This window comes from Pteronotus mesoamericanus, unplaced genomic scaffold, assembly GCF_021234165.1.
Source record: "Pteronotus mesoamericanus isolate MK-2021 breed Mesoamerican mustached bat unplaced genomic scaffold, CSHL_Meso_final contig_177, whole genome shotgun sequence".
In the NCBI taxonomy this organism is placed as follows: Eukaryota; Metazoa; Chordata; class Mammalia; order Chiroptera; family Mormoopidae; genus Pteronotus; species Pteronotus mesoamericanus.
In genome coordinates, this window is record NW_026555073.1 from 5,514,345 (window position 1) to 5,586,433 (window position 72,089).

At 37.3% G+C, this 72,089-nt stretch overlaps 1 protein-coding gene and 1 pseudogene across 1 annotated transcript; both read left to right on the plus strand.

The window, feature by feature from the left end:
- Positions 1-6,554: 6,554 nt before the first annotated feature.
- Positions 6,555-23,122, plus strand: LOC129065339 (charged multivesicular body protein 1B2). Its single transcript, XM_054566604.1, has 8 exons — positions 6,555-6,702; positions 13,344-13,441; positions 14,573-14,719; positions 15,069-15,137; positions 15,219-15,326; positions 19,054-19,097; positions 22,005-22,077; positions 22,497-23,122. The coding sequence occupies exons 1-8, from the start codon at positions 6,687-6,689 to the stop codon at positions 22,539-22,541; spliced, it is 600 nt and encodes a 199-aa protein (XP_054422579.1). The 5' UTR covers positions 6,555-6,686; the 3' UTR covers positions 22,542-23,122.
- Positions 23,123-46,736: 23,614 nt separating this feature from the next.
- On the plus strand, positions 46,737-47,341 carry LOC129065372 (nucleolar protein 12-like; annotated as a pseudogene).
- The last annotated feature ends 24,748 nt before the right edge of the window (positions 47,342-72,089 follow it).

The following is a 72,089-nucleotide window of genomic DNA, read 5'->3' on the forward strand; positions in this document are numbered from 1 at the left end:
AACACCAGGAAGACAAACAATCCAATTAAAAATTGGGCAAAGGACCTGAATAGACATTTTTCCAAAGAGGACATACACAGGGCCCAGAGACATGAAAAAATGCTCAATGTCACTAATCACCAGAGAAATGCAAATTAAAACCACAGTGAGAAATCATCTCACACTGGTCAGAATGGCCACCATCAATAAATGAACAAACAGCAAGTCCTGGCGAGGATGTGGAGGAAAGGGGATCCTCGTGCACTGTTGGTGGGAATACAGACGGGTGCAGCCGCTGTGGAAAAGCAGTGTGGAGATACCTCAAAGAACTAAAAAGGAAATGGCCTTTTCACCCAGTGATCCCACTTATGGGAATATATCCTAAGAATTCGGAAACACCAATCTGAAAGAATTTATGCACCCCTATGTTCATAGCAGTGTTCTTTACAATAGCCAAGATCTGGAAACAGCTTAAGTGCCCATCAGTAATTGAATGAATAAAAAAGCTTTTCCATTTACATGATAGAATATGATGTAGTTGTATAAAAAAAAAGGGGGGAATCTTTTGTAATAGCATGAATGGACCTTGAAATTATTAAAGTAAGTGAAGTATGCCAGACAGAGAAAGACAAATACCACATGATTTCACTTATATGTGGAATCTAATGAACGCAATAAGCAGATGAATAGGATAGAAACATTGGTATGGATACATGGAGCACACTGACAGCTCTCGGAGGGGAGTGGGCAGGGGAGGACTGGATGATAGAAAGTGAAGGGTTGACAGCAACATTGAAAGAAAAACAAACCAATAGTAACAAGAGGGAAGGAGGGAGGGGGGTAATGGGGAAAGGAAGGGGAAGGGCCAAATCAAGGAACACGTATAAAGGACCCATGGACCAAGCCAAAGGGGGGAAGGATTGAGGGAGGGAGGTGGGGGTGAGTGGGGCGGGGGAAAGTGGTGGTGGGAAAATGGAGACAAATGTATTTGAACAATAAAAAAAGGAAAAAAAAAAGAAAGTGAAGGGTTGAGCCCAAGAACATACATACATAACCACAGCCACAGACAACAGTGTGGTGATAACCAGAGGGATGGGGGGTGGGTGGGGGCTGGATGGAGCTGGGCAAAGGGAGCAAAATGGGAACATCTTTAGTAGTGTCAACAATAAAAAGAAGGTTATAAAAAAAGGGTTACACACCACGATCAAGTGGGATTTATACCAGGGATACAAGGGTGGTTCATCATCCACAAACAATTAATGTGATTCACCACATCAACAAAACCAAGGACAGAAGTCGTATGATTATCTCAAAAGATGCAGAAAAAGCATTGACAAAATTCAACATCATTTATGTTTTAAAAATTCTCAACAAAGTGAGTATAGAAGGAAGTTAGCTCAACTTGATAAAGGATATAGGGGACAAGCCCACAGCTAACATCATACTAAATGGTGAAAGCTGAAGGCTTTTATTCTAACTAAGATCAGGAACAAGACAAAGATGCCCACTCTCACTGCTATTACTCAATATAGTACTGAAAGTCCTAGACAAAGCAATCAACCAAGAAAAAGACACAAAGGACATCCACATTGGAAAGGAAGAAGTAAAACTGGCACTATTTTCAGGTGACATGATACTATATATAGTAAACTGTAAAGAATCCACACAAAAAGTAAGAGAATAATCCAGTAAAGTAGCAGGATATAAAATTAATATACAGAAATCCATCATGTTCATGTACATTAACAATGAATATTCAAAAGGAGAAATTAATTAAACAGTCCCATTTACAACTGCATCAGAAAAATAAAATACCTAGGAATAAATTTAACCAAGGAGGTAAGAGACCTGTATTCTGAAAAGCATAAGAGACTGAACACACATAGATCAATGAAATAGAATAGAGATCCCAGAAATAAACCCTAGCTTATATGGTTAGCTAATCTATACAACAAAGGAGGTAAAAATGTACAATGAAATAATGGCTGCCCTTCCACCAAGTGGTGTTGAGACAACTGGACAGATACATGCCGAAAAAAAAAAAAAGAAACTGAACCACTCTCTTATACCATATACAAAAGTAAACTCAAAATGGTAGTGACCAGAGGGAAGGGGGGTAGTGAACAGTAAGGGGTGTAAAATATATGGTGACAAAAGGAGATTTAGCTTTGGGTGGTGGACACATAGTATACGATATACAGATCATGTATCATAGGAATATACACTCAAAACCTATATAATCTTATTAAGCAATACATTTAATAAAAAATAAAAATGGGTTAAAGATTTAAATATAAGGCCTGAAACCATAAAACTCCTTGAAGAAAACATAGGGAATAAACTATTTGACATTAGTCTGAGTGTTCCCTTTTTAGATAGTCCCCATGAGCAAGGGAAACAGAAGCAAAAATGAACAAATGGGACTTCATCAAACTAGAAAGCTTCTGCATAGTGAAGGAAGCCATCATCTAAATGAAAAGAAACCACCCCCCTGAAAGGGGTATGTGTAAGAAAAATAGAAGAAAATATATTTTAAAAAGTCAAACAACTCAGTAACACAAAAATGAACAATCTTGCTTCATCTTCTATTTACCGCAGCTAATAGTTTTAGCTCTTCTGCAGCTCTAATCTCTTTCACCTGTCACCTGAAGAGTTCTAGACTACAAAAATTTTGCAAATCAAATAAAAAAACAGAACAATGAAGTCAGGAAGTTGTTCTCTGCCTGCCTAATGATACAGTCTTTCCATTACGAACAGGAAAGACTCTCAGTTTTTAACACCTTAGGATTTCTAGGAAATTGAATCTTCGGATGCCAACCAGAAAGACTGCCAGTCAACTGGAATAATTCTTCCTTTTACATTTATACTAAATGTGCACCTGAGCTATAGAAAGCAAGATGCAGAAGTGGTCTTATTTATGATTCCTCCTTGTCAATCTGCTATACATATTCAAAAGTACTGGATTAGGAATCAAGGGGGCCTGAATTGAATGCTGACACCATTTGCTCAAAACTTGCTTGAGCAAATTGCATTATTTATCTGAGCGTTGTTTGTCCTTTGTTTTTAATTGGTAAAAAGAGGAAAATGCCTGCTCAGTTTGCCTTAGATTACTTTAAGTATCAAATGAAATGATATATAAGAAGCATTTTGAAATTCCACCCAAATTCAGCTATATTAGGCAATATAGGATTTTTATTACTCTACATTAAAATGTTCATTTCTATTACATGAACAGAGGCAAAATACAGACCTTTGGACCCAGCTCCAAACTTATTCTCTCAGAATCTATGGAGGTGAGGCAAGCGATCTGTATTTTTAACAAGGACCTTGAAATTTGAAAAATACTATATAATACTACACCATTTGCATTCCTAGAGCACTCCTGTCTTTCTACTTCAGTGGAAGTTTAACTTGAAATAATTTGCTAGAAGGTACAAAAAATGTTCTATTGTCCCAAAGCAACCAAAATTAAAATTAAAGATTAAATAATTTAGACCTCAACTGCAGTTGTTTTATAAACGTTTTTAACTTTAAAAACTAAAGCTTGTTATGGGTAACACAGTGGATTGCCAAATATTTAGAGAACTAAATTGACTAATCCTGAAAAAAAAATAACTTGATTCCTTGGGGAATTATTATAATTTACTATATTAACTTCCGTCATGTCAAATATTAACATATTAGTAGTTGCTGAGTTAAGCTACTGCATTCGTTCTCTATATCTCAATTATCCCAGTGAAAATTCACAGATATTTTAAAACACATTTTTCTAAGTATCCGTAGGTGATCTGAATTTATCAATATGTGACTGATGTTGCTTCAGTTAAATCTTTATGCTTAGAGTTAACTAAGTCCCAAAAGGACAATTTGGGAGTTCCCATACCTATCATCTTTATGATGATAGCCCTGTTATAAGGGTGAAAGGAGAAGAAAGTAGTTGTCCATTTAGGTAAGACAGGGTAGGAGTTACTACTCGGTCTGGTAGAGTGGAAGAAACAAAGCTAAAATCCCAGACAACCCGAAAGTATAAGAAATATGAATAAATACAGTAATAAACAATGAATAAATGAACTCAGGGTAAGAGTAAAATTATATTTTTAAATATTGTATCTGACTTTTAAAAAATCAACCTTAATCATCACTATGATTACATATTTCCAGATTCATCCTAACATGTTTAGGAGACTAAAGTTATTGACCTTAAGTGTTTAATTAGGGTATATAATAACAACACTAATATATTCTCAGAGGCTACATTAACGTAGAAACAACCCAAATGTCCATTATGAGAAAGGATGAATAAGTTATGATATGTTCATACAGTGGGATACTCAACAGCAGTGAAAATGAATGAACTAGGCTTACATGCAATAACACAGATAAAGAACTTCATGATGAGTTACAAAAGCATATCAAAGAAGAAAAAGCAGTATGATTTCATTTACCCTAAGTTCAAAAACATGCAACACTAAATAACAATATTTAGGGATGAAAATACTATGGCAAAACAGGGAAATTATACATTTGAGACAGTATTGCCTGTAAAAAGGGAAGGAAAGGACTATGATTAGGAAAAGGGTACACAAGGGAATTTAAAGGGAATGCTAATCTTTTTTAAAAAATTGGGCGACAGGTCACAGGTGAGTGCTGTATTCCTTTTGTTTATTCTATACTCATGCTTTGTAACTATTATTTTACAGTATTCAGTATTTAACAAAACCAAAATTTGATGTCTTTCCTTTCTATGCTCTATTGTAATAAAACAGGTTTATGATTTTGACAGATTTCAATTCCTTGTGTTGAACAGCAGTGGTTAGAACTGAATATACATATACTTTAGTTCTATTACTATGCCTAAGATAATAAATTTAAGTTTAAGAAATAAGATATCCAATAAAAATTAGAACAATTTTTGGAGTTAAAATTAGTTCAGAACTTACAAAAAAAACTTCACAATCTTTTAAGATATCGGATATATATGTATATGTATGTATTTCACTTAAGATGGACATAGGTTAAGACATTTCCTAAGTGAACAAGTATCTCCAGATTTTGATTTTACTGAAAACCTAATCCTATCCTAAGAAACCCTCTCTTAAGAAATTCTACAATATGCAAAAAATAGTTTAAAAACACTTAAAAAGCCTTGTTCTTACTGGTTACCTACTTATAACAAAAAACAAATCTTTACATAAAACATGGAAATGCTTAAGAATCAGTGGATTGATTGTTCTGGTCTACATGTGGATTTATTAAAAGAGCCATGCTGATCCATATTAAGCTCCTAGGGAAGAACTTTTAAAAAGTATTTTTTTTTACCTTTATACCGCAAAGTTCTCAAACAGTGAAATACGTTGGTTAGCACGGAAAGTGATGAAACGGTGCAATCTACCAAGTTTTGTGTCTCTATAGAAACGTATGTTAGTTTCAAATACATACTCTGAGAGCAAGATCAAAAAATTAAATTAATATTTATACTGTTCTATCTATGGAAGTGGTTTCCAGGTTAAGCTTATATTCATAAAGGTTTATTTTTTCGGCATCAACGGTTTATAGTTAGGTAACAGTCTGAAGCCTACCAATCATCAATTAACAAGAGCAAAACAGTAGGTTTTGAAACCATTTTGGTTCAATGGGAAACCATCCGAAAGATAAAAAGCTCAGCCAATTATGTACTCATTTTCCGCACATATTGAAATTTTAAGCATGAGAAAAAATTTAAAGCTAAATTTATAAAAGTCTTCATTAAGAGAGTATTTTAGTTGTTTTTCCTAAAGTAATACCTCTTAGCCGTCTGTTGGAATTTCCAAGAGTTCTTAATTCAAACGCAGTGACACCGGTGCCAAAGATCCCGTTCCTTTCCATAAATCTAGAGATGGCGTATTATAAATTATCTTAGATTATTTTAATGTTACATATAAAATACCAACCTCTATTGAGTACTTCGATTAACTTCCCTGTCCACGATAGTTTAGAGCGATTTAGTACTAATTTTCGTATTTTACACCACTATTGTACAAAATAATAGTAATCGATTCATTACGAATATATATCTCACAGCAACTTTACTTCTTATATCTATTCTTATCCTCCCCTTCCAACGTAATAGTTTAAGGATCTCGATTCTTTGTACAACTTCAACTGAATTAACATCACAATGCAAAACTGTCGACCCCGATTACCTCTAGGTCCTTATTTCATAGAGTTACAACTGTTTCTCGAAAAAGTACTTAAAAAGCCCTATACCTTTTTCCTTCATCCGTAAGATTTAAGCTCTGAGAACATAAATGAGGGGCCAGAGATTGTATGAGATCTGAGGGAAGCGGTGGGGCGGAGGATTAAGAAAAGTTCGGTACTAGATTAGAGGGGGGCGGGGGGTGGAACCGTTAAACTCTTGGTTAGTCTAATGTACATGAGGGGGCGGGGCGTAACCTCGCTCGGGAATCCTCCCGCCCCCCTGCGACAGAGACCGCAGCCCACCCCAGCCGTCTCTGCGGGCTGCGGCCATTTTGGCGTCGCCCCAGCCCCGCCCCTGGGGCGCAGACAGCTCCGCCCCCCACCGGCCCGGCGTAGAAACAGGAAGTGGGATCGCAAATCTAGGTGCCAGGCCACCCGCAGGTCGGGACGAGGACGGAACTCTGAGCGCTCTCGCATCACGCCCTTGCCGCTGCCCTGCGTTGTTGCCTCCCGAGAAAAGTCGTAAGACCATGTCGAATATGGAGAGTATCCTTTCCCATTGGAAAAACTGCTGCCAGGGCTTCGGGAAGGGGGTGGGGAAGGGCAGGGGTTGGGGCCCTGGGAGCAACTCGGTCGGGGTGGAGGGGCGAGGGCACTGACGCCTCTTGGTAAGCGCTGGCACCTTGTTTTGTTTGTTATTGTTTTCTGATCGCCGCCGCCATCCTAGAATCTGGACTTGTCACTGCTTTGGTAAGAGTCAGAGTCGCGGGACTAGTTTGCGGAGATTCTTGAGCGTGGATCCTCCCTCGTAGAGGGCTACTATCATCTGTCCTTTAAGCGAATTTATCCACTTCTTAGAAATATATCCGGGGGAATGGTGCAAAAACAGAGGCGGCAGGACTTTGCCCAGATGTTTGGCGCGGAGGTGTAGGTTTTGGATGCAGTAGTTCTGTTGAACTTCTCCCTTTTTCTGAATGGAGGTGACTGGTAATTGGGTAAAGTGCTTAATATCGGCCCTCCAAAGTAAGTTGAATGCTTGTGTTAATATTGTCATTGGTTTTAGCACATGAAAAAAGTCATATAGTTACCTACGCCTATAAAAATTTATCAGTTGCACCTGTGTTCCCACTGAAGCAGTGAAACGTGGTTAGGAACCAAGCTGTGTGAAACCCTGAATTCAAGAAGGATGAAAATAGCTTTTCTCAACTGAAATACCATCACAGGTTTTCCACGTCGCTAATTCCTCCTTCTTCCAGGACTTGGCATTATAGGAAGTAGAGTAACTTGGTATCTTGCCATTGAATGAAACTTGGCAAAATGACAAAGTGTGAGTAATAGTGTTCGTTTGACAGCTCATTTTAAAGCTCTTTGCCTTCATTAGTTTGTAAGTCTGAAATGGAGAAAGACTTTTGGCGAGAGGACTAAATTATATAAGGGATACTGGAAATATTGATAACACATAAACCAAGAATAAAATGTGAGGTGTAAAAATAGCTCGTTTTATTAACAGAATAGAGGACTAAAAGGCCCAGTTATGACTGCAGTTTCAAGGGTGTAATTTATGAACGTATAGCCGCGTTAGATCATTTTTTAAAGGCAGCATCATAAAGGAACGGCCACTAGATTGACTCCGAGTATCAATTTTTTTTGTTGTTTTGTGGCATTTTGTTCTTGTTTCTTTCTTTATTTTTTAACCTCTATTGTATTTTTTCCATTACCATTTAACCCCTTTATTACCCCTCCCCCCATCACCACACCGTCGTCCGTGTCCTTTTTCCTTTTTGCTCAATCCCTCCACCCCCTAGGCTTGACGTCTTAGGAAACACGAGTTAGAGTGAGTCATATCATATAGCCTCTGCGGGCAAAGTTTCCTCATCTGTGAACATACTAACTGATCTGCCAACCTTCTAAAGCTGTTATGAAGACAAAATGAAAAGGAAGGGCATCCTAAATCATAGAGTTTTGAACATACTGTTAAGAATGAAGAAATAAAGTACTAATTGCTATCTTTCTCCCCCAAACTTTTTGAATGATTTGAAGTCATAGCTCTAAAATTTACCTTTTCTACTCTAATAATGCAAATTAATTTTTCTCTACCTAAGTGTACCCTATGTGATTTCTAATAACAAGATGCTTGGTTACTAATTTTCTTTTGCTGAAAATTATGCATGCCTGACTATAATTAAAATTAATAGTACTGTTATTAATAGTTTAATATCTTAAAAATGAACTATTAACTACCCTTCAGTCTGTCAAAAGAAGTGAGGAGGTTTAACTTGACACATACCATCTGTCAATGATTACTTCTCTTGGTTTCATTTTGTAGATTCCAGACTTTTTCCTTAGAATATAGAGGAGGAAAATGACATACTGACTCAGGCTTGTCTTCTTTAAACTTGTATGCATTTATTTGATGCCTATGTATATTGTAAAAATCTCATTGTTACCATATATAAGAAAATTAAATGTGCTAACAATTGAATTAGTGTGGTAATTGTGACTTCTGTGTTTGGACAGGTAAAACACCGAGTTTATCTTGGTGGATTAGATCAAATCTCACTTTAAAGAACTCTATGGACTGACCAAATTTATTTGTTGTAACATGTTCATGTAGGTGTTTTACAAGCATAGAATCAATAGCAATATGTGAGTATTAATACAATGTGTTTCAGGAGTAGTGTTTGATTAACTGTAAGAATTAAACAATTGAAGAGGAATAATTAAGGGATAATTTCCTACTCCTCTGCTCCATGCCCTGCTTTTTGCTTCTCTATGTTTTTACCTCTCTTCTGGCATTTTGTGGTTTCATTGGATCAAACGTGCTTTGTTTCCAGGAAATTTTCCACATTATCTTTCTAATCTACTCCACCATCTGCAACAAACTAGAAATCTGAGAGCACCAGTTCCTACCAATTCCTACTCTGTCTCTTTTCCTCACGTCTTCCATTTTAGCCTTTTTTTTCACTTCTGTAATCATGTGTACTTATCACTTACATAGAGTTCCTTGAGGGTGGGATCCTTACTTAGTCTTTGAATCCTCATTTCCTTGCACAGCACGTGGTCATTGGCGGACACAAAGTGGGTAAAGACCTTCTGTTAAGAATTAATTAACATATATTGAGCCTCTTCTATGAGCTGAGCAATGTACCCAGGCTGTTGATACAGAGGGTTGTAAGGTTCATTTCCAACTCTGAGCAACTTCTGATATACCTGAGCCACAACACTCTTGGGAGGGGATAAATAGCAATGTAATGTAGCACATACTGACTTAGATGAATAATATAACAGTGATTCTTGATCCCATCTGTGGATTTACTAAACTCCTTGAAGCTGTATGCAAAATTTTGTCTTAGTATGTGCCTTTTTCCTGGGGAAAATACCTATAGCTGGCATCTTTTTCTCTGAGGGTTAGGGATTTTAACCCGGAAAAGGGTTGAGAAGTAGTGAGGTAGGTAATAGGTACTGCATATGTTCTGAGAGTATAGAAAGGGGTGTGAACTGGACTGGTATCATTGTGTCCTTTTGTAGTCTCCCAGACAGATGAGACCAACTGTGTTTTAGGCAAAGATTGCTAGCTACCTTAAGAATGTTTCCAGCCCCCGCTGGTGTGGCTCAGTGGATTGAGCACCAGCTTGCAAACCAAAGGGTCGCAGGTTCGATTCCCAGAATAGGGCACATGCCTGGGTTGCGGGCCAGGTCCCCAACAGGGGGTGCACGAAATGCAACCACACATGGATGTTTCTCTCCCTCTCTAAAAATAAACAGATAAAATATTAAAAAAGAACGTCTGTTCACCATTATGAATGGCTTTCTATCCTAAAGCAGAACTAGTTACATATCAAAGTCTCTGAGGCTTTGCTAATATTCACAAGTGTATTGTGATTTTTTTGACCAAGATATTAATAGCATTTTATATTTTACCTGAAAGTAGTTATATAATTTATGGCCTGGCTGGCTAGTAGAATGCTGTATCTTACAAAAATAAGGGTTACTTATGGTTCATCATTTAATGCCATTCGAGTACCAATTCTGCAATTCCTCCTTAATTATCCATCTCTAGGCTTCAGATTTCACATCCGTAAAATGAGGAAAGTTAAGTGACTTCTAGGGTTCCTTTCAATTCTGATGATCTCCCTGTGTTTCTGTGATCCCCAACTCTACCTTTCAGAAACTCATAGGAATGACCAAAATGCTGGTAGCTACAAAAGGGGAAAGTTGGATGCCTAAAAGCACTTCTCATCAAATGTGTGAGGGAGGACCCCAAATCCCCCCCCCAAGTTATTTATAAAAAGTTGTGTATTCTTACGTGTTTAAACCACAGTCACCTTCACAATACTCTCCATTTGATGCAATACACCTATCAAGATGTTTTTTCCACTGCTCAAAACAATTTTTGAATGCATTGATTTTGATGCCTTTTAGCGCTTCTGCCTTTTTTGTTTGTTTGTTTGTTTGTTTCACCTCTACCACATCGGGAAAACATTTTGCCTTCAGGACTTTTTTCATTGGGGGAAACATAGCACAACAGAAATGTCACTGGGAGGGAGATCAGGTGAATAAGGGAGGGTGAGGCACGGGCTGGGGCCGGGATGCTGTTTTTGGTCAAAAGCTGCTGAACACACTGCTGCAGGGTGTGGGCAGTTGCGCTCATAAATCACTCATCATGAAATGGGCAACCTTGTTGAAAGAGCCTTCACAAAAATACCCTGAATCTGAATGTAACCTCCCACCACAACGCCAGCTGCTACACTGGGACAGATGGGTTCCTAGAACACTCACCCAGTGGGGGAGCTTGTACTACAAGGGGCCTGCCCTGCAGGAGGTAATTCCAGGTTGGGGGGGAGTCCTCCCTCATCTACATAAACAATCTGTGGTGTAGGTACCACTGCTTTATTCTGGGCAGGCAGGTCCTAGTGGAACATTTTTATTTCCTTCCTCTTACCTCCTCTTTTTTTTTCATCCCCTACTTCCCTGTCCTGAAAGGATTGCATAATCTTACGTTTGGTACGTGAAATCCAAGCATTTTCTGCCTTATTGTGACCTTTTCACTTGGTGTCGCCTCACCGATTTCAGGGAGGTGGGCAGGACCTGAGATTTCTACTGTGAATTTCGTCTAGTAAACAATTATTTTTTGGAGGAAGCAGGTGGACATCTTAAAGCAAGGCCTCCTTCTATAAACCTAATGAATATGTTGAACCCTAATGATTCTCATTTATTTAAATTTTAGAGCAATAATATATTAAGACATAGCTGTTTTCCATACTTTACCCCTCAGTGGTGTGATTGCAAATGAATGAAACCGCATAGAATGTTTCTTTTTAATTTAATCTTTATTGTATTTTTCCCATTACCATTTAGTCTCCTTATACACATAGAATGTTTTAAAGAAACAATGGGGCTCTTTATTCCCTTACTTACCACACTGCCCAATTAAGATAGATGACTTAACAAAGTCATGAGGTGGTAATGATGATTTATTGAACACCTACTATGTGCCAGACTTTGTGCTGAGGATTTTGTATATATTATTTCAATCTCTGAACACTGTAAGACAGGTGGTAGTACCCTCATTTTGTAGAAGAGGAAATTAAAGCAAAGAAAGGCACAGAGCTTGTGAGCATACAGTAGCAGGGGTCCCCAGCCTCTTGACGTCCTTGGGCTACACATTAAATACATTGTAACACGTAATCGTTTCTGACTGTATGCAACTATTGTATAACTTCAAATAGGAACTGGTAAAAATCCACCTGCCCTTAATGTACATGTGGCCTCCTGTTAGTATTTCTTTAATTGGAAAGGACTTGGCTATGGAGAGGGAGGGAGAGAAGGAAAAGGGGTCGGAGGGCATGAGAATGAACGTATACACACATGCATTTTCTACTTTCATGGAACTCAATTGTTACTCTGAATTTATTACTACAAGTGTAATAATAGGGCTGTAGTTTTTGGAACTGCTAGTAATTATGATATAATCAGTATTCTCATGCTTTATTTCACTAATTATTGTTGCAGTGTATGAAGGTATGAAGGACTTTACTTTTTCCCCCCAAGATTTTATTTATTTACTTTTAAAGAGAGGGGAAGGGAAGGAGAAAGAGAGGGAGAGAAACATCCATGCGTGGTTGCATCTTGCACGCGCCCTCCTGGGGACCTGGCCCACCACCCAGGCCTGTGCCCTGACTGGGAATCGAACCAGCAACCCTTTAGTTTGCAGGCCAGTGCTCAATCTGCTAAGCCACACCAGCCAGGGCCCATTGTTATTTTTCTTATTTAAACTTTTAATCTACCTTCATTTACCAAAGAACAATTTATGCACAATCGATGGACACAGACAACAATGTAGGGATTGGCTTCTGGCTGGGTGAGGGAGGGGAAGTGGAAAAAAAGTGGAAACAACTGTAACAGCTTAAAGAATAACAAAAAAGCATTTTAAAAATAAAGAGAAAATAAAAGTTTTAACCTTAAAATATTTAGAGACTGAACATTGCAAAAATAGTACAGAGTCATTCCCTTTACCAAGCTTCTATTGTTAACATCTTATAAAACCATAGTACAATTATCAAGAAGAGGAAATCAACATCACTATAGTATCATTAACTATACTAGTGCTCTTATTTGGATTTCACCACTTTCCCCTCTAATGTCCTTTTTCTGTTCCACATTCTAATGGGAGGTCCCACATTGCATTTCGCCAGCCTGTCTCCTTACTCTTCACTGCTCTGTGCCAGCTCTTCCATCTTTCGCTTTTCATGAACTTTAGAAGAGTACACTGGTCAGTTATGACATAGAATGTGTTCAGGATTGTCTGATGTTTCCTCTGAAGTAGATAGAGCTTTTGTTTTTGGCAACACCACCACAGAAGAGATACTGTACCCTTTGCGGTTCATTGCTTTACAAGGTACACGATGTGGAAATGTCTTACTGCTGATGTTATCGTAGGTAGAGTTTTGTCTTTCAGGTTTCTCTACTATAACGTAGCTATTTTTAATAAATATTTTCTTGCTGTTAATTTAATGAAGCTCTTAAATGTAGAATAGGTAAAATTTTTTTCTGTTTTCTCAAATACTTTGTGAATAGTTGCTTAAGTAGCAGAATCTTATATGATAAGTTTTATAAATTTAACAGCTTGTTTTCAGTAGTTAAATTGGGAAATGACTTTTTTGAATAGCCTTAACATATATTTCCAGAACACCTATTTAACTTGAAGTTTGCTGCCAAAGAGCTTAATAGGAATGCCAAGAAATGCGATAAAGAAGAAAAGGCTGAAAAGGCCAAGATTAAAAAGGTAAGCTATTTTTAATATTTGTATCTTCTTTTAAAGTCATGAGCACAATTAATCATGGAAGAGTAGATGTTTCATGTTATTTTACATAAAAGGCCTACTGGCTCTAGCATTCTACGCCAAATATATATTTAAATAAATTATTATCTGTCATAGTTAATAACAGCTTCTCTTTGTTTATTACTAGTTCCTAGCATTAAAGGATTTTAACCGATGCACATTCTTAAATTTCTGTCACTTCTATACCTTCTCCATTTTGCTCTTTTTGGAAGTCCCATCTGATCTATTTAAGATTTTCTTTTAAATTAACTTTTAACTTTAGCCCTGGCTAAAGCTATGCTAGCAAGAAAGCATGGCTTTGGCCCTGGCCAGTGTGGCTCAGTGGATTGAGAGCTGGCCTGCGAACTAAAGGGTTGCCGGTTCGATTCCCAGCCAGGGCACATGCCTGGGTTGTGGACCAGGTCCTCAGTAGGGGGTGCTTGAGAGGCAACCACACGTGGATGTTTCTTTCCCTCTCTTTCTTCCTCCCTTCCCATCTCTAAAAATAAATAAATAAAATCTAAAAAAAAAAAGAAAGCATGGGTTTGTGTTAGTTATATGTATTTCAATAATATATTTAAATAAAGACGTAATTAAAGTGAAAATGCTTGGCTCTATAAATATCTAAAGTCATTTTATGTACTCTCTGTAGTGTTTGTGCGAGCCATGAGGAAAGCCTTGGTTAGTGGCCCTTTCATACTACCAGCCTTTAAAAATGACAATGTAGTTATGTATCTGACTTAAAAAAGGTATGTTTTTAAAATTAGGTGAGAAAACAATATGCTTTATGTATTTACTTTGTAATAAATTTAAATGGTAATAAATAGGTTTATGTACCTGGAATACTATACGCTAAAATAAATATTAACATGGTAATGGCTCAGCGATGGGGTTATGAGCAATTTTAAAAATAAAGTATACATTCTCATTTTATATCCTTCAAAACTGATTGTAAAAGCTCTTAAATATTATTAAAAATAAGCTACTTTGGGGTAGTTTTCCTCCTTTTAAAATATCTTTTGTTCCATTCTTTCACCAATACTTACTTTTGCTCTTTGTCTTCACCGCTCTTTACTTTTATTCTGTTTAAAACAGGCCATTCAGAAAGGCAATACAGAAGTCGCAAGAATACACGCTGAAAATGCAATCCGCCAGAAGAACCAAGCAATTAACTTCTTGAGAATGAGCGCTAGGGTGGATGCTGTGGCAGCTAGAGTTCAAAGCGCAGTTACAATGGGCAAGGTAAGGCTTAATATCTATAAGGGAACTCTTGATTTAAGTTTCAGGAGAGTATGAGGACTTGTCAGAAATCTAAATCCACTGCAAGGTGCTGTAGGGTGCTAGCAAAGGCCTTTATGGGCAAGAGAGACATAGTCAAAGTACCTAGCAAGGACTTTGGCAGTGGCTTTTAAACCAAGGCCTATGAGTTGTTTTCCAATGAAGAGTAAAAGACCAGCGATACATACTGGTAAGGAAAGGGTAGACAAATTTTCTAAGTTGATCTGTAAGTAAAACTCATGTATTTAAGAGGCTACCTAGATGTTGAGATGACTTATATCGTGCTCAGTCTTGTTTTTTATACTCCCAACAGGTAACCAAGTCCATGGCAGGTGTGGTTAAGTCTATGGATGCCACATTGAGGAGTATGAACCTTGAAAAGGTAAAAAAAAAATTTTTATTTGATGTTCATATATCATCTTTTCAGTGTAAGTTTTTCTCATGGCCATATTTCTTTTTACAGATCTCTGCCCTGATGGATAAATTTGAGCACCAGTTTGAAACACTGGACGTTCAGACACAGCAAATGGAAGACACAATGAGTAGCACTACAACCCTAACAACACCACAAGTAAGAAGAGTTTCTTTACTTAGAATAACTTTTTAAAATCACCCAACTTCAAGATATAATGGCTTTTTGGACCCAAATCATCTCTAGGATGTGAAGTAAACGTGGTGCATCCCCCAAATGCAAGTAGGAAGTTATGCCCTGCCCCTGGGTTCCTGAGGACATGTTGGAAGATGCCATATTCCCTATTTTACTTTGAAGTTCTAAGAATTATACTAGATCCCATGTCTAGAGAGTTTGGGACTTGGTTCTACCAAGTGTTCCCTACTGATGAAGGCATTGCACCAGAGGCTCACTGAGGCCAGTGCGTGTTAGAGATGGTCCGAATCCTCGGCTGATTTCATCTCATTGCAAATACCGTTCTTCCTCCCTATTCTTTAGGTTGTGTAATTTATGCACAAGTCCCAGGTGAACAAGTAGTAAATTAAAAGGTCAATTATTTTCCAGAAAAGTAGGATGTTTTCTAAGCCTGCAACTTAGAGATGTGCTGCAGAGAAAATTAAAATTTGAAAATAGTTTGAATGTGGCACAGTCCAGAAACAAAGTTTTGTGAAATTTCAATATTCACACAGAGGAGCTCTCTCATTGTCACTCTTCTCCTTGGTCCCAGGACCTATCACAGGGTTAATCACGTGACAAAGAACTTGTTGCTACTCCTTTCGTTGTTCATAGGGAGAAAATGCAATTTACTGAACAGGTTATGAGGAAATTAGCAGCTGTCCATATTTTAATGCAGATGACTCTTTTCACAAAAAGATAAATAATAAGAAGTTTAGACTTAGATTTTAGAGTAAAGAAAGAAAGCATTCATGTGATTATCTTAGAGCAAACATACACAGGGTCCGGCAGAAGTAACGCCTGCTTGAGTGGGGTTGGTAGAGTAATAATATGGGTGTAATAATTTATAGTTTTCATTTGAACATTTCACCTACAATACCCTATAGTGTGCTTGAGGGTGCTATTGTCATGTTACAGAATGACATGCTTATGATTTTGTAATAAAAGATTTTGTAGCAGAACAGGGACATTATTTGTCCCGGACCCTGTATATGTAGCCATTACTTGTATACCTTCTCTAGAGCCTTGATCTGCAAAATGTGGTCAGGAATCCGGAACGTCTGTATCATCCAGAAGCTCATAAGGAATGCAGGAATTCTGACCCCATCCACAGCCTTATTGAGTCAGAACTATTTTAATAAGATTCCCAGGTGATTTTTATGTGCTGAGTCTGAAAAGCGCTCAGCACATAACTCCACGTTGCATAAGAAGCAGAAACACATTGTGGAGTTTCTGCTTCTTATTCGAGCTCCGTGGGTGATCCCCAGGTAATCAGTAAAATTTAGGAAACACAAGTGAATTGGAAAAATGACTTGAAGTAAGTACTAATCTAGCGGTAGAGTGGATTTCTAATCACCACCTAACCACTAATTAACTTCGGGACCTTAAGATAATTATTACCCTGGGCCTAAGTGTATTTAGCTGTAAAATGCAGGGGTTGGATCCCATGACGTGTGTATGCCTTTTAGCTCTGAAAAATCTTGAAGTTCATTCACACCTTGAACACGTTTGCCGAACGCCTTCTGTTCAGGTATTTGTGCTAGGTGCTGGGGAAAGGTAAATATATACAAAACATTTTTCATACAAAGTCAACCAAAACTTTCAACAGAAATGGTGAGGGATCTGGTTGAACACACTTGGTTGTCCCAATTTTCATACCCTCCTAATGAGCAGTTAGAATTTAAATGGGCATATTCACTACGGAAAATCAATTTGGTAATATCTATAGTCTGTTTGGAACAGGGCAGCCAGAGTGATCCTCTTAAACATGTCAGATCTTGCCAGTTTTCCGCTCAAAATCCTCTAGTGACTTCTCATCTCTCTCAGAATAAAAGCCAAATTCTTTACAATGGCCTGCAATGCCCTGGGCTTGCATGGGTGTCCACCCTTTCAGCCTCTCTGGACCACAGTGGAAAAAAGAGTTGTCGGGGGCCACACATTAAATACAGAAACAGTAATGAAAATGGTTAACAAAAAAAAATAAGGATTTTCAGTAAATTTATGATTTTTTGTTGGGCCATGGCCTGGATACCCCAACAGGGACCAGCCTCCCCATGTGTGTCTGACCTTACCTGCTGTTACTGCTTAGCACTCCCCTCAGGCGTTGGTCTCCTTGGGAATCCTCAAACACACCAAATACACTTCTGCCTCAAAGCTATTCCTCTTGTGATTCCTTTTGCCTGAATGTTCCTCTTCCATCCAGCAGGTACCCTCATTGCCTCCTCCCCACCTCCTTCAGTTCTCTGTTCAAATGTCATGCTTTCAGTGAGATCTTCCAGATCATCCGCCCTAGAAGTACTTCAGCAGCACATGCACTGTTCCCTGGACTCCCTACATTTTGCTTTAATGTTCTTCATAGTGCTTATCACTTTCTAATATGCCATATAATTTTAAAATTTTTATTTGTCCCCCCTTCACAAGCACACACTAGAATGTAACCTGAAAGAAGGCAGGAATTGTTTTCATTTTTGTTCATTGATACATTCCTAGCACTTAAAATGATATCTGGCATAAGGTGCGTTCTCCCTGAATATCTGTTGAATAAATCAGAGTATATGAAAACACATGTAACTTACAATCTAGTACTTCTACTTCCAAATTTGTATACAAAGAAACTCCTATGTGTGTACAAAGATACTTATAGATGAGAACATTCATCACACCATTGTCTATAATCAGGACAACTTAGGGGGTAAGTTTAAATGTCTAGAAATAAAGGGATAAATAAAATTGAGAGTATTTCTGCACTGTATGGGACAGGGGTGCACATGAATGAACTAAATCTCAACATAATTGGATCTTACAAGGTTGAATAAGAAGAGGAAGTTGCATAATAGTATGCATAGTATGCTACTATTAAGTAAGTTTTAAAAACACAAATAATGCTATTTTAGATATGAAGACAAAAGTGTAAATACACGTAAGTATTTAATGTACTTTTTCGGAACTTTTCGTACATTTTTGGAAATATTTATTTTTTTGAAAAAAAAAGTATTTTTAGAAATATTTTAAAAGTGAATGCAAGAAAACAAAACTAAGGCCCAACAGCAAGAATAGGGAGTTGCTTCATATCATACACCTTGTTAATGGTAGAGCTGGGACTATATCTTAGAGCTCTCACCAGTATATCCAAAATATTTTTTAACAACTAAGTTAAAACCAAGATTGTTTTGATTAATCAGATTCTATTTCCTGAGAACTCTTGTACTATAGTAAATAAATATCTCAGTGTACTTCTAAATTTTATTCATCTCTCAATATTTTTAAAGTGTAATTCTTAATATCAAATTTGTATTAACCAGCAGAACAATTCTGATTAATATAAAATTCAAATCTATTACACTGTAAATACAAGCAAAGTGGGTTAGGAAAGAGCTTTATAAATTGGTTCACTTTGTAATAGAGAGCTACCTTACACAGATTTCAAATTATATGTGAATATCACTGCTAATATGTTTAACATAACCTCATAGCTTAAGGATTTTATTTAGCATCATTCAGAAATAAGTCTTTTTGAAATAATTCGGCTCCCTCTGGTGGTAAAAGTATTTTTTTAAAAAGTTTTCTTTTAAAAGTTGTAGACCATATCGCCTCTTTTAAAGCAATATCACAAACAGAAACCACCCCAAAAGCAATTGTCATTAACATACAAATTCTCATATTCTTATTCTAGAACCAAGTGGATATGCTGCTTCAGGAAATGGCAGATGAAGCTGGGTAAGAAGTTACTCAGTGTTTTTAGATAATCTTGATTTAATATCTGGAGGTCCTAAAATCATGTAACGTGGATAAAGATATTTTTCTTTACTACCAATGGTCACAGTTAGGTTTTTGACCCTAGAAGTTAGTGTTGGAAAGGGCATTTGAAATATCATCCAGCTCTTTGCTGAGGTTATAAAATGTGACTTTGCTCAGATTGTTCTAGGATTTTCTTAAAAATCTCTGGAGAAACATTTATTTAGTGTGTGATAAGACATGCAGGAAGGTAATTGAGAGAGGTATAAGTATTTAAACATTTTCTTAATACCATATATATATAGATTTCCCTCCCTCTCCCTCTCTCTCTCTCTCTCTCTCTCTCTCTCTCTCTCTCTCTCTCTCTCTGAAATATAGCATGTAGCAAATGTTTAGATTTTTTTTGGACTTTTATTTATTTCTTTTTAGAGAGAGGGGAAGGGAGGAAGAAAGAGAGGGAGAGACACATCCATGTGTGGTTGCCTCTCGAGTGTCCCCGCACTGGGTACCTGGCTCACAACCGAGGCACGTGCTCTGACCAGGAATCAAATGACAACCTTTCAGTTTTCAGGAAGATGCCCAACCCACTGAACCACACCATTCAGGGGGAGATTCTTTCTTTCTTTTTCTGGATTCTTTTTACAAAAAAAATATCTTTGTAAAGAATTCTGCTGTGATCAGGCCACTAAGCTTTAAGCCCAGTTTGAGTCCTGCAGACTGAGTGATATGTGCAAAATGTCCAAGGGTTTTAAAAGATGGTAACGTTGCATTATTGAAGATGGTCACGTATATATTTTTCAATAAATAATTGACCCCCTTGGTGGTACTGCTATTAGAAATAGGGTGTATGTCAATGGGCTGTTTATTTCAGACCCTTCATGTTTGAAGGGGATGAGTTGACTATGATCACAGAGCTATGATGTTATATCAGTATTCTCTAGTATATTATTTAGTTCAAGAGACCATTGTACATAAACAATCAATAAATTTTTAAAAAGTAAAGATGAAAACTAGGTAATACCAAAGTTTTAAGCTTGATCCTGAAAGATGAAGTAATAGGTTGGAATAGGGTTTATGTACGCTATCCTTTTCTCTGGAAGGAAAAGAATCGAAGATACCTAGAAAATAGGGTTGATGAATATTATTCTATCGTTAAGCTAATTCCTGATTAGAATGAGCAGCTATCAGCTGTTTAGATAACTAATGTGTCAATAGTGAATTAAAACCAGGTGAATAAATCCAGTTTGAAATATTTGCGAAGAGGGCTAGCGGTTAGGCTGTACACTGTTTTTCCTTGTTAGTATCCTGATGTAGCCCACATACCAACAGGGAAGATAACCAAGAAAGGTAATTTTTATTAAGTAGTTAAAAGACCAAGGCATTGTGTATCAGAAGACTCCATCTCAGTAATATGAGGCTAAGGACTTGTTTCCGTTCCCACTGAAGACTAAATAAGAAGATTGGGCTTGAAAGTACAGCAAAGGGGGTCTTGTAAAATGAATATTGCCACGTTACAGCCTCGGTGACCCTCAGTGGAAATCAAGTTCAGTAGATAACTTTTTGAGAAGATTTCATTTCTTTGTTTGTTTGTTTTTTAGAGAGACGGGAAGGCGGGGAGAAAGAGAGGGAGAGAAACATCCACGTGTGGTTGCCTCTTGCGCGCCCCTTACTGGGGACCTGGTGCGCAACCCAGGCGTGTGCCCTGACTGGGAATTGAACCAGTGACCCTTTGGTTCGCAGGCTGGCTCTCAGTCCGCTGAGCCGCACCAGCCAGGGCTTTTATTTATTTCTTTATTTATAGACACAGAGAGGAAGAGAGTGAGAGAGAGAGGGAGAACTTTTTCAGAATATTTATAGCAGGTTTTGACAACTTCAGCACTGCTATGTAATCCTGGGGGCTGTGCTATGCATTGTAAGATGTTCAGCAGTGTCTCTGTCCTCTACCCATAAGATACCAGTAGCAGCCCCACCCCACTGTGACAGTCAAAACTCCATCCAGGCATTGCCAAGTGTCCTGAGGGTGGGGGATGGTCAGGGGCCATCAGTCAAGGGAAATTAGTTATATCAATAATGGATGACGACCAGAGCAGTGGAAACAGGTAGAATCACTGATGTAGAGATCCTGATGCCCATCCTGAAAGGTGTTTCTGTCCAATTTCTGTTTGAGTTTGTGATTCCCTCAACGAAATTTTAGTATAGCATATCTTTACCTTTTCTGTAACAATCTACCTATAGACTCTCTTAATGACTATTAAAGATACTGTATTCTCTGTAGTGTTTTCAAAGTGACGTTGACATATACTGGTCTAGATACAGGCAGAAAGGTGAGTTTATATCCTAGAGGAGTAGGACAATGTAGATGATGAAAATCACAGGCCCCGGAGGCAGTCAATCCTGGGTTCACATCCTTTTTATCACTAGAGTGGATCTTGGGCAAGTGAACTTAATTCTTCTAAACTTCAGTAGTATGGGTGGATGCAAGTAATAATTCCTGCTAAGAGTAGCTTAGGAGCTAGGCACATTGAACTTGAAGTAGCTCAAATGTTCGGTATGGATCCTGAGGCTACATTTATCTAACCTGTTCTATCTTTTCTCAGCATATTCATTTTCCTTTACACTACGAGTCATATAGTAACCGCCAATAAACTGAAGACATTGTATGATTTTTATTTTGGTCTTCTGTTCAGACGACCAGATCGTTTTCCTGTCTTCTGTTAGTTTTTCTGTTATTTGTAACATTTAACCAGTTTTATTTTTATTTAAATTAAGGTACAGTGCTAGGTGGAATATTCAAATTTGCAACAAGTTTATTTTATTGCTTTTATAATTGCATACGGAGGAAAGTACCTATATTAACATTTGTTTATGCTAATCATTTTAAAATTGTAGCCTTGATCTCAATATGGAGCTACCACAGGGTCAGACAGGATCTGTTGGCACCAGCGTTGCTTCCACGGAACAGGTAGATGGATTTTATCTTGATTACTATGAGCCTGATGTGTAAATTAAATATATATTGTATATATAGTCATGTATAAATACTGTCTATATACTGTTTTTCTTGTATAAAGAGTATCTTCTACTATAATACGACATCATCATAAATTGGTGAATTGTAATTAGTCTTTACTCCTCAATGATGGACATTTTCTCTTTGCACGTACATTTCATTTAGAGATTGAATTTGCTCCCTTTCAAAGCTACTGCTTTATTTAGTTCACCACTTATTTTGGAATGTTTAAAAAAGTAAATTCTTTATGTTGGTTTTTGTGTGAATTTTTGAGACAGTATTTTAAATCTTTTTAAATGTGAGCTCCTTAAAATATTAGTGATTTATATACATGTCCCAGCCTTCTGACTTTTCAAGTTTTCTTTCTTCAGGATGAACTATCACAGAGACTTGCTCGTCTGCGTGATCAAGTATAATTCAAAGAGCTGGTGCTTCTGTTCGCTTCACCTGCTTCTGAAATATTTTGTGTGTGTATGTAGATAAGTTGTACTCCAGTTACACTAAAAACACTACATGTTACAGAATGCTTGAACACTATTTATATAGAATGCCTTCTTTTGCCATGCTGTGCTTTCCAATGCTTTAAGAAACTCTAGAGAGCTCCCACCTTGAGAGAATTTACAGTTTGTATATTATGTTGAAAAGTGGGGAAAACTTTTTTTTTTTTTTTGGTAAATGACTTTGACTGTGCCGGCATTAGTTTGTTGTTTATGAAACATCTTCCTCGGTGGTCTCTGCCTGAGCGGCATGGCTGCTGCCGCGTGGGGGATGAGTTGGCACCGGGATCCCGCCAGCTACTCTCTCCGTTCTTTCCCCAAAGCCTCCTTCCCCGGTCTCTCCTCCGGCGTCTCTAGCCCACTCTGTCCCGCCTTTGCCGGAGACCAGGGCAGGGAAACGTGGAGCAGACTGAAGGTGACTGGAGGGGATGGGCAGGGGGGACGATGACGGAAGGATGGAGAAGGCACTGGACAGAGAGCATGTGTGAATGACCCGTGGACACGGACGGCGGGGTGGGAGTTGACTGTGGGAGAGGGGGGCGGGGTGGGATGGGTGGAGGGGGGCAAAGGCGGAAAATACAACTATAACAGAATAAACATGATTATAAAAAATTGAAAAAAAGAAAAAAAACTCTTCCTCAAAAATTGCATCAAAAATCTAGCAACAAAGTACTACAGAAGAAAGTATAGAATAAAGGTCTTGGTTTCTTTTAAATTCAAAGTTGTTTTAAGTCTGCATTCACATGTGATGCATAAAAATAACAGCAGGGAAAGCATGTTTAGTTAACATGCTTACATAGCCAAAAACACCTCATTTATGAGTGTCATACGATGGGCAGTTCTAGTTTTTTGTGTTTTATGTTTTGTGTTTTTGCTGTTCAAGCACAAACGTAATTGACTTTTATTTTGTATTCATCAGCTTTTATTTTTTTTTTTAATTAATTTATTTACTTTTTAAATACATTTGTCTCTGCCTTCCCCCCCCCCTTTCCCTTGCCCCCTCCCACCTTCCCTCTCATCAGCTTTTAAATTTAGATTATCATCATTGGGATTTTTACCCAGGAATTTAATGACTATAATTTGAATTCCTGAAATTAAAACAAAAATTCACTGATAACTTTTCAATATAACTGGAGAAAATCTACAACATTGAATTAAAGAAATCAAGGTTTGCTCAGTTTTTAAAGTTTTTCTCTGCTAAGTATCACTGTCGTTCACACTCAGAGAAAAATAACCTTTCATACTTTCAAATAAAATGGCAACACATTTTAAACAATTCTGCTATTTCTACTCCACTCCTAGTACACTGTATTTTAAAAGATTAATTTACATGGCTTTAATATCATTTACATTTTCCATAAGCTTGTTGACTGCTAAGATTTTGAGAATCTTAGCCTACATTTCTAAAGCAAGCAACAAGAAATAATAAAGAAAACAAAACTGAATCAACTCAAGTTACAGCTACCATAATGGTGAAATATGGTTGTCCTTTCATCTCAAGCAAAAAACTTTTTAATAACTGGAAGAAATGAAGTAGAAATAAATGTGAGAATAAAATGTTTTGCCTCGCCATGCAAATAACTTCCAGACCAGTGGAAGCTGGTGTACAGCGTAGGGGGCACAGGAAAGTTCTGAGATCCAATAAAGACTGGAGTCTGGAAGGTCAGAATCCTTTGACAAAAGCATTTGATGGCCAACTGTGCTACTTTCCATCTGCCCAGAAACATCGCTTTTCCCCACCGAAAATGAACAATGCCAGCAATTTTCTGCTGTAACAGTCTCAAATGTGGAGAAGTGACTGGGTTATATTTTAGCTAGTACACTACTAACCTACATTAAGTAGGTAAGGTGTTTTCCATTACTTACTGCATGATTGATCTATGAAACAATTTTAATATTTCATTAGTTCTGTTGAAGAGCAGAAAATCTTTGTTTAGAAAATCTTTCCATTGTTAAATCACGAAGGCATTCAAAGTGCAATTATGGAGACTTTTTTGCTAAGTATTCACCATTCATATATGTTTCCTATTGTAAATGAGAGTGTGCAGAAATGATTATTTCCACTGGTTAATAAAATGAGAACTTAGCCTTTTCCTAAGTTGCAGTTAAACCTACTTAACTTTCTTGGTACTTGACTATATGGTATGACCTCATTGTGGTAATTTTCCATTTTGTCTATAATTGATGCTTTGTCCCTTGTACTTAAAGGGTAAAGTTGTCTATATTGGAACATGCTGGGGAGGCATAGAAGAAATTATTACTGACTAAAATATCTATGGAACAATCTTATTTCCCATTGGTGGGAATTGTAGCTTTTATTCTTTTGAATTCAATAAAAAGTGTTAATTGTGAATATGGCTTACTTAAACCTAGAAATATAAATGGTTCTGATCTAAAATAACTGTTCATAGTTTTGTTTAACAGCCATATCAGATTTTTTAAAAAAAAATTGCTCTTTGATAGACACCAAATTTAATTTTTGGATTCATGTACTATCATAAATATAATAAAAATTTATACAATTTGTTCTTAGACCAAAAGCCCCACAGCCTGTGCACTCTTACCTTGATAGTATAAGTTGCATTTCTAGTTTGGTAAGTGATTTGATAATGTTACTTTTCAGCTATCTTGAAAGGTATACCTTTAGTTTTGGTGCCTTATCAATCTAATTTTCTCTAGGTTTTTTTCTAGGTATTTGGCTATACCATTTGATAGAACATATGAGGTCAAATGCTCTGAAATATTTTATTACACTTTTATCCTGTAGACAATGTGGCTATTATTTAAAGAGGTTTCAAAAGAGCCCCTCACAAAAATTATATCCCTGGTCCTATGCCTTGATGCCTAAAATGTTTTACCTTCCTGTGAACCAACATAGGTAAGCATTATGTGCTGAATTACTTATCTGGTTAACTTATTATCAATCATTGCTACAGACAGGAAATAGGAACAGGGGATAGAACAGGGAAATTTTAGGAGACGACTTTGCTTTATAGTTTACAAAGTTAAGGAATGGAACCTTTGGACAGACTATCTGAAGAGAATCTAAGGAAAATAAGAACATGATGGATAAGCTGCCAAAGACAAACTTAACCTAATTTTGTGTGGATTTACTGAAGTAAGTAGATAAATAACTCCAAGATAAAGTCTTAAGTTGGCTGTAGTGTAGATGGTAGAGGGAAAAGAAGCCCTGGATCCAATCTACAGTGACCGATCTGGGTATCTAGCCCTAGTTCTGATATTAACTTCTAAGTTGGATAATTCTCTTATTCCATTCTGGGCCTTGATTCCCTTTCTACAAATCTCAAAGTATAATAGGTTCTCACTTAAAGTCATCAATAATTTCTGCAACTTTAAGTGAAACAACATATAACAACCTCTTTTACTATGGACCAGCGATTTGCAATTGGTGTGCTGCAAGAATTTACAAGACACACAAGACCCGACTATTTAGTTGGGGCACTGGCCTCTTTCCCCTCAGATTGTTAAATAAGGTGACAACAGCCAACAATTAGCCATCCAGTGTGAATGAATCAAAATTATACTATTTGTCAGATTGGCAAAAATATGTATTTTGCTGTGCTGCAGAATTTTAGTAATTAGTTTATATGTTCCATGAGATGAAAAAGTTTGAAAATTGCTGCTAAAGCCTAAATGATATAAACAGGAGTTAAGTTCTTATGGCATTTCATCAATATTATTGGGTTGGCCAAAAAGTTTGTTTGATTTTTTTCCATACAATGGCTCTAGTAGTGCTTAGTTGTCTTTAATTTCATCCAAAATAATTTTGTTAGAATGTATTGTGACAGCTGTCATATTAGCATGCATTTAAAAAAAATTCATCCAAATTGGGGAATTTTTGTGCGGCCATGTTAATATTGAAGATGGAAGAATATATACAACATTTTTGACTTATTCTGCTTTGTTATTTCAAGAAAGGTAAAGATGCAACTGAAATGCAAAAAAAAAAAAAGATTTGTGCAGTATATGGGGAAGGTGCTGTGACTGCTTGAACATGTCAAAAGTGGTTTGTGAAGTTTCTTGGTACTATTGACATTTTGACCAAATAATTCTTTGCTGTGGGGCTGTCTTATACGTTGGAAGATGTTTAGCAGCACCCCTGGCCTCTGCCCACTAGAAGTCTATCGCAGGAGGTAGTTGACATACTCAAAATATCCAAATCAATAAAGTTATTGGTGAAAATGAAAAGTGTATCCTTTATTTTACAGAAAAAAAAAAAAACAACCACACAGGGACTTTTTGGACAACCCAATATAATGAAATGGTGTTGAACAAGATGACATTATTTGAGGACCTGCTGTATTGGTTTTGTAAATTGTACTGTGTTGCCGTAATATGGTACATTCCCTCCATTCTTCTGTGTTTCCTACCATTCCCCGCCCCCAACAAATTCCAAATGCTTGACTAAGGTCTATAGGCCTTAGAATCTTTTGTCTCAGGAGACCTAGGGAACATTCAGTTCACTCCAACTGCCTGCTTTACAGATGAGGAGACCAGATAAATTTAGATCAACTGTATTTGTTGAGCATCTATGTATGTGTTAGGGGTGGTTCTGGGTACTTTGATATACTATGATTTATTTACTCTTCAAAAGAATCTTGTGAGTTGGAGGATTATTGTGATCCCAATTTTTAGAGAAGAGGAAACAGATTGATCGTGTGAGTAAATTGCCAAGATTTAGACAGTTACTGAAAATCAGCGAGGGTTTTTATTACAAATGTGTCTCTTACTTCAAATCCAGTTCTCATGGCGCTGTACTAGACCTGGACTGTAACTGGAATTGCAAAACAAGTCTTGTTATACTTCATCCACGTTTTATCCCCACTATATAATTTTCTGATTTTATTGCTCAGACTGATGGTGAAAGATACTAACCAATTCTCGACTAGGAGTAGTTCATCTTGAGACAAACAGGTATTTAGCAAAGTGTTTCTAGACAAGGATTGGTCCTTTTTCCTGAGCCATCTGAGCTATAAGAAAAGCATGACTTTCTTCCAGTTTGGAAATTATATCTATTTTTCATAAGTTAACAAATATAATGGATTTGTTACAAGGTTGTATACATACTTAAGCTTTTTATTTCCACACTGAAACATATTTGCAAGCAAAAAGATAAATTGGTAAAAATCATTAGATAGAAATTGCAGAAATAAAATCTATCCAGCCAACTCTTTATATTCTTATAAAATACTACTTCCCTACTGTAGTGGCAGGTACAAAGTTTTTGAAAATGCATTACTACAAATAAGTGACTAATGTGCCTGTGGTACTTAAGTACATATTAACTACGGACTTATGAGTTATTTTGTCTGCAAGGTAGCTAAAAGCCTTTCCACCCTCACTAAGAAAAATGCAGTAGAACACTAAAGGAAAGTTTATGCCTAATAAAATAAATTATTTCTTCTGTCTTATGTTCTCAATGTTAGAAAAAGAAGGGGGAAAAAATCTTCATTTTATATGTCACTTGATCTTTATAATGAAATTGAGTCCCCTGTTCCAAATGAAAGGTCATAAAATGGACTGTTGAAATAAACCACCTCAGCTGATAGAATTAGATTCTTAAACGTGATCATGCCAGAATTGACATGTTTAGCTTTTGCTTTATAAAAATGACATAAAATTATTTGGAAGAAAAAGATTAAAGAGTTTGGAAAACAATGTTATCACACAGTTGATTTTATTGTCATTTCCATAAAGAGATTCGGGTGTTCAAGTAGCGTAATCATTAACAAGGCCTTCCTCTCTGGAATTTTGATCATTTCTTCCTTAGATTCAATCAAACATGAAGTCTAAGTGCTATTGAGATCAAATGAGTGAGGTGATGGGTGAGTGATAGCGCCAAGCATTAAAACAGCAGTACTCTTTTGGAGGGGAACCTTGAACTGCTGAATTTCAAACAGTGGTTCTCAAAGGGTAATGCTCAAACCAGTAGCATCAGCATGTCCTGGAGATTTCTTACAAATGCAAATGATCGGTCCCATCCCACACTTGAAGAATGGGTGGAAGAGGCAATCTGTGTTTTAGCACGTCTACAGGTGATTCTGATGCATGTTCTAGTTCGAGAACCATTGCCTTAGTAGGGTTTAATTTATCACATACTTTCTGTCCTGCGTAGTAGCTTGTCATTATAACTTTTTAAGCTCTCATTACATGGCAGATACCCATTCAAGGCTTACCTAATTTAATTCTCAGAGTAAACCCACATGGTAGTACTATTATTTTCTCTACCTTTAAGATGAAAAACTATGACACTGACTTTAAGTAACTAGGCCAAGCTAGTAAGTGATGGAGTCAGTAGTAGATCTCAGGCCTTCTGACTCCAGGTCTGTAATTCTTGATCCTGCCTCTATATTAAGATCACTGGGGAGCTTTAAAAAATCCCCAAAGTCAAGGTCACACCCCAGAACAATGATCTCAGATTTTCTGGAGGTTGTGCATTTTGGTAGCTTCTAAAAGTATGCGCGCGCGCACACACACATAAGGTCTCTCCAAAAAAAGTCCAGCCATTGTTAATATAATGGTTTGCATGACATTGATATAACCTGGCAGCCAAGGAGAGTGGACTGGAATGCACATGAGTGAACAATGGTGACTTCACTGGTCAATGGGGGTGGTAGACGCTGTTGAGTGAGCATGTGTACTGTGTGGCTGTCACATTCAAAATGACCGAGAGAGTAGAGCAATGGATCTGTGTCCAATTTGGTGTTAAGCTTGAACGTTCGTCCATGGAAACTATTCAAATAATTCAGAAGGCTGCAGCTATGGACAACAGGTGATTGGCAGCTTCATTATGACAGGGCACACACTTGTGCATCACTGTCTCATGCAGAGTTTTTTGGTGAAACATCAAATCACCCTGGTGACCCAGCCCTGTAGAGCCCAGATATGGCACCCTGTGACTTCTGACTTTTCCCCAAACTAAAATCACCTTTGACAAGATCAGGCATGTTCACGGTAATATGGCTGTAGACTAAAATAACCTTTGAAAGAGAAGAGATTTCAGACCATCAATGAGATTCAGGAAAATACAACAGGGCAGCTGATGGTGACTGGGTAAACTGCGTGAGGTCCCAAGGTGCCTGCCTTGAAGGGGACTGGGGCATCATTGTCCTGTGTACATGTTTCTTGTATCTCATATCTTCTTCACTAAATGTCTCAATTTTACATGGTTGGATACTTTCTGGACAGGCCACACACACACTGACTCTGTGTGTGTGTGTGTGTGTGTGTGTGTGTGTATAAAATTTTAAATTGACTATACTGAGGTGACATTGGTTAATAAAATTATATAGGTTTCAAGTGTACAATTCTATAATACACCATCTGTATCGTATGGTGTGTTCACCACCCAAAGTCTAGTCTTCCATCAACATTTATCTCCCCTTTACCCTCTTGCACCTGCCCCTGCCTGCCTCTCCCTCTGGTCATCACCATGCTGTTGTCTGTGTCTATGGGGTTTTTTTTTCTTTGCTTAATCTCTTCATCTATTTCACCCAGCCCCCACACACGCCCTCTGACAGCTGTCAGTCTGTTCTCTGTATCTATGAGGCTGTTTCTGTTTTGTTTGTTAGTTTATTTTGTCCATTAGATGCCACATATAAGTGGAATGATATGGTATCTGTCTGTCTGTAAGTGGCTTATTTCACTTAGCACAATACTTTCCAGGTCCGTCTGTGCTGTCTGCAGAAGGTAAGATTTCCTTCTCTTTTATGGTTGAGTAGTAGTCCATTGTGTAAGTGTCCCACACCTTTCAATGTGCAGCCAAGACTGAGAATGACATTTGTTCTGGGCACTGAGTGTGCATTAGAATCTCTTGGAAAGCTTACGAACTGAATCTTAATTTTACCAATTGAATCTAATTCTATGAGCTGAGGCTGTTTAAAGGTTTTTACCTAGCTGATGGAAATTGAAAACCCCTTTTGTAGACATTGCTTTACCAACTCCTTGAGCTTTGAAGATTATGGCCTATGGAAGTGAGTCTCGATCGGTGCTGGGGAAGGAAATGCCAGGAGAAAACAAAGACAGTTTGTATTCACATTTTCCCAAAGAGTTTGCCTGCCCAAAGCGGGTTCATAACTGACCCACTGCTCCTTTAATTCTGGGAGTTTCTTCCCTTACCCTTATCTCCTATTCCCAAAGGCAAATTCTGATCTGTATCCATGTAAGAGAGGCACTACATGGCGTAATTGTTAGGTGCAAGGCTCTGAAACCAGATTGGCATTTGCTACCTAGGAGACTGTGGGCAAGACATTGCAAGTCTTTGTGAATCAGTATCTTCATCTGTAAAATGGAAAAACCCTATGTTTTCCATGTATAATGCGCCAAAATATTGAGGAAAAATTAAGGTTGCACACCAGACATGAGGATAATGATTACATACCTTGGGTACAATAATCCTGTGTATAATGTGCACAAAAACGTGAGTGCACATTGTACAGGGCCAACTATGCTCATCGTATTACCTGCTATAAAAGTCTATTGTCATTGAGAGGATTGAGAGAGGTGATTAATGTTACATGCTTATCACATTGACAAAGAATAGGTGATCAGTAAGTGTTAGCTAGCCTTTGAGCCTCAGTCTCTTCATGTGTCAACTGAGGATGAACATACCCACCCTACATATCTCAGAAAGCTATTGTTATGATCAAAACACAATATATATGTGATGGTCATTTTATAACCTGAACTACAACTCTTAGAGCTATAAGAGGTTCTGAGTTCTTATCACTTTCCTTAAGGTAAAGAGAGTAAGGGTCCTTGTCAGGGGTGTTAAAGGAGTCCTTAAAGTCACTGAATCTTGGGTCTAGAAAGGCCTTTTGAAACTGTTAGTCCACCACCTTCATTGTTCAGATGATGAAAATGGAAATTAGGGGAAAAAAGTGACTTGTTCAAGGTCACCAGAAATTAGTGGCAGGGATAACAGGAAATGCCAGGATGACTGATTCTGGGTCCCAGAGCTTTTGTCTCCATCTCACATTCTCTACTTCTTTCTGTCCCTATCTTCCTTCTTCCCTCAGCTCCCATGCCCTATTCTCCATGTCCTGAACTGGAAACACAGAGGCTGAGCTGCCATACACCATTAAACAACTAGACTGCTCCTTTTCAGAGACCATAGAATTAATGTGATCAATTAAGATTCCCCCTCACAGCCTATGCAAAGCAGCCTGTAAGTCAGGAATGCAGGAATTCCTCTGAACTGCGGACTGAATGTGGCATATTTCTAACAGTCTGTACCTTGGGACTTGGCTCAGCTGGTACACACTGGTCTCAACTCCCTAACACACTGATGGAAAAATGTACTCAATTAGGACTTCTCTCCCCTCCCTTATCTAGCTTTCAGATGAGACAGGATACTTTTTGTTTTCAGTCAGAATAGATAAGAGTTTTAAAAATTTGCTGTTAGAGGTTGGTTGACAGGAGGGTGGTGTGTAGAGTCCTAACCTTATGCCAGATAGGGTAGAGGAACTGGCTGCAGATGCAGGGTTATGTGTGGTCAACATAAAGTCACACTCATGAGAAATCATCTCCCAGGCTTTTAAGGTACGGGGTACTTGATATCCCCCCATTATATACCGTCACTACGCCATTCTATACATGAATTCGCATGTGGAAAAGCACCTAGCATCTATGTAGCAATAACCTGAAAAGAGCTAAAATCAAATCCAGCAGCATCCCCACTCTCCTTTTCTGTCACACAGAAGAAAAATAATTTTAAAAGCCTATTAGTATTTCATTTAAAAATGATCACAAGAAACCTTAATTTGCCCCACCCACAACAGTGTTACACAATATTAGTTCCGACATGTTATAAAACAGACAAATTCATATGACCTGGAAGTTGATAAAACCTCCAACAGTTACACTAAATTTTCTTTCGAGAATTTAATAAGTAGAATCACTGAACATCCCAAAAGGCTTGTCCTCTCTTCTTCCCCAGGCATACTTAATTTCCATGGTGAAATGTTAGTCTTACCAGATTGATTTCAGCAGCAGGTACCCAGATTTATTAAGGCCCCCCCAAAAGACCAAATTAATCAATAAGAAAGAAGGAGGTACAGAGTGCTGCTAACAATCCTATGTCAAAGTTAGAGCATATCCATTCATAGCCCCCAGATTATATGTGTGCCTTTTAATTTTTCAGAGCTTAAATTCCAAACAACAGTTATAAATATATTTGCTTCCAAAGAGCCACTTGGCAGGAATAAGATAACTATATGTCCACATTTTGATGGCATGGAGTCAGTGGTATGCTGAAGCTGTCTAGGACTAACTCCTACAAGCCTATTGTTAAATTTTCAAGAAGGTTGCGAGCTGGTTGACTTCAAGTAGCTTGAAATCGACCATAATGGGAGCGCATCCTCCAAGACAAATCAGGGCTTTCTCATTTTATTTGTCTTCAGAGAGCTGTTATGAAAATGTTATTGATTCATTCTGCAGGATTTCTAGGCATCAACCATTTCTGCTGCAGAGAAACTGAGGAGGCGTAGCCTCTCTGCACTGCTGACTGTAGAAGTAAATCTCCAGCACTGGGAAGTTTCCTAAGTGTCCAGCCACATCCAATCTTCTTTTATAGGAAGGTGTCTTGACCAAAAGAGCTCACAGGTTCTCAGCAGCATCCATTATGGTAGTTAGAAAGCCTTAAAGAGAAATCCAGCTATTAACTTTTCATTCTTCACAAATCATGACAAATCTATTTCTTCATAAAACATCTTAAAAGGGTGTGACTTAAGTCCCTGGAATAGGCTTGCAGGAGACAACTATGAGCAAAACCAGATACAGGCTCTTCTAAGCTCCCTTCCCCCAACCCCGCACCACCAACTCAGAATTTACCATCCAATCAAGGAGACAGATAATAATGTCACATTAGCCCAAATAAATGTAAAAATACACTTGTTAAAAGTACAAAATATTGGCCCTGGTTGGTGTGGCTCAGTGAATTGAGCGCCGGCCTGCAAATGAAATGGTTACTGGTTTGATTCCCAGTCAGGGCACATGCCTGGGCTGCGGGTTAGGTCCCCAGGAGGGGGCGCGCGAGACGCAATCGCACATGGATGTTTCCCTCTCTTTTTCCCTCCCTTCCCCTCTGTCTAAAAATAAATAAATAAAACTTTTTAAAAAAGTATAAAGTATTGGCTTCTGCTACTGCATGGAATTAAAATGGCCATTTTTCTTACTGGCATATTCAAGCAAATATTCTGAAAACAGCATTTTTTTTTTCTATTTCTTCTCCTAACAAAGCTCGTATGACATTAAGAACTCCAGTTTTTATTTGACTAATGAAAGCATGGAATTATTCTTGATAGTTTATTTTCTTTCCACACTTTAAAAATGTTGCTGTCCTGTTTTCCTGCTTGAATTGTTCCTGATGAGAAAAGTGCTGCCATCTTTGCCTTCGTCCCTCTATATATGATGTCTTTCTTCATCTTTGGCTGATTTTGATTTTCTCTTTATTACCATTTTGTTTTGTTTTAGCAATTTGTTTAAGATATGCTTTGGTACAGTTTAGTTTTTTTTATGTTTCTTGTGCTTAGGTTTGGTTGAACTTCTTGGGCCTGTGGGTTTATAGTTGTTATCAGATAGGAACTTTTCAGCCATTATTTCTTTTCTTTTAAGACTTTATTTATTTAATTTTAGAGAGAGAGAGAGAGAGAGAGAGAAATCTGTGAGAGGAACATCAATTGATTGCCTCTGGCACGTCCCCAACCGGGGACCTGGCCTGCAACCCAGGCATGGGCCCTGACTGGGAATTGAACCTACAATCTTCAGTTCACAGGCCCCACTCAATCCACTGAACCACACCAGCCAGGACTCAGCCATTATTTCTTTAAATATTTTTCTGCCTCCTGCCTTTTGAGTACTTCAGCTACACATACATATATTCAGTCTCTTGAAGTTGTTCAACAGCTTACTGATGTTCTTTCCATTTTTTTAAATTCTTGTTTCCATTTGTGTTTCCGTTTGTATAGCTTGTATTGCTATGCCTTCAAGTACACTAACTTTTTCTTCTGAGATATGTAATTTTGTAATTTGCTGTTAATCACTGCCAATGAATTTTAAAATCAAGCATTATAATTTCCATTTTAGAAGTTTGACTCTTTTTTTATCTGTTATGTCTCCACGTAGCTTTTTAAACATATGGAATATAATTGCAATAGCGCTTTTCACATCCTTGTCTGCTAATTCTAACATCTGTGTCAGTTCTGAATCACTTTTGGTTGATTGATATTTCTTGTTATGGCATGCATTTCCTTCCTGATTTTCATGCCTGGTAGTTTTTGTTTGGATGTCAAATGTGTATTTTATATTTTTGGATACTGGATATTTTTGGTATTCCTATAAATATTGTGGGGTTTTATTCTAGGTTACAGTTAAGTTATTTGGAAAAAGTTTGAATAATTCCTGGTATTCATTGTAAGATTTGTTAGGCAGGACAAGATCATTTAGCCTGGATTCTAGACTCAAGCCTCCTTATTCTCCACCACTGAGGTGAATGATTTCTCAGTATCTGTTTGCCTGGAAATTATGAGGTTTTTCCAATTTGACTGGTAGGAATAGGCACTAATTCTAGCCCTGGGTGAGTAGTATTCTTCGTAATCCTATTAAATAGTTGTTCCTCTAGTAGTTTCGTTATGTTAATTCAGCAATGAGTATGAACTCAATACCATCTGCAACTCTGCAAATTTCCTTCTCTGTAGCTCTCTTCTCTCTGGTATTTCCTATCGTGAACTTGAGCCAACTTGGCCTCTCTTCTCTTGTTTCTTTTGGTTCCTTCTGTTTCCTTTCCTTGTTCTGCGCCCTTGATAATCTCTTGAGACGGTACCCTGGGAAAATTGTAAGACTCATCTCATTTGGTTTTTACTTCTCAGATATCATTGTCTTTTGTTGTCCGATATCCACTATCTTAAAAAACTTATTTTTGTTTGTCTTTCTTGGTTGTTTGGAGGAGGTAGGTAAATCTAGTCTCTGTTACTCCATTTTGGACAGAAGTGAACGTTGAGGGAACTGAAGGTGACCTGATATCCAAGAAAGTGGCTTTTAAGATATTTTCCTCCATGAAGGTCCTCAGTGTGCATATGGATTTGAAGGCCACTTAGGGTGAAACTGAATGCAGAAGACTGAGGAGACTGGCTATGATGCCTAGAGGGGGTAGCTCAAAAAATGTCATTATTAATTTTCAAAAAAGGGGAAGAAAAAAGTGTTAATTAATTTTCTTTCCCATCACCTGTTCCTTCTTTTTAGAGTCATACGTGTTCATTTTTCTCTGGCAAAACATCACTTTCTCCCTCTCAGTCTACGTGAGTCCAGTAGGACTGATATCATTCTGCAATAAGTAAGGTTGTCATTTGTCTCAGGTTTGACCGATCAAAATCACTGTCTCCTAAACCATAGACATTTAGTTTAGGAATTGACAAGTTGGTCTAAGAGTTAACTGCAGAATGTTTGCTGGAACTATTTTATCTTATTTTTTAAAAGATTTAATTTTTGTTTTATTTTTTAAATTTGTTTATTTTTTAGAGAGAGGGGAAGGGCGAGAGAAAGGGAGGGTAACAGCCATGTGTGGTTGCCTCACGCACTGGCAATCTGGTCCACAACTCAGGCATGTGCCCTGCCTGGGAATCAAACCAGAGACCCTCTGTGGTTCGCAGGCCGGTGCTCATTCCACCGAGCCACACCTGCCAGGGCAAGGAACTGTTTTAAAAGAGGTCATTTATTTTCATGGGACTTCAAGCTGCTTAGATGTAGGAATAGAGCTGCTAAAAGCCACTCCCTCCCCATCACCCAGGCATACACAGAAAGAAACAAAGAGACCAACTCTTTGTGTTAGTTTTGAGCCCCTGAATCTTTCCAGAGTTTCCAGTTATGAATAAATTTCCTTTATTGATAAAACTAGTTTTAGCTGGATTTCTGCCAATTGCAAATAGAAAGTTTTGAGTAGTAGATAAGTAATCATCGTCATCATGGGAGCATAGTAAGGGAGGTAAGTGATTTCACAAATAATTAAAATACTAAATATGAAATGTTCAGTCTTGAGGGTCCAAATAGCTTGATTTTCAGAGAAGGGTTAATTTGTAATAAAAATACAGAACTACCATTTATTGTGTAGCTATGCTGTGTTATGTATTCATTGTCTCAATCAATTCCCATAAGCCCCTGATCAAGTGGGTATTTTATCCTATTTAACTGAAGAAACTGTACCTCACAGAGATTAGGTACCTCTCCCAAGATGGAACAGCTAGAAAACAGCAGTGGCAAAGGTGTAAACTCTCTATCTCACTTCAGGCTTTTAGTTGTGGCTTTGAAGAATCTGAGAAGCTGAGAGAGGCTGTGAGAAGAAAATGGACCTTGGAGGAGTGTTACTGGAAGAAAGGGAGGGTATTTCAGGTAGCAAGAAGGGCAAGAGCAAAGGTTTGAGCAGAACACGTTTGGGGATGGCTGGCTTTACACGGGGAGAAGTAGGAAGTGAGCGAAAGTCTGCCTGGTGCTCTAAGACCAAGGTCTTGAACTGCCCCATGGCATATACTCTAGTCCCTTGGTGGCTAATTAATTTTCTGTTCATCTCTTCTAGTCTGTCCCCAGCAGCTTTGTTTCTTGATCAGTGATCTTGGTGTTGTTTTAACTGTCTTCTGGGCAAAGGCATAGGGAAGCTTTGGAGAGAGGCAGGGCCCGCACCCTTGATTGGTAAAGGAGCTAATTCACAAAACATTTGCACCCTTTTGCTAACTTTTTTACATACCTCATACTTGTGCTTTTCCTTGGCATTCTCCAAAGTATATTTGTCATATTTCTAACAACCATCACATCAAAATGTACTTTAAAGGAGTCAGATAAAAAAGCATCAGTCATTTAAGGATTCCTCACAGGGTTCTTTCTATACCAGGCATTGATCATTTCACAAATAATTCTCATTTAAATCTCATAATGACTTTATGAGAAAAGAATATGTTATTATTTCCATTTTGTAGACAAGGAAATGGACTCAGAGATTTTCTTGGCATTAAACAGCTAGTCAAGTGTGGATCTGAGCTTGATACCCGGGCAATCTTGGCTCCTAAACCACGTGTTGAAGCACTGTACAGCCGAAGGTGCTGGAAAGGCAGCCCCCAGAAGGACACGTGCATCCAGGCTGTGATTTTATTTTTTCTCTTTGGCTTACAGCCATGCTCAGAAATCACTGAGAGACCCTCCCAACATGACTACGCCATAAAGATGTATGTCTTCCCAGTGCCTCACCACGATGCCATTTATCCTTATCTTTGGGGTGGGATCCAGACAGTATTGAGCCTTGGAGACTTTGGAGATTTTAGGAGGCATGCTTAATGTCTAGATAGTCTTCCCTTTTATTTTCCTTTCCACTGAGTTGCATTTATGGTATATCTGAGGCAGTGAAGCCCGCCTTGTGCAAACATATTGGGCATCTGCCAGGATTGTTTGGGCTTCTTCCCTAACACCAGAATTTACATTGTGCATCTCCTTAACATTGAATAAAAACATGAAAGTGATTGAAAAGGCAGTGGGGTACTTCGGAGTTGAAGCATTTATTCTTTGTTGTTGATCCAAGTAGAAATCTGCATTCTTTATTTTTTTCATATGGTTCTTAATTTGCTCCATTTCAGTGAATTCTTAATACCAATGTGGTTCACTTTATAATTGTTTTTTCAAAATCCAGAATGCTAACCACAAGTGGTCAATGTAATGTTATGTGATTGTACCCACAATGAAAAGAAAAATATATAAAATGAAGGTTTCCAGAATAATGGTTTTATCTGATACTTTTACTTAATCAGCAGTTGCCTGTTTCCTTGCTAGAGAATGTAACTCTAGCTTATGGGATAGGGGATGAAAGAAACTGAAAAAGAGAAAGAGAGTTAGCTATTCAGGACATCATGCTATGGGGAGCATTTTAAAGGAGGCTAAATTGAGCCAAAGTGAAGCCTTTCAGATTCACACAATTCTTATGATGATTATTACCTCCTTCCCTGACCTAATCAGTCTACTTCTTCCTTCTATTTAGGCCATTTGAATTAGCAGCATTTGAATATGGACTGTACACGAGATGTTAGAATTGTGTCAGTGTTAAATGTCCTGAATTTGATCATTATATTATTGTTACATATGGTACTACATTTGTTCTTTGGGAATACACACTGAGTATTTAGGGGTGAAGAATTACAGTTTTTGCAACTTACTCTCAAATGGGTCCATAGGAAAACCAAAATGAGAGAAATAAATTTAAGAAACCATTTTTTTAATGTGAAAGAAAAAAAAAAAGTCGGTCTTTGTTCTTCAACTGAAGCAGTTGGCTGTAGCAACAGCTCACATTTTCTTGTCCTAGGGCCATGTAACTGAAAACCAACAGGACTGGGGCAAAATGCTGGGGCTTCTGCTTCTAATTGCATTGTTTAAAAGTGGGTGCATTGGCATCTTAAAGTCAAGAAGAAATTTTTTGACTTGAGACCTATGGGAAATGAATCCTAAAATTGAGGTGAAAATACTGTTAATATCTTTTTCTTGAAACTCCAATTTTGTTGACAAAATAATTCAGATGATGGCTTTTCTAAATGTCTCAAGCAAATGAAGCAAATGCCATTTTTTTCCTTAAGCTAATTCACAATGCATCTTAACTACTCTCTAGTATAAATACGATGCCAGATGTTGCCAGACACGAACTGTCAAAATATGGTGTGTCTGTTTCAGTGAACTCAGTGAGTCAAAACTTATTTGTTTAATGTTTCTTTTAAGAGACATTATTACATTCACCCTCACGTAGAATGCACTGACTGTTGTTTGAACCATGTCCAATGAGGGGGCATTGAGAATCTCAGACGTGGATAGAGAGAGTATATATTTAAGTTGGGAAAGTATTCCAAATATAATATTACTTGAAATTCAATTGGACATGTTACAAATGTATATTACCTTAGTTCTTTGCAGAGAACCTTGGGAGTGAGGAAAAGCTACAGATTTATAAAATGCTTTTGGCAGCAAACAGAAAGCATGAAGTATGTTGACCAATGTTCAGACACACTGTTTAGTCCACAATATGGTAATAATGTGGCGTTCATTAAATTGTTCTCAGAGTTTGTTTTGCTTTAAATATGAACTCAGTCTTTGCTCCCTTTGATCATATTAATGTATGGTTCTCAGATGCACAAATTGAACCATTTTTCATCAGGCTGGTGAAATAAGGAAATTGAGAGAAAAAGAGAAGGAGAAAAAGAAACAACTTGGAAGAGTTCTTCCATTATTCTTGGGCCTCTCTGGGTAGCCAAGAACTGGATGTTCCAGAAAGTTCAAGGCAGCTGGTAACTATATTGAACATTAGCGAGTCTGCCACACTTACGGTGTGTTAATTGAATTCCCTTTGACAGTGAGCAGCAAACCTGGTAGGTGACCTCCTAAATGAAACTGAAGAATGGGCCCCTGTAAATCAGTTATGATCTCAGTGTTGGTGAGCAGGAACACATCTTGCAGGTCTGTGAGGAAAGGGAGCAGGGTAGACAGACAGCACAAATGGAAGCTGGAAGGACTACACACAGCTCCTAAGGTGATTGACCTCTGCTACCCACATGAAAGCCAAACAAGAGGCAAACAGGAGCTGAAAGAATTAGACGATAGATCACAGAGCTGGGTTATGCAACACTGATTTGGATGCTTCCAAATGTTTGATAAGTGCTGGGCAGTAGATTAAAGTGAGACACAGTGAAATAGAAGGACAGTCATGAAGCCCATCTAGCACGAAGGCCAACATCTGCTTGTTTAATTTCATTGATGCATTACTAATGGGGCAAAGAAAATGATCTTAATATAGCATGTGGTCTGTACTCTTTTCTCTCTACATAATTGATCATTAAAAAATTCTTTTTTGCTGGCTATTACCTCTGTGAATTACTTATCACCACCCCTTGACCCCACCTCCAAATTTTTTTTTTAAAGGAAGGGAAAGATTGTTCTGTTACCTCTGTCTCATTGCAATATGATTCCACATGCCAAAAAGAAAAACCATGTAACAAGCCCCAGATGCTATTGATAGGACAAGTGAACACCCTGTTTAAAGTCTAGATAATATTTAAGGCATTTAAGATTGTGCTTTAAAGGACAAAAGTAAGGAAACTCAAGGTTCAGGCTGATTTTCTCCCCCCTGTGGTGTTTGGAGAGTACAAAATACACAGGAAACAATATGAAAACAGGTGAAAGTGAAAAAGGAAAGCACTAAACAGGAGAAGAAAAGCCTTTATTTTTTAGTCATTTTCTGCTACTCAATTTTATCTTATGAAAGTCACAAGCAATTTTCTTCCCAGACATTCTTCCTATTTCTACGCTACTGAGAGATACTTTTGTATGTGTGCTGTACACACTCTCTCTCAAGGACTTGAAAATGATTAAGAAATTGATGACAATGATTAAACCACATTCATGATCGTACATGATATTGAACATACAAAAGTTACTGAAAAAATTAGTTTGATCATATTTTTCCTGAAAATACAAAAAGTGACATAATTTTCTCAAGGAAACGAAAGGGAAGAGCCATTGACAGAGGATGAAAAAGTACCTGAGAGGTAAAGTCAGCAAGAAGAGAAATGAGACAACTTTGAGGTTCTATCCAAGTCCTTAAGAGTTAATTTGGTTGAGAGGAAAACCTGGTGTCATCTGCTCTGCTGCTCAATGAACGTGTGATCTTGGATCAGTCACTAAATCTGTTTTTCAAAGGGACTCAGGTTCTCCATACCTAAAGTGAGAATAATAATCTATTTTTTCTATCATAATTGTGCAAGACCCAAACTTATCTATGAACGCTTTACTGAAGACTTAAAGACATACCAGTCTTAAGGTTATGCTTCGGATTATTATTATTGTTATTTTACCCCACTTTAGTAGCTAATAATGCTCCTTTTGTTAGGACAGAAGGCGAGAGCTTCCCATGCACTGAAGCCAACAGAAGCTAGAATAAAATAGCAACTGTTGTTTAAACAGTTGCCATGTGCCCAGAACGGCTCTTAAACACCTTTGTGCATCTTCATTTAATACTTACAACTTTATCTAAAGGAGAAATGGTTGTCCTCATTTTACAGATAAGGAAACAGGCTCAGTGATTTTTTTAAAAAAAAGATTTTATGTATTTATTTTTATAGAAGGGAAGGGAGGGAGAGAGGGAGAGAAACATCCATGTGTGGTTGCCTCTCACGCGCCCCCTGCTGGGGACCTGGCCTGCAACCCGGGCACAAGCCCCGACACCGGGAATCCAACCCGCAGCACTTTGGTTCGCAGGCCAGCACTCAATACACTGGCAGGCTCAGTGATTTACCCAAGGTCATACAGATAGGAAGGGGCAATGATGGGGTTTGAACGCAGGGCCTGTCCCAGGTACTCCCAAAATTGCTTCTTCCAAATCAAGACGGAGAAACCAGGTTAAATCAGGCTCTCTGAATGAGGTATACTATACAAGAGTCGACCTAAAGAAAATGTTTTCCGTTTGGGAATTCCTGATTTTACACATTCCTATCAGTATTAATGACTGTGATAAAAATCATTCATGCTGAGGTACTAATCTTTTTAAGAGTTTAGAGAGGGCAATACTTAAGCCATACAATGACATGATAGTGGTGCCAAAGACCTTGTAGTACTGAAGTGGACAATTGCTTTCTTTGTCTATGTGTACAAATGTTCTTAATTCTTCATAACATCGATAGCTACGTTTCCTTAGCTTTCTTTCTAGGGCACAGCAAACACAACTGGGCTTGAATCCTTCTCTGTCTTTTACTGTCCTTAGAAGAATATTTAACTTTCTTAAGGTTTCACCTCTCCATCTGCAAAAATAAGAATCATGAATATTACCTCACAGAGTAATTCTGAGGATTCAATGAGACAAAGTATGTCAAAGTGCCTGTTTCACAGTGTCACTCTAAACATAATAATAGTTGCAGATATTGTTATAAGCCCTCATTCACATTAACTTATATAATCATAATGACCCTATAAAGTAGGCACTATTATTATCCTAATTTTATAGTTGAGGAAAGTGAAGCACAGAGGGGTCCACTTGTTCAAGGTCAAACAACTATGTAACGTGGCAAAGCCAGGATTGAAACAAGCAGAGCGACTCTCAGATTGCTGCCTACCAGTAAGATGTTTTTTAAAGTTTCATAAAAGAAGAAAAGCTTTGGGATAATGAAAACACGGCTGGATTGTTTTGACTTCTAAAGGTGTGTAATTTGGAAAAAAGCAGTAAAATTTGGAGTATTTGTTTAAAACATGAGCAACAGCAGTAATAACATTAATGACAACTAACACTTATTCAGCCTTTATTACATACTAGGTCCTATATTACCTTTCTGTAATTCTGAGCTATAAGTATTTAATAAGCAATAGTAAATACTAATATGAATAGTAAATAATAATACTTCATGAAGGTCACAATCCAGTAGGAGGAATATAACATGTGCACAAAGAATACAATATAGAAATTGCAAAGTGACGAGAAACATTAAGATAAAGTGATCACGGAATTCAGAAGCAACAGAGGGAAGTTCTGGGGTGGGAACATATATGCCACTGATAATCAATGAAGGTTTACAAAAGATAGCCATTTACAAGAGGGAATTTGAAGAGAGGGAAAGGGTTGCAACATGTAGAGCAGGAAGAGAAATAAACTTTTATTTATTGTTTAATATCCTTACCCGAGGACATGCTTATTGATTCTAGAGAGTGGAGAAAGAGGGAGAGAAACGTTGCTATGAGAGAGAAACATTGATTGGTTACCTTTTACAAGCACCTCCATCAGGGACCAAATCAGCAACCTAGGCATATGCCCCGATCGGGAATCGAACCCATGACCTTTCGGTTTACCAGGCGATGCTCCAACAAACTGAGCCTCAAAGGCCAGGGAGGAAATCAACTTTTTAATAGAAGATGCAGAGACAGTGAAATGCACAGTATGTTTTGTGAATGACAGGTAATTCATTTTGGTTGTGAAGGAGGCTGTAAGAGACGAACCCAGCAAATTAGAATAAGATCAGAACTGAGGAATGGGAGATTTGAATGTCAGTGTAATGATTTTGGACCTCACTCTGTGGGAAATGGAAAGTCACTGGAGACCTATAAAAATGTTTTTGGCATGAATAAAGAGCTCAACTTTAGGAAAATTAATCCAGCAACAAATGTAGGAAGAATTAGAGGGGAAGTGAATAAAGGTAAATAATCTAGTTAGACAGGTACATATTGCATTAACAGTTGATATTGACAGACACAGAGAAAGAGGGTTTGCTTCAAGGGACCAATTCAACACATATTTGTTCAAAATATTCAAAATACACCCACTAAATTCCTACTGTGGACCAGGCACTTGGTGAGTTGAGCAGAGTTCCTCTAGTGAAGTGGTTTAGTAAATTATAATTTACTAATTATAGCTCTAAAATCTCTTAGAAGCACTTTTTATGGAAAAGAAGACTTGATAAACAGAAGTTAACTTTTTAGGAAACAATTTGGAGTATGCAAAGAAAATAATCACTGTAGAAATGGACAATAATCAAGCATGCAAATACTCATGAATACACAGCCACAACCTGTACTTAAATCCTATAACCAGTAGATGGCGATTCTAAACTTTCTCCTCGACAAAGATAAGTGTCTTTCAACTCATCGGGTAGAAGAAAGGAAGCAAAAGACGGATGAGAGAGAAGAGGAAATCAGGAGAGAATGAAAGGATGTGTGAATGGAAGGGGAAGGTTGAGGGGAGGCAGTGGAAGATTACAGTTCAAAAGTCTCCCTGAGATATACCTAGTTTAGAGCTGCTTTCCAGCAATTAAATTGGCACCTAACCCTTCTGGTGGGGAAACATTGGTACTGGCTTCCAGGCAGATATTGAAGAAGAGAGTGTTCTTATTCCATAATCCCTTCAACTGAGTTTAGTAAAGAAAGGGAGTAGCTGTGTTTGAAAAGTGCTGCACAGACCTTTTGACGCTGGGTATTGAGAGACGTGACTTGAAAAATGTTGTAACTCTTTTGCTCCCTGGGTGCCCCTTTCTTTCTAGTTGGTAGAAAGTCCTACCAGAGGAAGAGCAAAGTTGGAACAGACAAGTTGTCAATATATTACTGGGAACATTTATTAAAGTCAAAACAAAAAGGGAAATTCTAGTCAAGCTGACCTTTTGAAATCCAGCTGGAGACTATCTCCAGAGGAAGAATGAGTCATGAAAATGCCCAAAGTTGGATTTTGGCTGTGCTCCAGAAATGGATAGTGAATTACAGAGCTAAAGATAAATAAGGGAAGAAAAGAGGTAAAAGAGAATCTTGCCTTTTTTCTTTGAGAATATAAATTCATTCTGCTTCCTTTTAGTGCTGGCAGAGTATCTTGAGGTAAACATAGGATCTATCTTCCTGAATAGAGATGGGAAGGTCAGGAGTTCAGAGAGGTTAAGGGAAATTTTTCCCAAATATCCCATGTTTGCAACTGCAAATCTCTGTGGGTCAAATGTCGGACATGGGTCTCCTCATGCTAAAATCAAGGGCTGTATTCCCTTCTGGAGGATCGAGGGGAAACTCCATTTTTTTGTCTGCTCCAGATTCTAGAAGCCAACTTCATGCCTTTGTTCAAGACTTCTTTCTCCTATGTTCAAGGCCAGCAATATTGTATCTCTGACCATTGTTCCCCAATCACATCTTCTGACTACAGTCCAGGAAGGTTCTCCCGATTTTAGGGATGCATATGATTAGATTGGCCCAGCTCAGATAATCCAGGATAATCTAATCATGTGATGGTTCATACCCTTATTGTAAGACAATGTTTCATGGGAGAGAGAGAGGGAGGGGGAGACAAAAGAATAAAAACCAAGTTCACATAATAGATGATCAACTCTTGTTGTTAAGAAGTATTAAACTGAATTGCTTTAGAAATGAGTATAGTAGGACACTCAGTCAATCGGACAGGTCCTTTGAATGCCTCTAATAAGAAGGGCATTATTTTTGGTGGCTTGAATTTGACAGTCATAGAAGAATGTTGGGTAAATTAAAAAAAATAAAACATACAGTTTATTACTGCTGCTTACTATAGTAGATAGCATATTGATGATGGGTGATTATTGTCATTATCAATAGCTTGGTAAATCTCAGGCATTTTGCATGGAAAATATTATTTAATCATCCAAACAATCTCATAATTATTTTAAAGCTAAGGCAAATGAGACAGAGAAGTTAAGTCATTTGCCCAAAGTTACTCACTTATAAATGGTCAAATCTAAAACCCACCCAGCATGCTCTGGAGCTCAGGTTCTTTACTGCTTCTAAGTTTTTGGTCACTCATGCAGAATTTGATAAAGTTATATAAATATTTCTAAACATCAAATAAACGCACATAGCCCAGATTAGTTCATGATCTGAGGAACAGCATTTCTTCTGTTTGAGTTTGAAAGAAGAGATGATCTCAAAGCTTATCACTATTACCCCTTTTCAGGGCTGGGTAATTTGAAATGACATTTAAAGTTCTTTTATATTTCACTGTCCATGTCTTCGTTGCTACACTGGCAACTCTTCCCTGCCAGCAATGAAGGGAGGCTGGAAAACAGTTTTCTGTAGTGCAGTTATTCTTGCCAGTTTCATTGGAATGGGTTTTCACACATACCATAGGCCAAAGCTTTGAAGGCAAATGGTGCCTAATATTCACTTACCATTAAAATCAGAACTAAGTGTGAGAAGAGAGGAAATGGAATCTATAAAGTCTATCCTCAAGAAAGTAAAGATAAATTGCTTATATATTCATTGGATAAGCGTGCCCTGGGCATTAGATACTACGGCTGGCTATTGTCAGAGTAAAAAGGTAAATGGGATGAGGTCCTTATGGAACCATCCCTGGCTTCCCACAGATGTATAAAGGAGAAATGATGCAGAGAATCTTTCCAGTCAAATATTTCTCCTCCATCAAGATCGAATTAGCTATTAAATAAAATTAGTAGTTATGAAATTACATTACTTATTCAATAAGTCTATGTTATTTATTAAATGTAACCACTGGTTAATCATTTTTAAAAAGCAATATTAAATCAATATAATAGTTATGGGGAAGAAGAAGGAGGAGGAGGAGGAGGATAAAGGGAAGGAAGGAAGGAAGGGGATGTCGACAACCGATGGCCGCGGCTCGTTGTCAGCTTCGAAGACGGGAAGCGGAGGGAGGCCCTGACAGGCTCCCGCGAGAGGAAGAAGGCGGCCAGAGAAGGGATCAAGCAGCGGCTCAGGCGAGAACCAAAGCAGATCCGCAAGGAGCGCCACCAGCAATATTTGAAGATGTTGGCAGTGAGGAGGCACGGGGGGAGGCGGATGAACTGGACCAGCTGGTGACAGCAAAGACAGAGTCAGTGCAGTATGACTATCACACAGTTACCATGACCACCGTCAGTGGTCTGGACCCCTCTGGGACCCGGCTGCTCGGGCTGCCCCCACCTGGACAAGAGGCTGAGCCCAGGTCCGAGGAGAAGGTGTCATCCAGGAGAAGCCGACCAAATCCTTACCCAGGAAATCCAGACACCCCGTTATCCCAGCGCATTTCCTCTCTCACACCATCGTTGCACTCACACAGTCACCAAAAAGTCTAGAGGAAACGTCCCCCACTGGCCCGGGACTCTACCAAGAAGCCCCCAAGTGCCACTCGTACCAGCAAGACCCAGCGCTGCCGGCTGACCCGCAAAGCCCAGCGCAGCGGAGAGTGAGCCCGAGAACCAGGCCACACACCAGCCTAGGCTGCAAGGATCTGTCCCGTCTTCCTTGGCTGTCCCGCAACCCAGCCTGCACAGAGGCCTGGCTGGGGCCTTTAGACCTGCAGTAGCTAAGAACTAGCCTCCCTCAGGAGGAACCTTCAGGGCCAAATTTGGAGCATCTTCCCAAATGTATACCCCCCTGGACCTTCCTCAGCTTTGCAAAACTTAAAAAAGAAAAGAAATCAATATAATATTCTCCTTTTTATACATCTTTACAGTACACAGGCTCTTTCATTTTATTTTTCCTTTGATTTTCCACAACAGATAAAGACGATGGGACATAATTTGTCCATTTTACAAGCAAGAAGAGTTTCACCAACTGCTTAATCTCCAGGTTATCTGAATTTAGTCCAGTACTTGTCTCTAGGTGTTTTCAGAGAAGCACATCCAAAGGGCCGATGGTAAAAAGGTAAAGGCAAAGAAGTATTGGAGACACAGTAGATAACAACTTAGGTTTAGCCTGTAATATCTTTATTTATTAAAACAAAACAAAACAAAACAGGAAAAAATCTTAACCCACCCTCTGCCATGAAGAGGTTGATGCCTCCAGTTGGTTGTGCATGTGAGGCCTTTTACAACCCTAGGGAAGGGTCTCAGATGAGGACATGGCCGACGACAGTAAATGACCAGGTCAGAGTGTACACTGGAGGTCAAGGGACGTTCTTATAGAAACATAATAAAAATGCCAGCACTAGTTAACATTTACTAAACATTTACTATATGTTATTATCTTACTTATATACTCTCTAAAACTCAACCCAAGGCAAGTCTTATTTAAGTTTATAAACATAAAAGTAGAGACCCAGAAATGTGAGAGACTTACCTAAGCTCACATGGTCAGTTGAAGTTAAACCCAGTTGTAACTGATTTTATGGGTAGCTTATTATTTTTCTAGTTCCGCATTTAATATATGTATATATTTCACTGGAAAACTACCATATTTACACATAAGAATAAAGACCCCTTTCACTACTCCTTTCTCAATCTTTGTCCTAGTTCCTCTCTCTTTTCAGTTTGTATTTTACTAGGCCTTTTACCATTCATTTACATACACATTTATATAGTCATAGAAAGCATATCATATGATTTGTGTGATTGCATGATGCCATGCGAATACGTTGTTCTGTAGTTTACTTTTTATTCAGGTATGTACATACGTTTGTATATGTGTGTATATGTGCTATTTATTAATCTATTATCTATCGATCCATCTTAATAATTTCATGTCATTAACCTTTTTAGCTGACATACAGTAGTTTACAGTATAGATAAATCATGTTTTTTTCCTCCAATCCTTTATTCATGGACATTTAGGCCGTTCCAAATTTTTTGTTATTGCCAATGCTGAACATCTTTGCACATGTCTCCTTGTGCATAGTTACAAAACTTTATTTGTTGTAGTAACCATATATCTTTGTGTAGAAGATGAATAGGTAACTGACTTTTTAAAAGCTTTTATTTATTTTTGAAAGAGAGGAAAAGGGAGGGAGAAAGGAAGGGAGAGAAACATCCAGATGTAGTTGCCTCTCACATGCCCCCTGCTGGGGACCTGGCCCACAGCCCAGGCAGGTGCCTTGACTAGGAATTGAACCGGCAACCTTTCAGTTCGCAGGCTGTCAGTCCACTGAGCCACACCAGCCAGAGCTATAAGATACTTTTTAATTGTTAATAACTACTGTCAAATTGCACTCCCAAGTGGTAGTTCAAATGCATATTCACCTGCAGTGTTTGAGAGCACTCATTTCTACATCCTCTGTTTTTGCCAAGTTGCTTGCTGAAAAAGATTGTTTTAATTTGTGTTTTCTTGATAACTAATGAACTTGAACGTTATTTCATGTAGAAATTTATTATTTGGTTTTCCTCTTCTTTAAAACGTTGATGCATACCTTTTGTATTTTTATGATTAAAACATTTCTCTTTTTATTATTGATTTACAGGGATGCTTGAGATAGTCTAGATACTAACCCTTTTTCTATTATGTATGTTACAATTATTTTTTCAATAATATCACTTGTGTTTTAACTTAACGATGGTGTATTTTTGTCATACAGAAGTTTTTGATAATGATGTAGTCAAATGTACTGAGGCTTTTCTTTATAGTTTGTTTTCTTTTTATTTCGAAATAATCATAGGCTCAAAGGAGTTACAAAAGAAATAGAGTTTCTTATACCCTTCACATAGTTTTCCATAATGATGACATGTTAAGTGGCTGTAGTTCAATATCAAAACCAAGAAATGAATATTTGTACACCACCACAAACTAGACTACAAATATTATTGTTTTCATCATTTTTACATGTATTCATTTGTGTGTATGTGTATGCTTCTGTTCCATTTTAACCCTCTGTGTAGATTCCTGTAAGACCTGCTGCAACCGATACACAGAGCTCTGATCAGCTCACTGGGGAGGAGGAGGGAGGGGCTGCAGGAGGGGTCGCCGGAGGCGGTGGTAAACGGTCTAGGACGGGATCGGCTGAGAAGCTGGACGCCTCCAGAGCGCGTGGAATTACAGGCAAGAAGATGTGAAAGAAAAGGAGGGCTCTCGGGCTCTCGTCTTGGTCAAGGATGCCTGGATGATGGCGCTGCAGCTGCCTGCGTTCCCTGTGGAAGGTAAGGTGTTCGTAAGGTATTTCGGGTGGGAGAAGGAACTCCGGGCACAGCCTAGGGTCGGGCTGGCCTGGCAGGGGCTGGCTGGGTTCTTCTCCTTTGGGTGCTCTAGAGGGAGTGGGCTCCGAGGCAGACGCCTGCCATCCTTCCAGAACTGTGTAGCTTTTGTGCGTTAGGTTGTTTTAGATGGTAAACTAACCCTATAGAAATAAGGTAATTAAAACTAACGGGGAGAGATGCTAGGAGAACTCAGGTGTTAGAATTGAGCCTTAATTGATAGGCTTAAGTGACTGATGCGTGTGGAAAGCTGTTACTGCAAAATTGTGTAGCTGTTGAATAAAGACTCCTTTCCTTTATCGCCAAGGCTTTGCTTCCGTAACTCTGCTTAGAGGGTGGTGGCGGGCAGCGGGACCCCTCTTGCTGTTCGGCAACACAACTGCCATGCAGAACTGTCATGACCATGAAGGTCTTCAGGCTTCTACTCCTTTATAGCTGGACCCTTCCCCTCACTGCCATCCCTAAACTCTAACAATCACTCATCTGTTCTCCATTTTATAATTTTGTCACTTCAATATTGTTATATAAATCGAAGCATAAGTATATAACCTTCTGAGATTGAATTTTTCACTGAACACACTCTCTTGAGATCTTGAGGTTGCTGCATGTATCAATGTTCAAAAATGAACAATGTTTGTTCATTTTTATTGCTGCATACTATCCTCTACTATGGCTACAATAGTTGAACTACTAACCCTCTGAATTGCCCTTGGGATATTTCCACGTGTGACTATTACAAATAAGGCTGTATGAATATTTGCATGGAGGTTTCTGTTGTGAAGATAAATTTTAATTCCTCTGTGATAAATGACTAAGACTGAAATTTCTAAGGCCATATCGTAGGTATATGTTTAACTTCAAAAGAAACTGCCATATTTTTTCATAGTGGTTTATTATTTCATATTCCCACCAACAATGTATGAGTAATCAAGTTTTTCTGAATCTTCACCTGTATTTTGCATTTTCCTGTTTTTTTTTAAGGCATTTTGATATGTTAGTAGTAACAACTCACTGTGGTTTTAATTTGCATTTCCCTAATGGTTGAGAATGTCGAGCATCTTTTTCATGTGCTTGTCTTCTTTGGTGAGATATCTGTTCATGTGTTTTGCTTATTTTCAAGTAATATAGCCAAGTTTATAAATGTTTTTCTTTATATTTTCGGCTCTAGTTTGTCTTCTTAAAAAAGTACTCAGTAACCTCCAAATCATATATCCTATATAGTCATCTAATATTTTTATTATCTTTACTTTTTATTTTAGGGGCTTAATTCCAGAACTAACTTGTGAATTCTGTGACATAGCTTTAATGTTACTCTTTCCCCATATCAACAACCACCAAAGGGGAAGAGCTGAGGGAGGGAAGGAGGGAGGGGGCAAGGGAAAGAGGCGGCGCGGGGGGAGGCAGAGACAAATGTATTTAAAAAGTAAATAAATTAAAAAAAACCCAACCAGTTGTCCCAACAATTGAACAACCAAAAAAATCTATTGGATCACCATGGTTTGAGATACTGTTTTTTCACATATAATTACATATTCATATATATCACATGCTAATCATCAATTATATACTGTATACTAGTTACACATAATCATATACTAGTTATATGCACTAAGAATATGGTATACTAACAATGTAATCTGTTTCTAAACTCTTATTTCTGTTGAGCTCTTTAGTTTCTAACCAATTCCACAGTTTTTTTTATAGTTCTTCATGTGTTGTATCCCATATAACAAGTGCTACACCTTATATACTTTTTTCAAAAACATGAATTGTTTACTATACATTTAATATATGAAGTTTAAAATAAGTTTCATGAAAAAAATTTATTGAAGGTTTTGGTTGACACAGCACTAAATTTATAGGTTATTTGGGGGGAATAAATAATGATATATTTACGCTTTTGAGTCACCCCTCCATTAGCTTTTATAACTCTCAGTGCATTCAAATCTCCTTCTTTGTTATTGCCTGTCATTTTTAAACTATATCATGTTACATATGTGAGGATTGAAGATATAGTTAAAATCTGGAGGATACAAGCAGGCTTGTAGCTTCATTAGGTGTTACAGTTTGGCGTGTGGTGGTCTGAACTGGGCAGTGGGGTCTAGATAAGGAGATCTCAGGTGTTATGGGCAAGGACAGGGGCAGACTGAGAGTTCAGCTTTGTAGCTTCAGAGCCTCATGGACAAACCTGGGAGATACTTAGGGTCACAGCGCAGGCTGCAAGGTGTGGCCGACGTAGTTCCTGGAATAATTTAGGGATAGGATTCTCCAATCCAAGCAAAGAGTTCTAATGTTGGAAGATGCAAGACAGTGGGGGAAATAGGCATCACAAACTTACTACAACCTAAGAGGCTGAAAAAAGTCGGTTGAAGTAATTAAGAACCCAGAAAATCTGGACTAGACCTCATTTAAACAATATTGCTTACTCGTAAAAGGCATTGGAATACAGGTAGAATTTCCCAGCTTTCTATTTTTACCCCAACCCTGGTGAGTTTACCTGATAATATTTTCTTCTATGTAATGCACTGGCTGAGTGCATATTAATTTGAGAGAAAATGTGGCTTTGAAGCCTGTTGGGTGAAGTAATTCACGATTAAGTACTCGCATCAGAGAAACCTCTTATGAATTATCCAGGCAGGACATGTTTATAGATATTAAACTCCAAACCAGAAGAGTGCTCTTAAAGTCCTATGTCCAGCTCCTGGCTCTGCCACTCACTAGCTGTGGAGCTGTGGGTAAGTTACTCCCACTCTCAGACTATTTCCTCACCAGTCAAACATCGATGGTAACTAGATTGCTCTGAAGAATTAAATGAGATTGTATATAGAGAACACTTGGTCAAGAGCCCGGCATATGGTAAGCACTCAACAAAGAATGGTTTCCTTCCACTCTCTCTGTCTCATCTGTAAAGTAACACTGATCATCCTTCTGCCTAATTTGCAGGGTCTTTGTGAAGCTTCAGCAAGATAGCAGCTGAGACAGCACCTTACTGCATAGAATAGTTCAAAGGCGCCAGGTTATTAGCCCATTGCAGGGAGAGACCACTTAAAATAATGAGATTTTTAAAAAGCACAATGAAATTTTAGATCAATGTATGAGAAAAAATGAGCACGAAAACAACTGTGACTTAGGTGTCTTTGATAGGGCAGTGCCTTAGCAGCCATGGTCTGTCAGTGCCGACTGAGGGCAGCCTGTGCGAGCTAGGAATTTGGCCTGGCAGGTACACTAAGCAAAAAACAAGAGAGCCCGTTTCCCTAAGTTTGAAGGCCTCTTGAAAAGTAATAACCGACCTGAAATTTAAAAAAGGAAAAAGTGAAAGCTCGCCTAAAAACTAGTTGTAGGCAGAAGTTAGAAATGTGGCTCTCATTTACTCAAATAATTGCTTCCAGATGAGTCACCCATTAAAAGTACTCAAAGAAAGAATCTGAAGAAGACAGCCTAGCAGCAGCGCAGGCTGTGAGGTGTGGCCGATGTAGTTCCTGGAATAATAAACTGAAACTCTTAAACATGGGTGCAGAGCAATGACTATTCTCTGCCTTCAGAATAGATAAACTAAATAATCTATTTCAGCAAACAATTTCTCAACCAACTAAAGGACTTTAAGAACAGTGTTTTCCGACCTGTATGTAAACTTAAAATTGCATTTACTCTCTTGAACCTCTTTAAAATTTAAAAAAAAGAAAAAATCATTTTATTTTTAATCATATAGAAGTCATTTTATGATGAAAATAAACATTTAAAATTTGTAGACAAAAGTTTTATTTAATTTTCAATGAAAGCAATTATAGTTTTATGTAAGCACATTAACTTTTTTCCTTTAAAATTAATACATAATTATAAATGTAAATTAGGTACGTAAAAGTAAGATTTGTGAATAAATACATTCAAAACTAGCATACCTTTGGCTTGAGAATTGAATATATATAAAACTACTAGATTAGAATCGTCAGTGATCTCATGTTGCAACTTTTCTCATGTTGTATTTTTTTGTCACTCTTCCTTTAATCATGGAATCATATTTTCAGAAATAGCACGTATTTGTAGAGATATTATATAACTGAAGAATGTCTTTGTCAGTTTAACAGCAATGGACAGCTTACAATAGTTCTTGCACACAGAAAAATTATATTTTCTACATTAACACAGGTGCTTTAGCTTTTGCAGCTTTATAAAATATTCCAATGTGTCTAATAAATTTATATTTCTTTGGATAATAAATGATGAATGTAGACAAATATCAGATGCTTATAATTGCTAACTTTTTAATCAACTGACTTATTAACAAAATTTTGAAGTTTTTAAAGTAAATAATGAGGTAAGAAAGATTTTAGGTCACCATTTCCAAATAACGTGGGTGGTCTTCATTCCTATGAGTAAAACACTAAGTTAATCTAATTTTTACTGAGCTTTCTCTCTTACACTGGTTTTTGAGGTATTAGAGTTATCATAATATGTTGTATCAGATGAGTGCAACTTATATGCGTATATTTGGTGAAAAGAGTCATGAGAAAAATTTTCTAAATTGCTGTTTTGTGCTTTTCATTAAGCTGTTATCTGTAAATATCAGCATTCTTAGTTTTCCTATTTTAACCCATAATTACTTATGGATATGAAATCACTTAGGAACTTAAAAAACATATAAAGGTCAAAATCAGTACAGAAGGTCTTTGACTAAGACCTGAGCATGCTCATTTGGTCTCCTCTAACCATCATCTAAGTTCTCTTCATATCTATTGATATACTGTCAAGGGATTTAATTTTAAAGGATAAACACATTTAAGTATTTCAGTTTTTGTTATTTTAAATTAAAAATAAAAGTTTATACCATCACTACTTAGAAGTACATTCACACATCCCTACATTAAAGGCTCAGATGGTGGTTAGCCTTTTTTTTTTTTTTTTTAGCAATAAAGTACTTTAAACTGTGGCATGTACATTTTTTAACAAAATACTATTTCACACTTAATAGATGGAAGAGTGTCCAACCTGTGACCCATGTTGTTTGCATCCCAGGGTGGCTATAAATGCAGCCCAACACAAAATCATAAATTTACTTAAAACATAATGAGATATTTTTGTGAGTATGTGTTGCAATGTATTTGATATGTAGCTCAAGACAACTCTTCTTTTTTCAGTGCGGTGCAGAGATGCCAAAAGGTTGGACACCCCACCACAGTACAGAATAAATATAACTTTTATATACACTGGGAAACCAAAAAAATTTTGTGACTTGCTTTATTGTGATATTCACTTTATTGTGGTGGTCTGGAACTGAACCCGCAACATCTCTGAGGTCTGCCTGTACCCAATTGAAAGCATATGTCAGCACAAAACCTTGTACATAAATGTTTATAGCAGCATTATTCTTAATAGATAAAAAGCATAAAAAAAGACAAATGCTCAAAAATTAAATGGATGAACAAAATGCATATGCATAGAATGGAGTAACACCTAGCAATAAAAAGAAATGAAGTACTGATACATATTATAACACAGATGAACCTTGAAAACATTATGCTAAGTGAGAAGAGCCAGTCACAATAGCCCACATATTGTACTATTTTATTCATGTGGCATTTCCATAATAGGAAATCTATAGAGACAGAAAGTAAATTGGTGGTTAGCTAGGTGGAGGAATTTAGGCATTGAGAGGTGATGGCTAAAGCTTACATGGTTTCAATTTGGGGTGATAAAAAATTTCTAAAGTTGATTGTATTCATGGCTGCACAACCCTTTATGTAGCACAAAACGTTGAGTTGTACATTTTAAAGGGACAAAATATATGCTATTCAAGTATATCTCAATAAAGATACTTTTAAAATATTATGAAAATTTCTTGTTAACACTTTACCCTGTTTCCTTCAAAGATAACATCTGATATATGGTATGTATAATATACCATGTGTTATACAGGGTCCAGAACAAATAACACCCCTTTTTTATTACAAAATCATAAGCATGTAGTTCTGTAACATAACAATATCACACTCAAGCACACCATATGATGTTTTAGGTGAAATGTTCAAATGAAAACTATAAATTATTACACCCATATTATTACCGTACCAACCACACTTGAGCAGGCCTTACTTCTGCCAGACCCTGTATATTATATAATATATATAATAATGTATGAGGGGGATCCCAATAAATGGAATTTATTTATTAAAAATTGTGTATTTATTCTTATATGTTTAAACTTCGGTCACCTGCAAAGAACTCTCCATTTGGTGCCATATACCTACTGAGACCTTTTTGCCACTGCTCAGAAGTTTTTGAGCTCATTGATTTGGATGGCTTTTTGTACTTCTGCCATTTTTTTTGTTTCACCTCTTCCACATCGGCAAAACGTTCCCCTTTGAGGAGGATTTTTTTTCATCTGGGGAAACAAACAAAGTCACTTGGGGTGAGATCTGGTGAATAGGGAGGGTGGGGCACAGAGGTCCTGCTGTATTTGGTTCAAAACTGCTGAGCACCCCATGGTGTGGGCAGGCGCGCTTGTGAATCACCCATCATGAAATGGGCAAACGCTTTGAAAGAGTCTTCAAAGAAATTCACTGAAGCAGAACATAACCTCTCACAACAAGGCCCGCTGGTGCACTGATGCAGATGCATTCCTAGAACACTCATCTGGGAGGGGTAGCATCTATTACCAGCGGCCCACCCTCCAGAAGATTAATTCTGGTTTTCTGGGGTCCTCCCCTCATAAATGAGTAAAGGTGTAAAGGTTTAAAGATAACTGTTAGTGGGGTTATCAATAAAGAAAATTTATGTAGCTGAGCAATGGGAAAATACAGGGAAAGAGAAAGCTAATTCGTGATACAGAAGGTCTTGAATGGCAGGCTAAGGAATTTGCACATTTTTGTTTATAAAACTGTAACTCGTGAACTGGTAGGGAGCCCTCATTCTGCTTCCAGGCATCAACTCTATGAAGCTGCCTTTTCCTGTCTAACCTTTGGTGTTGAAGAGTAACTCCTTGTATATGAGCCCAAAAGTTTATTACTGTGCTCTCTCCACAGTTCAATTAACATGCAAGATACCAAAAGGTACGATCATTTCCATTTTATTTGTTCTTCTAAACACTGCAGTAGTCTCCTTGCAAACAGCAGAAAAAAGATGATGGTGCCCCATAAAAATTAAATGCATGGCTTAAGATCTATAACATTGTGAGGTGTTACTGTGCTACATGTGACAACCAGCTATGATCGTCTAAATAACCTATGCCTTCTGACTGTTTTTGGTGACTACAGCGTCTTAGATCATCGTTTTCCTCCCTTTTTCCTCTGGTGCAGCCCTGAATATGTAGGGCTTGAATTGCCACATTGGCTTTGAAGTATTTCTAAGACAAACTGTTTGAGTTCATGTTGATATTATGTCTTCAAAAGGTAGAGAATAAACTCCTTTATCTTCCTCCTTTGCCTTTATTTTATCTTACACACCTTTGCTCACTATGCTGTAGTGAAAATAGTACTAGTGTTGGAGTTTGAAGATCCAAGTTTTAGCCTCAGCTCTGTCGCTAACTTGCTATGTTTGGTTAAACAACTCACCTTCTCTAAACTTTGATTTTTAAAAATCTATATAATATGGAAGTAATTTCTAAGGTTTCTTCCATTTAATTATATCATGAGATTCTATGACTCAGGTTCTGTTCTTTTGCATGCAAATATATTTCTTCATGCTTCTTCTTCAGCTATAAGAACCCTTATTTTACATCTCTACCTTTCATACATGAGCTAATGTCTGGAAAACGTTTGGAAATTTTTGAAGAGGAAATGCTATGTAAACAAATATAGTAGTAGAGATGAGGAGCAAGGAAAAGTGGCAAGACAACCAGTGATAATATGAAAGCATATTTTACTATGAGAGCACAGCTACATACAGAAGCAATTAGATTATTTAGAATAATTCCCTATCATTTTCTAATCATCTAGACCATTACCTCAAATAAAAAAGTTTCTTTGTAAAATTAATATAGGGAGTCTTCATCTTCCTCCAAGTAAAAAAAACTGAAACAATGAGGATGCAGGAGATTCAAAGCTGAAGGCACTTTCAGGGGATGAGAAAACGAATTTGGCTGGAGAGTTGAATTGAGAGCATGCCTAATACTTTGACAGAAGAATTCAGAAATCAAAAGCAGACCTGTTTAAATGGGGGAAAAACCCTTTATGGGCCTGTCACGTCAGTTGATGTGAAGTAAGCCAATGATTATAATTTACTGCAAGGGAAATTTTTCCTTGCATGTAACTGTATAATTGAACAAATTACTCAAATGACAAAGCATCATGTTTTTGCTTATCCTTGTTTATTGTTTGCGTGGGCTCACAGACCAACTGATGTACCGTATGTGGCTCATCACTGTAAGTCAAAACCTCCCTGAGATGGAAGCTGAAGTTTCTCAAGTAATGGTTTTCTCCCTAAAAGACTTTAAGATATGCATTTCTGTTGATAAAATTAGGACACTTATGCCTAAAAAGGGAGCAACTTTTTTCTTTGTAAGCTCAGAATATATGGAATGCAGGGGAAATATCCACTCCAAAGAATGCTTTAATGTCTCTTTATTCCCAAAATAATGATAAATGACACCCCCCCCAAAAATTATATTGAAATGCTGACATCTGGGGAACAGATGATAATTGTATAAGAAGAATGAGCTATTGGTGAATGGTGATTGACAGCATGGGTCAGAATGTGGGGAGCACGTGTTGGGCTCCATCAGATCCCGGGGAGCTGCTGACAGCTCACTCTGCAGTTCACTTCCTTCTCACTCCAGCAGCAATTTGGGATGGATGCTAACTTTTTTCTTGACTTGGGAAGATAAGCCTTCATTGAAAGCTTGCTTTCTCCACTAGTGTTGAGGTTTTCCTAGGAGGTATGAAGTATTCTGCAGCTTTGAAGAAAAAGTGCTTGAATGATACCCAGTATATTTTATTTTAAAATACTATATTTACCTGGTAAATGCAATCCAAACTGTGGTGATGGTATGATCATGGTTACAATTGGAAGGACACAAAGACCCAAAGACCCATCGCAAGTAACACTCTTAGGTCCAATATTCAAATTCTTAAAAGTTCTTCTTTAGAGCAATGTAAAAATACACCAAAACTTTGCTACAATATGATTTACCTATAATAGTCACTCAATAGATGTAATGAGCTAATATTTTTAACTATCAAATATTATATTAATATAGTCTCCTTGTAGAAAGTTTTAAATGTTACATTGTCTAAAGTTCCCTCTGTCTACTATCACTAATGTATATCCGTTTAGAGTTTTTTCTATAAAGGTACCCATAAAATACATAGTAATTAGATTGATTTATGTAAAATTGCCATTCTAGTGATCAAAATACTGGAAATTTTGCATGTTTTTATCAAATACTATGAGTGTGGGGTATTTTAAAATAATTGCTATTATAAGACATATTACTCTGCAACGTTCTTTTAATCACCTGTTTGAGATATCTTCATTGTAATGCCTATCAACCTACTTCAGTGAGTTGAACTGTTAGCTAAAATTCCCTGATATGGTTATATTTAGCCACACCCTGATATTTCAGTTGTTTCCAATAATGGTCATAAAGATACTTATCTCAGGAAAAGAATAGATAAACAGAGAAAACTTCAGAAAAGAGATAGAAAATATTTTAAAAATCACAAACAGAAGTCACAGAACTGATGAAGACAATAATATAGCTAAAAAAAATACACTAGTAGACTACAATAGCAGACTACATGAAGCAGGAGACAAGATCAGTGGCCTGGTACAAGGGACAGTAGAATTCACACCAACAAAGCAGCAACAAGAAAAAAAAAGAGTGAGAAAAATAATTAGCTTAAGCGCAATATCAATTAAAATAGTATTCACATTACATGAGTCTCAGAAGAACAGAGAGAGAAAGGAACAGAAAACCTATCTGAAAAATAATAGTTAAATCTTTCCTATCCCGGATAAGGAAGCAGACCTCCTGTTCCAGGAAGCCCAAGTTAAAGGTAAGGAAAGAATCTTAAAAGCATTAAAAGACAAGCAACTTTTTTTTTTTTTTTTTAATGTACAAGGGAATTCCCATAAGACTATCAGCAGATTTTTTAGCAGAAGCTATGTAGGCCACAAGGGAGTGATATGACATTCAAAATTCTAAAAGCAAAATACTTTGAACAAAGAACACTCTACAAGTAGGATATCATTCAGAACAAAAAGAGAGAAAGATTTTTCCAGTCAAACAAAAACTAAAGGAGTTCACCACCACTAAATTGGCCTTACAATAAATGTTAAAGAGGCTTCTTTAAGCTGAAAGAAAGTGCACCAATTAATAAAATAAAAAATAAGAAAGTAAAATTCTCACTGCTAAAGTAAAACTCAGTAAAGGTAGTAGACAAATCAGTTATAAAGCTAACATGAAGGTTAGAAACAAAGTAGTAAAAATAACTACAACTACAACAATTAGTAAAGAAATACACACTATAGAAAGATATAAAATGTGACATCAAAAACAAAACAAGAGAGGTTTGGAGTAAAAATGTAGATTTTAAAATGTGTTCAAACTTAACATGCTATTAACTTAAGTATATATGTATAACTATGTAAATCTGTATATATCATATCTATCTATATCTATCTATCTATCTATCTATCTATCTATTTATCTATCTATCTTTTTATCTATTTCCCACACAGTGACCACAAAGCAAAAATCTATGGCAGATACGCAAAATATAACAAGAATGGAAAATGAACATAGCAGTAAAAAGTTATCAAACTACAAAGAAACAGAGCAAGAAGAAAGGAACTACAAAACAGCCAGAAAACAATAAACAAAATGGCAATATGTATAAAACTGTCTTTAATTTCTTTAACTATAAATGGACTAAATTCCTTAGTCAAAAACATAAAGTAAATGAATGGATAAAAAGAACAAGACTTACTTATATGCAGTCTGCGTGAGATACACCTCAGATATAAAAATATACACAGACTGGAAGTGAAGGGATGAAAAGTTTTTCTTGCAAATGGAAACAAGCAAAGAAAGAGCTGAGCGGCTATACTTACATCAGGGAAAATAGGCTTTAAAAAAGATTCTATTTTGTTTCTTAGTTTATAGTGTTTATTTGATTTCATCTGGTACTTGTCTTTCACCGACTGGTTTATTTCACTTAGTATAATAGTCTCCAGTTCCATACATGCTGTGATGAAGGGTAGTTCCTTTCTTCCTTTTTATGGCTGCATAGTATTCAATTATGTAAATGTACCACAGCTTTTTTATCCACTCATCCACTGATGGGTGTTTAGGATGCTTCCAGATCTTGGCTATTGTAGATTTTGGCTATTGTAAATACCCATGGTATGAACATAGGGGTGCATATATTTGGTTTTTAATTTATTTTTTATTGTTGACACTATTACAGATGTCCCCATTCCGTCTCCGCTTTGCCCACATCCACTCAGCCCTCCCTTCCCTCTGGGCATCACCACATTGTTGTCTGTGTCCATGGGCTATGCATATATGCATATATGTACTTTTAAGAATGGCACTTCTTTATTTAAGTAGGTTAATAAGAAAGTCTTTCTTTCATTGTCCAGTAGGTGGCACTGAAGCCCAAGTTTTTAGTTTCTCTGGCGCTGCTCTGGCTTCTGGTATCTGGACAGCTAAACTGGGGGGATGGATTGAGCAAAAAAGGAAAAAGGACTCAAGGGCACGGACAACAATGTGGTAATAGCGCGGGGAGGGACATATAAGGGGACTAAATGGCAATAGAAAAAAATACAATAAATTCAAAAAAGAAAAAGAAAGCAAAAAAGAAAAAGAAAAGAAAAACAAAAGGAAGAAAGAAAAGAAAGAAAAAAAAAAGAAAATGCTCAGCAGTGTCCCTTGTGTCCAGATGGCTGTGATGGGCGGGAGCAGGGTGCGCTGGAAGAGGTTGGTTGGTGCCTTTGGGGCTTTGTCTCCTCCCAGTAATGTTGACTGCCAGATCTCAGCTACCTCACCTCTGTACCTCTACCTTTGTCAGTGGGATTAGCAGCAGCGTGCCCCTGCCCCTCAGGGAAACAATGTTTCTTTTGCTCCCGTTTCTTAGAGTTGCAGGTTATGTGTCTGAATCTCAGCAGCCACTGCTACAGCTTCTTCTGGGTTGCACTGCTAGCTCTTGGTGGGGTGGGGCGTTAGCTCTGGGAGGGTGATGGGAGGGAGCTGGGATCTACGGCTTTGTTCTTCTGCCTGGTGACACCTGCCACCATACAACCGCAGCCTGCACTTACCCATATAGACCTCTCTGGCAAGAGAGCTCACTGCATCTCCTTGGTCCTCTGGGCTCTGCGAGTGCAGGAGGCAACCTGATTCCTCCTCTCTTAGAGACTGGCAGTGAGCGCTCTGCCCATGGAACCTGTATCTGCTCTTCTACCTTGTCTCCTCCCTGGCTCACCCCAACTTGCCCACCTTTAGATATTTCAAAGTGCCAATCTCTCAGACATGTTTGCGTGTTGAGCAGAAATCTTTCTTTGAGTCGTAGCCGTTAAATATTGTAACTTCCAGGATAATGTCTCACACTGCCGTCCCTCTGATGGCACCCTCATTTCTGGTATTAGTACTTTGGGTCCTTTTTCTCTACTTAGCTAGCTTAGAGGCTTATTACTTTTATTGATCTGTTCAAAAACAGTTTTTTATTTCATTGACTTTCTGTGTTGATTTCCTGCTTTTCAATTTTATTGATTTCTCCTATGAAAGTTTCACATGTAAACAAGAGCCATATTTTCACCCATTTTTCTTAAATCGAGTCATCTTTTGGAGAGCTAGAGAAACATTGAGTTTTGAGTTTAACCCAGGTTACAAACTTTTATGGTGTTAAACATCAGCTTAAATTTTTTAAAAAAAATTCCTACATTGGCTCATGCTCATTACAGTCAGAAGAAATATTACTCAAGTAAATTGCATTGAACTTCAAGTTGACAATTAATGTGTCAAAAGGTAATTAACTAAATATTTATTTAGAATTTGTGCATTTAGTTTTAATACCAATCAAAATTCAGGTTCTTGTATGTAAATTCATTTAAATTATAAGCCCATGAAATTTTAAAAGTTGAAATGGGAGTAATTTTTTTATGTTAAAAAATAATAAAAATTTCTTTGTTAGAAAACACTGTATATTGAAATCACATTCCCAAGACCTTTGAATATACTAATTAAGATCACATCAGTTCAAGAAAATTAATATTAGAGTTATGCAATATTATGCTATATGAAAAATTTTTAATCAAGTTCCCATTTACTTCTTTTAGCAGAATTAGTTAAAATTTCTTTTAGGTTTGCTAAAAATTTTTGTATATAACATCTGTTTTCTTTAATACTGTTAATTGATCTTTAGCTATACATTTATTTAGTTCTTTTTAATTAATGTATTGGGGTAACATTGGTTAATAAGATTACATAGGTTTCAAATGTCCATGTCTGTGACACCTGATCTGTACGTTGCATTGTGTGCTCACCACCCAAGTCATATCATCTTCCCTCACCATATATTTGGCCCCCTTTACTATCCCCCTCATACCCTTCTGTCTGGTAACCACTCTACTGCTGTCTGTGAGTTTCAGTTTTATATCCTACATGAGTGAAATCATATGGCTCTTGGCTATTTCCGTCTGACATTTCACTTAGCATAACATTCTCAACGTCCATCCATGTTGTCACAAATGGCAGTATTTCATCTTTCCTTATGGCTGAGTAGTATTCTATAGCATATATGTACCACATCTTCTTTATTCAATCTTCTATCAAAGAACACTTTGGTTGTCTCCATGTCTTGGCCATCATGAATAATGCTTCAGTGAACATAGGGGTGCATATATCTCTGTGAATACATGTGTTTGAGTTTCTCAGGTAGATACCCAGAAGAGGGATTGCTGGGTCATACGGTAACTAGATCCTCAACTGTTTTGAGAACCTCCCTACTGTTTTCCACAGTGGCTGTATCAGTTGACATTCCCACCAGCACTGAATGAGGGTTCCTTTTTCTCTACAACCTCTCCAACACTGGTCATTACCTGTTGACATTCTAATAGGTGTGAGGTGGTATCTCATGGTAGTTTTGATTTGCATTTCCCTCAAATCTAGTAAAGTTGAGTGTCTTTTTATGTATCCGTTGGCCATTTGTATGTCTTCTTGGGAGAAGTGTCTGTTTGGGTCCTCTGCCTATGTTTTAATTGAATTGTATGTTTGGTGTTGAATTGTATGAGATCTTTATATATTTTGGATGTTGACCCCTTGTTGGAGCTGTTGTTTGCAAATATCACTTCCCATTCAGCTGGTTGCCTTTATGTTTTATTGTCAGTTTCTTTTGCTGTACAGAAGCTTTTTAGATTGACATAGTCTTATTCATTTATTTTTGCCTTCACTTCCATTGCCTTTGGGATCAAATTCATAAAATGTCTTTTACAACCAAAGTCCATAAGTTAGTACTTATGTTTTCTTTTATGTAATTTATTGTTTCAAATCTTATATTTATGTCTTTGATCCATTTTTGAGTTGTTTTGTATATGGGGACAAATTGTAACCTAGTTTTATTCTTTTACATGTGGCTTTCCAATTTTTCCAGCACCATTTACTGAAAAGCTTTCATTTCTTCACTGTGTGTTTTTGGATCCTTTGTCAAAAACTATTTGCCTATATATGTGTGGTTTTATTTCTAGGCTCTCAATTCTGTTCCCTTGGTCTGTGTGTCTGTTTTTCAGCCAATATCATGCTGTTTTGATTATCATAATTGTGTAGTGTAATTTGAAGTCAGGTAGTGTGATACCTCCAGCTTCATTCATTTTTCTCAGAATTGTTTCCACTATTCTGGGTCTTCTGTGGTTCCATACGAATCTGATGATATTTTGTTCTGTTTCTTTAAAAAATATATTGGGATTTTACTAGGGATTGTATTACATCTGTATGTTACTTTGGGTAATATTAACATTTTAACTACATTGATTCTTCTAACTCATTAACATGAAATATCTTCCCATTCTATTGTGTCTTTTTCAATCTCTTTTAATAATATTTTGTAGTTATCAGTATTTCAGTTCTTCCCATCTTTTGTTAAGTTTATTCCTAGGTATTTTATTCTTTGTGTTGCAATTGCAGAAGGATTTTTTTTCCATATCTTTTTCTGAAGTTTCATTGTTAGTACATAGGAAGTCAGAGAGTTTTTGCACATTGATTTTTTTATCCTACAACTTTACTGTATTTGTTCATTGTTTCTAATAATTTTTTGGGTGGAGCTTTTGGGATCTTCTATATACAGAATCATGCCATCTGCAAAAACTATATAAACCAAAAGTGGCACTTTTAATTCTTCCTTCCCAATTTGGATGCCTTTTTCTTTCTTTCTCTTGCCTGATTGCTCTAGTTAGGACTCCCAGCACTATGTTGAAAATGAATGGGGAGAGTGGGCATTTTTGTCTTGTTCCTGATTGTAGAAGGAAAGCTTTCAGCTTTTCACCATTGAATATCATATTGGCTAAGGGTTTGTCATATGTGCCCTTTATTATGTTGAGGTGCTTTCTTTCTATACTCATTTTTTAAAATAATTTTTTATTGTTATTTTTTTACAGTTGTCTCAATTTTTCCCCCTTTGCCCCCCTCCACCCACAGTCCATTCCCACTCTGTTGTCCATGTCCATGGGTCATTCATACATGTTCTTTGTTCAGTCCCTTCTCCCTCCTTCCACCATGGTCCTCCTTCCCCATCCCCTCTGGTCACTTTCAGTCTGCTCCATGTTTCCATGCCTGTGGTTTATTTTGTTCATTAGTTTATTTTGTTTGAGTGTTTTAATCATAAATGGATGTTGTATCTTACCAAGTGCTTTTTCTGCATCTATTGATAAGATCGCATGGTATGTATCATTTGTTTTGTTACTGTGGTATATTACATTGATTGATTTGCACATGCTGAACCACCATACCTGTGACCCTGAAATGAACCCCACTTGATTGTGATGTGTTATTTTTATAGTATTTTTGTATGTGAGTTGCTAGTATTTTGTGTACAAGTTTTGCATCTGTATTCATCAGAGATATTCGTCTGCAATTTTCTTTTCTGTATTATTCTTCTCATGTTTTGGTATCAGGGTTGTGTTGCCCATATAAAATGTGTAAGAAGTATTGCCTGTTAAATTTTTTGAAAGAGTTTGAGAAGGATAGGTATCAAATCTCCCTCGAATATTTGGTAGAATTCACTAGTGAAGCCATCTGGTCCTGACCTTTTATTTTTGGAGAGGTTTTTAATAGTTATTTCATTTTCCTTAATGTTTTTAGATCTTTTTAGATTTTCCAGTTATTCATGATTCAGTCTAGGAAGATTATATACTTCTAGGAACTTGTTCATTTCTTGTAGGTAATTGGATTTGGTGGCATATAGTCTGCCATGGTGTTCTACTTCGATCCTTTGCATATCTGTGGTGCCTGTGGTAACGTCTCTTTCATTTCTGATTTTGTTTATATGAGTCTTTTCTTTTTTTTCCTTAGTGAGTCTAGCCAGAAGAGTATAATTTTTTTCTCTACTCTTTTTTCTCTATTTCATTAAATCCTGCTCTCATTTTTATTATCTCCTTTCTTCTGATAACTTTGGGTTTCTTTTGTTCTTTTTCTAGTTCTTCAAGATACAATATTAGATTGTTTATTTGGAGTTTCTCTTGTTCCTCGAGATAAGCCTATAATGATATAAACTTCTCTCTTATTACAGCTTTCACTGCATCTCAGAAATGTTGATACGCTGCATTGTCGTTCTCATTTGTCTCTATATATCTTTTGATCTCACCTTTTATTTTTTTCTTTGACAGTCATTTTTAGTAGTATGTTGTTTGACCTCCACATATTTGTGGGTTTCTTCCTTTTTGCAGTTGTTTTCTATTTTGAAGGATTGTGGTAGAAAATATGCTTGATATGATTTCAATCTTCTTGAATTTGCTGCGGCTAGTTTTGTGACCCAAAGTGTGGCTTATCCTTGGGAATATTCCATGAGCACTGGAGAAGAATGCATAATCTGATGTTCTGGGATGAAAGGCTGTATAAATCTCAATTACGTCCATTTGCTCTAATGTGTCATTTAAGGTCGATATTTCTTTGTTGATTTTCTGTTTGGATGATCTATGTAGAGCTGTCAATGGAGTATTAAGGTCCTCCGCTATGATTGTGTTTGGATCTGTTTCTGCCTTTAATTCTGTTAGTAGTTGGTTTATATACTTTGGTGTTCCAAATCATGTGTTTGCCTCTTAGATTTGTCTAAGAAGGAAGCATATGGTTGGGTTTTGTTTTTTGATCCAATCTATTATTCTGTGTCTCTTTATTCGTAAATTCAGTCCACTTACATTTACAGTAATTATTGATGTGTGAGGATTTCCTATAACCATTTTATCTTTTGTGTTTCTGTTGTATTTATATGGTGGTAGTCCATAGTTTTTTTTTTCCTGTGCTTCCTCATTTTTAAGTTATTTGCCTTAGTTTTGGGTTGTGTGTGTGTGTGTGTGTGTGTGTGTGTGTGAGTGTGTGTGGTTACCATTGAGTTTATATAAGAGAAAGTTTCATATGTACTGTAGCTCCTTTGCTTCCGAATGCCTCTGGTCTCCATCCTCCTTTGCAAACTCAGATCTTTACCCCCTGTTTTATGTTTTTGTTGTTGCAAATTATCCCTATGTACACTGTGAGTTAATTTCTGAATTGCAGTAGCTACTGTATTCTTCCTCTTTTTAATGTTATTGCTTCCTTTAACCTTTATGTGATATTTAAGTATATAGTACCTTATTCTAAAAGAAAGGATTGTAATATGTTTCTTCTGTCTTCTTCTTGGTGATCATATTCATAGTGCTGTGACCTTTTATTCCTTGTTTCAGATAGGGTAACCCCCTTGAGTATTTCCTGCAATGGAGGTCTTCTGGTGATTAATTCCCTCAGCTTCTCCATGTCTGGAAAAGTCTTTATTTCTCTTTAATATCTAAAGGATAGCTTTTCTGGATATATTATTCATGGCTGATATTTTTTCTCTTTTAGTAGTTTGAATATTTGATTTCACTCTCTCCTAGCTTGTAGTGTTCTAAGAAATCTGATGATAACCTGATGAAGTTTCCTTTATAGGTACTATACTTTCCCCTATTTACTTTGAGAATTCTTTCTACATTTTTAGTTTTGGCAGTTTAATACTGTTTGCCTTGGACAAGACATTTTTGGATTGAGGCAATTAGATGTCCTGTTTTCTTCTTAGATTTGAGGATCTAGCTCTTCCCATAGTTTTAAGAAGTTCTTGTTAATGATTTGTTTGGAAAAGCTCTCTATTTTCTTCTCCTTCTCTTTTTTCTTCTGGTATGCCTATTATTTTATAATGTTTTTCTGGTGGAGTCAGGTAACTCTTATAAAGTTTTGTCATTTTCTTTTGCTCAAGTCTCTCTCTTCTTTTCTCTGGATCATTTCTAGATTTCTATCTTCAGTATCACTAATTCTTTCCTCCATCTGGTCAGCTCTATTTCCTAAGCTCACCTCTTTGTCCATTTTCTCTTTTGTTAAGTTCTATTTCCAGAATTTCTATTTGTTTCTTTTTAAAGGTAATACTTTTTGGAAAGCACTTGTTCTGTTTGTTGACTTTTGTTCTTGAATTTATTGGACTACCTATCTGTTTTCTTATAAATAGTTCTTTTTAGAATTGCAATCATCAGTTTGCTGATATTTAAATTACTTATCTGCCCTGGTTGGTGTGGCTCAGTGGATTGAGTGCTGGCCTCCAAACCAGAGGGTCACCGGTTTGATTCCCAGTCAGAGCACATGCCTGGGTTGCAGGCTATGTCCCCGGTAGGGGGTGTTCAAGAGGCAACCACACATTGATGTTTCTTTCCCTCTCTTTCTCTCTACCATCCCCTCTCTAAAAATAAGTAAATAAAATCTCTTAAAAAATGACTTATCTTCATGCCTTTAAGTTTATCAGTAGAGAGAAGATAGATTAATAAATAAATTAGGTTAAGATAAACTGGACAGCCATTGTGGTAAAAAATGTTAAATTTCTACTTTAATTTTTACATCAGAATAAGGTACAAATGGATCAAAGCAATAAGGAAATAAATCAAACTAAATCAGTATAAGAAGGTACCCTGGGTGCCTTTATTGTAAAAGATAAATATACTTAATATTTTAATTTTTTTAGGAAAATAATATCATAATTAAAATCAGAAGGCAAATGAAAAACTGTGAGAAATGTAATATATATTACAGAAGTGTAATTTTCTTAATATCCAATGAGCTGTTATAAGTGACTAAGAAAAAAGATGAGAAAAAGTGCTTCAGAAAATTTAAAATAAATGTATAATATCATAAAAAGATGTCCTCTGTCTCTCATTTAAAGAAATGCAAATAAAATAAAAGTGTAACACAAGTTTTAAAAGATTTTTAAAATTTTAATTTTTTAATCCTCACCCAAGAATATATTTATTGATTTTAAAGAAGTATAACACCATTTTTAAACCATCAGAGTGTCGAATATTAAAATGCTTGACTGTATTTAGAGTTGGCTCACTCTGTATTCTGCTCACGAAAAATTTTAACATATACAAGGTCTATGTGGAAAAAGTCCAGCCATTTTTAATATAATGATAATGGTTTGCACGATATTGATGAAACCTGGCAGCCAAAGAGAGTGGATTGGAATGCGCATGTGTGAACAATGACGACTTCACTGTACTTGCCAGTGGGGACGGTAGACTCCATTGAGTGAGCGTGTGTACTGTGTGGTTGTCACATTCAAAATGACTGAGCAAGTAGAGGAACAAATTTGCATCACACTTTGTGTTAAGCTTAATATTGGGATGATTCAGAAGGCCACAGCTCTGGGCAACTGGTGATTGGCAGCTTCATCACAACAATGCATCATGTCTCCTGCAGAGTTTTTTTGGGAAACATCAAATCATCCAGGTGACTCAGCCCCCTTGTAGCCCAGATTTGGTGCCCTGCAACTCCTGGCTTTTCCAAAAATTAAAATTACCTTCGAAACGCAAAATATTTCAGACCATTGATGAGATTCAGGAAAATATGACAGGGCAGCTGATGGAGATTGGGAGAAGTGTGTAAGGTCTCAGCATGCCTACTTTCAAGGGGACTGAGATGTCATTGTCCTATGGACAGTGTTTCTTGTATCTTGTATCTTCTTCAATAAATGTCTCTGTTTTTTCATATTACATGGCTGGATGTCTTCTGGATAGACTTTGTGTACCTTTGAAACAGAAATTACACTTCTAAAATTTTATCTATGTATGTACTCACAGAAGTACCCAATAACACACATACAAAGACATCTATTTACAATAATCATAGCAATAAGTAGACTTCATGTCAGTGTTATTCAAAGAGGTCGGGGTATTATAGGTCAGGGAGGAGGGGGCTTTGGAGGCGGAGGCTGGGCGGTGGATGCAGAAGAGGTGCCCTTGCTTGCCCTGCACTGACCAACGAGCAGCTGGACAACCAATTGGATGCATACACATCGGGGAATAAGGGACACCTGGATGCCTAGTTGGATGCCTACATGGCACAGACAGATCCGAAAACGAATGATGGAAGCCTGCCTGCCCTCCTGTGAGAGACTCTTGTCAAAGTTATCATGTCTGTAAATAACCTTGTGATAACAGATGAGAAGAAACCTACCTGATTGAGGCTGGAAGGACCTATCACAATAGACTATGGGCTTAACTTGCCACCAGTTTGTGCATTTACTGTGTTCCTTTTACTTTCTTGATACTACAGTCTATGAAACCCTTTTTCCCTCTGACTTGGGTCTGGTTTCGTTTTATTGTTTTCAGTTTGGTTTTTTTTTTTCCTCCTTCTCCCAGACTTCTCTTTGAACATGAACATGTCAGCCCTCTTAACACTCCTGCCTCCCCTCACCTGTTATATATGTCCTGACATTCTAACATTTCCTCTATTCACCGGTATACCCTCTGGAAAAAGTCCCAGAAATAACCCGTCAGTGTTCTTCCCTAACACCTAGGTTTTTGAGATACAGTTTTGTTCTGTATCACTCTAATAGCCTCTTACAAGTGTTGAGAAAATCTGAAGTTCAAAAATGCACTCTGCCACATTGATAATTATTAGTGTAGTAATTTGGGAACATTGACCTAGCTATAGGCCACATAACAGGTTATATACATGGTAGCAGCTCTGATTTGATTAAAGTTGCTACCGTGAGCAGTGATACCACATATTGTGTGCTGGTTTGGGTGTGTGCATAATTTCTACCCTGGTTTTAAGTTTATAAACCTTCTTGACTTTACATCATGTCCAAAGGGATCTTATTGGGTTGGGTTATTCCTGAAATAGAGAGGGGAAAACCATTGAATTAAGCAGATGCTTCAGAAGGGGTGGGAGAAATATGGCAGGTACCTGCTGAGGAGGGTTCAGAAGATACCCATTCTGAATGTAATTCTTTTTTTCTTTTAATTTATTATCATCATTATTGTTATTTTCAAATACATTTGTCTCCACCTTCCCGCCACCACTTTCCCCTGCCCCCACCCCCATCCCCCTCCCTCCATCCTTTCCCACTTTGGCTTTGTTCATCGGTCTTTTATACATGTTCCTTGACTTGACCCTTCCCGTCCCTTTCCCCGCCACCTCTCCCTCCTTCTCTCTTGACTCTGTTGGTTTCTTTTCTCTTTCAGTGTTGCTGGTTATATTTTCCTTGCTTATTTGTTTTGTTGGTTCTTATGTTTATCCCAAACCAATCTTGGGATTTTCCATACATTGCCTTTGTTTGACCCTCTTACTTTTCTTGAAGGTTTGGAAGTTCAGTCCTGTCAAATGTCCCAGTTTTGGTGGAGTCTTGTATTTCTGATTTATTATAACAAGAAATCATTCTCTTAAAAAAAAAGAGATGAGTTAAATCATTGTATATTTGCAGTGTGGAATATGTGGCACTTATTAAAAAGTATAATGCTCATCTCTATGTAAGAAAATATGGAAGATATATTTTAAAGGATAACAAGCAAGGCATAGAACAGAATATGAACCATAATTCTCTTTTAATTTTTGTGAAAA

Coding starts and splice junctions, on each gene's coding strand:
- LOC129065339 (XM_054566604.1), top strand. Junction 13,442..14,572: donor AAAAGGCCAAGATTAAAAAG/GTAAGCTATTTT, acceptor TGTTTAAAACAG/GCCATTCAGAAAGGCAATAC. Junction 19,098..22,004: donor GAAATGGCAGATGAAGCTGG/GTAAGAAGTTAC, acceptor TTAAAATTGTAG/CCTTGATCTCAATATGGAGC.